Source organism: Camellia sinensis, chromosome 7 (genome assembly GCF_055761805.1).
Source record: "Camellia sinensis isolate YWXY chromosome 7, ASM5576180v1, whole genome shotgun sequence".
NCBI lineage: Eukaryota > Viridiplantae > Streptophyta > Magnoliopsida > Ericales > Theaceae > Camellia > Camellia sinensis.
Window position 1 is genome coordinate 178,048,618 of NC_138967.1, and position 72,089 is coordinate 178,120,706.

The 72,089-nt window shown below is 34.6% G+C and overlaps 5 protein-coding genes across 13 annotated transcripts; 3 read left to right on the forward strand and 2 right to left on the reverse strand.

The window, feature by feature from the left end:
• The first annotated feature begins 3,752 nt into the window (after window positions 1–3,752).
• LOC114288645 (uncharacterized) lies at window positions 3,753–10,309 on the forward strand. Its single transcript, XM_028232199.2, has 2 exons — window positions 3,753–3,821; window positions 7,852–10,309. Exon 2 carries the CDS (start codon window positions 7,875–7,877, stop codon window positions 9,876–9,878), a length of 2,004 nt encoding a protein of 667 aa, XP_028088000.2. The 5' UTR covers window positions 3,753–3,821; window positions 7,852–7,874; the 3' UTR covers window positions 9,879–10,309.
• A 9,616-nt stretch (window positions 10,310–19,925) lies between these two features.
• Window positions 19,926–23,466, reverse strand: PETC (photosynthetic electron transfer C). The gene is made up of 5 exons (XM_028232200.2): window positions 23,278–23,466; window positions 22,303–22,547; window positions 21,054–21,171; window positions 20,287–20,469; window positions 19,926–20,200 (listed from the first exon to the last, which is right to left on the reverse strand). Exons 1-5 carry the CDS (start codon window positions 23,314–23,316, stop codon window positions 20,099–20,101), a joined length of 687 nt encoding a protein of 228 aa, XP_028088001.2. The 5' UTR covers window positions 23,317–23,466; the 3' UTR covers window positions 19,926–20,098.
• A 2,131-nt stretch (window positions 23,467–25,597) lies between these two features.
• LOC114288665 (putative cyclin-D6-1) lies at window positions 25,598–27,819 on the forward strand. The gene is made up of 6 exons (XM_082881406.1): window positions 25,598–25,753; window positions 25,907–26,038; window positions 26,598–26,687; window positions 26,769–26,940; window positions 27,161–27,285; window positions 27,622–27,819. Exons 1-6 carry the CDS (start codon window positions 25,598–25,600, stop codon window positions 27,817–27,819), a joined length of 873 nt encoding a protein of 290 aa, XP_082737532.1.
• Window positions 27,820–35,215: 7,396 nt separating this feature from the next.
• Window positions 35,216–37,313, forward strand: LOC114288666 (putative cyclin-D6-1). Its single transcript, XM_028232222.2, has 6 exons — window positions 35,216–35,371; window positions 35,465–35,557; window positions 35,761–35,853; window positions 35,937–36,144; window positions 36,326–36,453; window positions 37,143–37,313. Exons 1-6 carry the CDS (start codon window positions 35,216–35,218, stop codon window positions 37,311–37,313), a joined length of 849 nt encoding a protein of 282 aa, XP_028088023.2.
• A 1,064-nt stretch (window positions 37,314–38,377) lies between these two features.
• On the reverse strand, window positions 38,378–51,825 carry UBP14 (ubiquitin-specific protease 14). Of its 9 annotated transcripts, none has more exons than XM_082879980.1 (21): window positions 51,388–51,691; window positions 50,751–50,922; window positions 50,403–50,512; window positions 49,553–49,665; window positions 49,074–49,410; window positions 48,669–48,763; window positions 47,910–48,043; window positions 47,758–47,814; window positions 47,517–47,594; window positions 44,672–44,726; window positions 44,539–44,577; window positions 44,068–44,148; window positions 43,221–43,419; window positions 43,037–43,094; window positions 42,840–42,962; window positions 41,991–42,079; window positions 41,797–41,886; window positions 40,878–41,048; window positions 40,632–40,765; window positions 40,329–40,452; window positions 38,378–38,955 (listed from the first exon to the last, which is right to left on the reverse strand). In XM_082879980.1, exons 3-21 carry the CDS (start codon window positions 50,458–50,460, stop codon window positions 38,777–38,779), a joined length of 2,214 nt encoding a protein of 737 aa, XP_082736106.1. In that variant the 5' UTR covers window positions 50,461–50,512; window positions 50,751–50,922; window positions 51,388–51,691; the 3' UTR covers window positions 38,378–38,776. The 9 variants fall into 9 exon arrangements, with proteins under 9 accessions (XP_082736106.1, XP_082736105.1, XP_082736104.1 ...); XM_082879979.1 differs by having other exon boundaries at window positions 44,539–44,580; window positions 51,388–51,666; XM_082879978.1 differs by having other exon boundaries at window positions 42,840–42,965; window positions 44,539–44,580; window positions 51,388–51,489.
• Between the last annotated feature and the right edge of the window lie 20,264 nt (window positions 51,826–72,089).

Below are 72,089 nucleotides of genomic sequence, written 5' to 3' on the forward strand. Positions count from 1 at the left end.
GTAAGTCTTGTGGTTCAAGTGAAAGTTATACATATTCTAACTTCATCAATATGCAAAGCACCATTTCATATAATACCTTGCTCAAATTTTGGTAATTATGTTTCCTAAATAATTGTGAGCAATAAGATATAAATGTGACATGGCTTGTATTTTCATTTTTCCTAAAGGGAGATAGTTTGGTTTGGTTTTCAGAATCAATTTTTAGAAATTATTTTTAGAAAACTAAAAATTAATTTAGCAAAAAAAATGAAAAAAATAAAAAAACACTTGTCATTTTTATATAGTTTTTTTTTTTTTTTTTTGGAGTGCTGAAATATTTTTTAAAACTTCAAAAATATGTTTTTGATATTTATTTTTATCAAATTAATTTCTATTTTTTTATTTTCAAAAATTAGTTTCAGAAAATCAAATCAAAAATGGCTTTTGAACTTTGACTATGTGAACTCACATCTTGACAAAAATGCTGAAGATTGACACTATGAAACTGATAGGGATCTTGTTGAATCTTTCTTGTTTAACTAAGGCTTTATTTTAATTTAAATTTTTTTCTGACATGAATGGAGATTGAAGCAAATTAGTTTTATTTGATGCGTGCTTGCTCGCAAAGGAGCTGAACAAGTTAGAAAATGAGTTTAAATGGAAGATAATGAGCAAAATGTGGGTGGAATTATTGGGCTTTGATTGAAGATGTGTTAAATTTGTTTAAGAAAGTTGTTCCTTTAATTTTAGGAAACTCTTCTTTGAAGTTTAGATTTACAAAAATTAACCTCAAATACAAGTTTGATGCGGATAAGTGCAGACGTACCAAGTTATTTCAAGCAATAGAAACTCGATGACGAGTTTTCTCAAGCGGGGAAGAATGATGCAGATTGAATTTTAGAAAATAAGTATTTTTATTTTATTATTTTAAAATTAATATTGTTATGGAATTATTTAGTTATTTAGTTTCCTTATTTCTGTATTGCATTATGGTAGTTGTCAATTCTGGTTGTTTCCTATTTAAGTTAGGTCTATATTTTGGTAGTTACTAAATCTAGTTGTTTCTTAGGCCAAGTTTGGGAAGACTAAATAAGTATACTTTTTGACTTTTTTTATATTATGTGTAGAAAAAGTAGAGAGGAGATGTTGATTGATGTGACCCAAAAAAGATAAAAATATAAAATAAGTGCACTTTTTTAGGTTAGCCAAACTTGGCCTTAGTTAAGTTAGGTCTATATTTTGCTTATAAATATTGGGTATAAGCCTTAGGACTCTTCAGTTTTAAGAATTAATATATTTCAAGTTTTATACTTTTTTTATCTAACTTTGGGTATTCTTGCGAATCAACCATTGTTAAGCCTTTATTCTCAGTATTCTTTGTGAATCAACGAGTCTAGAGAGGAATCTTACTTCCGGTATTCTTGTTTGAATCAACGGATTTTAAGATTATTCTTATTACACGTTTCGCGCTGTATCACAATGTATGACCCGGTTTGAGTTTGGACTCTACAATAATCTTAAGAAGGAGCCAATAACCTTTATATAGGATGACATGGGATCATCTGTACTTGAAATCTTTGTTTCCCTATATACCTAATGCACTAGTTGACAATGTATGGGGCACAAGACAACAAAATTTTTATAGTGAATCCCAGCCATATTACAAAGAGACTAATTCGTATGGCAAGATTTTCTTGCAGCAACTATTTTTGACAACAGCGATGAAAGAAATGAGAGTAGTACCTTCAAGCCCTGAGTAAGAGTTTCATCACAAAGGTGAAGATAGCGATGAAGAAATAAATAGCCAAAATAGAGAATTTTGTAAGATTTTGTGAGATTATATGTTGTATCTTATTGTCATGCAGCCTGCAATGATGTCAGAGGTGCAAGGTATAGCGCAAATTAGAATTCAGCACACATATGATAAACCCAAAAAGGTCTTGAAAACACATACGAATTCTAAGCCCCCAAACATATTTGAAAATTTCAAGAAATTCTTTCAAAGTAGACAATCAGAATTGATGCTAGAAAGGATCATAGCCAGCCAGATTCTCGGATTAGAATGTAACGTAGCAGAATGCGGATGCAAATCGATTTTGTTTGATGGATTTAATCTTGCTAAGGAGTTGAACAAGTTGGGAAGTAAGAGGAGATGGAAGATAATGAGCTGAGTGTGGGTAGAATTGTTGTCATCTGTTGCAACTCATTGTGGAGGAAATGCTCATGCCCAGCAGCTCAACAAAGGTGGTGAGTTTATTACTTTTGTTTGGTTATGGATGGCTCATTTTGGTTTGACAGAAAGACTCCCAATTGGATTGTGCATGGTTGGAACCACACATTGAGCCCTTACGTGTATCTTTTTCAATGTGGGTGGGAAAGGCAGGGCAAAAGAGTCAATGTGGCTGCCAAGAAAAATATGTTTAAGATCATTATTTATAGCACTTTACAAGAAATTTGAACAAATTTATTCCATAACCATACAATGAATCAAATACTACCTAAAATGAGAGAAAGCTAGATATTGTTTAGGGATTGTATTTAGAGGTTTTGAATCCTTTGGTAGGGAAGATTGTAGTCCTGTTTGAAATTATGGGATTGAAATTGGATTTCTTTAAAGTTCTGTTTCTGTCATGGGTTTGACTGTTTTTTCATGGTGTAGTTATTTTTTATTGGAATAAATTAACATTGATGAAAAAATTAAAAATAAATTAAAATTAAGAAGACTAAATTGACAGAGTGTAAGCAGAGGAATTAATAGGAAAAAATATTGAGTGTAATGGTCCCAGCCAATAGAAGGTGCAAATGGATTAAGTAGATATGTCTCGTCTCTTAATAACTTAGTAACAAATTATTCCTAATTGCTTATCAGATGGTGATAACACGTGATATCACATATACATTAAATATTCACTTGAATTAATTGTTCAATTTATTTTTTTTTACACATGAAATTGGCTTCATTGGGACTGTTTGGTACAATTTATATGAATTGTTTATAAATTATTATTATTTTAATAGATTGTGCACTATTTGATTTAACTTCTTTTTACAATTTATTAAGTGAAAATAACTTAAATAAATTAAAAATAAAAATAAAAATTGAGAAGAATACTTTTAGCCTTTTTACGATAACAAGTCGTACCAAATTCGTTCAATTATGGCTTCTCTAAAGTTAGGTCTTTCGCCAAGAGGGATTGGTTTAGTGGTAAAACTTTCAGATTCCTCACTTAAAGTATGGATTCGAGTCTTCATAACATCTTCTTGTGGTTAAATACACTTCTTAGCACTTAGAGCATGTGGGGCCTTAGCTTCAATTCCAGCGCTGTGGGTGCTAAGGGACAATACTCCTGACTGATATATAGAGTAACGTATATGCATATTAATTTTTTGTACCAAAAAAAGGTTGGTCTTTCAACTGGATGGTTCAAGTTCATCATTTTCTGCAATCAACAGTTGTGATCATACTTCTCTTCTAACAGCGATATCAGTAAACACAGCTCCTATCACGTTGATTTTTTAATTATTTTAATAACTTTTTAACTTTTTACTATTTTAGCATATTGCCAAATAACCAATTACAAGAAATTCCCCCAAGCAACAAAGCAAGAAAGAATAAGAGAAATAAGAAACACAACATGAAGATGATTCTTTTTCTTGCTTTAATGCTTGCTACAATAGAATAAGTATAACTTAGAACAAAAGAATTCTCTCAAGCAATCAAGTAAAGAACAGAAAAAAATACTATATATGTTGAAATAATAATCAACTTATTCACCCAAAAAAATAATAATCAACAAGAGGAGAAAATAGGAGGAGGTGGGGAAGAAGATCGCCACAAGGAGGTAATTTTAATTCCCGTTTCCATTTACCTATCCTTTCTCTTCATGAATGAATGCCAATTATATTATTGAGATATATATATATATATATATATATATATATATATGCATATTGCATTTATTTATTTATTTATTACACTTGTGACAATGTTTGGTTGGCATTGGCATAATCAGTTCTAAAACTTTCTTTGCAAGTGTTTTGATATGTATTTATTTACTTTTCTTTCTTTCAAACATCCACGTTGGCCAAATGAAAATTTGAATTTGTAATATTCATCAGCATCAGTTATAATTTTCTGTTGGATAAATTATATTGATAGTCCTTAAATTTGTCTTTTTGTATCAATTTGATTATTGACTTTTCAATTGTGATCTTAAATTTTAATATTTGCGTTACCTAAGGACGATTTAGGATGGCCGTCTCATTTTTTTAAATGAAATTACTCACTTGTACGACATGTGACCATTTTCTAGGGGTAAGATGGACTTTTCTCTCTTCTCTCCCATTTCCATCTTCTTCCAATCTTTCTCTACTCTCTGTGTGTGTTTCAATGTGATTTCGAAATGAAATGGCAGGCAAGGGTAGAGGGACGAAGACATAGGCGTTAAAATGTTTTCAAAATATTTAAATATTGTTTTGGATTTTTGAGTTTTTCTAAACTTCTTTTCTTGCATCTTTTATTGTCTTTATGAAGCCTTGTCTCATATAGAAAAAGGAGGACAAAAGTTTTCCTATCATGATCGAACAGTTAAAACACTACAAAATACGATCAAACGGCCAAATTTCAAACTGTCATGATGACAGTTATAGAGTAACTATTAAATGACAATGCAGGACTGTTATTTTATTTAAATTCAAAATTAAGGACATGACTATTAGGGTTTAGTCATGTTCTAATCTATAGATCAGATTAGGCATTCAAAAAACACCCGAAGAATTCTTATTGCTCTTCCTATTTTCACAAGGTTTCGTATTCGACAATTTATTATCATTTTTTTTCTTTCATCTCTAGGTTCTGTTTTTTGCATAAACAAATTCCAAAACATGTTCTATTTTGTGCATCACTGAAGGTATTTTGGGTCAATTTTAAGTGTAAAAGGCAGATTGACAAACAATTTTGGCTGGGCTTCATTGTACCTTAGATTGGATAGATTGTTTGTGAGAGGATGATTAGTGAAGAGATTATTAGTGAGGGGAATAAGTAAAATTGTATTTGTTTTGATGATAGTGTGAGAGATGTTTAATAATGGGATTGTAAAATTATTTTTATACAAAATAAATAAATAAGTATTTCTATATTAAAAAAATAAGACAAATATTAAAATAAACACGTGCATTTGGTAAAAAAATAAATAAATTTTTATATAAATAGACTCAATCCGCTCATTATTTTCCTAATCCCATACTCTATCCTGCCAAGATAATCCCCCTATTGAGGGAGATTATTAAGCTCCTTGGACTATCAATTCGCTCTCCCATTTCACTACCAAACACATTGTGGATGGGACCCACAGCCATGGCAGTCCAATCCAGCCACTCAAGCCGCGAAACAAACATGACCTATATGTGGTAAGGGTGAGCATGGTTCGGTTCAATTTGGTTTTGAAATAAATCAAGACCAAACCACTACCTACGATTTCATAAATTTTGGAACCAAATCAAACCATAAAAATTTTGGAACCAAACCAAATCAAACCAAACCGAACCATGAAAACACAGTTCGACGAACCACGGTTTTTATGAACTTCGTTATTATTCACAACATAATCATAACTTGTTCAAAGATCAAGTAATATATCATCATTTTACAAATAAAATTGTTTAAATAATTGTTTAGAGCTAGTTCTACTATTATATAAAAACACATTTGTAAGTAAATGGTTAACAACTTACTAATATAGATAGGATACTAATAAAATATTGTGCATGCCATAAATAACAAATTATATCTATATAACAAGGTAAGAGGGTTTTTGAAAATGTCCAAAATGCATCACATATACATTAACGGTTTAGATAAATTCCCAAATTCATCCTAGGGTTAATATTTCTTTAATTCCCGCTCACCCACCTTCTTTTCTCCCTTGTTGTTCACTCATCCTCCCCCTCCCCCCCTCCCCCAAACACTCTCTCTCTCTCTCCCCTGCCCACCCACCCCCCTTCTTTTTCCTTTTTGTTTACTCATATATTCTCTCTCTCTCTCTCTCTCTCTCTCTCTCTCTCTCTCTGCACCTTTCTCCCTCTTTTTTCTTAAATTTTATTTTTCTCCATATTTCTTTATTTTCTTATTCTCTTTTTTGTTCACTTATTTTATTTACACCGTACCTTCAAACACGAGCATACACTAGTATATATATATATATATATATATCTAAATGGCCCGGTTTAGTTCCAAACCCCGAACCATAATTATAAAACCACAGATCAAACCATGAATCACCTATTTTAAGAACTATAACCAAACCATGCATTGAGAAAACCAAACCAAACGGTGCAATTTGGTTTGGATCAAACCGATTTACGATTTTTTTGAATTTAATGCTTAGCCCTAATCTGTTAGGGCAAATAACGTTTTAAGGACAGTGACGTCTGTAACGTGCCTCAAAGTGATTTTCTCTTCTATTATAGAGCTATTTGTTATGTTATTTATCACTCCCTTGTTGTGGGGCCCCTTTGTTGAGCTGATTGTTGGGCTTATATAATAGTTTAGATTATGATTATCTAAATGTAATTATCTTCGTAATTATTTCAACCGATTGAAATAAATAAATAAAAATAAATAATAAAATACAAATTCAATTAGCAACAACACAATTAATGAAAAGGAATGCTCAATTTCTAGTTAGCTTTTGTTTAAATTTGATTTTTCATCCGAAGAGCACAAGTATAAGGGTGTGTTTTGGTGTTCTAGATCATGGCATTTTTGCGTGTTATATCTTTCGACAATATAATTTTGAGCAATTTTAGAGTTAATTTTCTACCTAATATTTTAGGCATACACTCATATGGCATGTAAGTGTTAGTAAAATATTAAGTCAAAAAGTTAGGCACACATAATTTCTCTATAATTGTAATAGGATATTTGAGACAATAGCTCTTTTGAACTTGTCCGACGTTGCTTTGTTGTCTTTATACATTTCTAAGATAGGGAAAAATATTATGTCAGTGGAAACTAGAGGCAAAGATTTACAAATGGGTGGAAATGTTTTAAGTGGAAGTTTTTATATTTGGTTTTGAATTTTTAAAAGTAATTTTTACGTTTTTTTAATTTTTCATGTTTTGTTGTTTTTGGTGATTTTTTATTTTTTATTTTAGTCTCAAAAAAAATTAAATGCAACTAATCGATATGTACTTAAAAAGTAAAATATTTGTAAAGAAATATATAAAGAATTCAATAAATACAAAAAAAAATATGAAAATATACTAAATTTTTGTAAAATATTCATAAATTTTATATTTTTTAAGTATATCTAGATTAAGTGAATCTAAAAAGTAAAAAATTTTGATTAAAATATTAAAACAAAACCTATAAGTAAAAAACAAAAACCTAGGTTTAAAATTCTATTTGACATACTTTTTTAATAAGATAGATGGAGTTATATAAGAAATTTAAAAGCAGACTAAATTTTTTTTTTATAATGTCCAGAATGGACCCCCCAAAAAAAAATGATTTTTGGGATTTTTTTTAAAATTTTTTTTCTATTTATGAAAAAAATTGACATAATTTAAATAAAAAAATAGGACAAATTTTTTTTAAAAAATGTGATTTTTATGGACGTTACCAAACACCCAATTAAAAAAGGATATTGTGGCTTAATTTTTGAAACAGTTATCAATCAATCCTATTAATTAGATTTATTTACCTACAGGTTCTAACCGATAAATTTATCATTGTAAATTTATTCATAAAAATAAGAGAGAGTGATAAATTTATTACTAGAACTTAATAGGTAATAAGTCTCAAAAGTAGGACGTATTAGTAATTTACCTTTAATTTGTTCCTTGTGGAACTAATTAGGATGTGCTGAACAGGATTGGAGTTGAGAGTGTAGAGCATGGCTTGGGCAAAAATGACGTGGTATAAATGGAATCTCCGGGTTGCTATTCTCGTCAGCCTCTACTTCCAGATATTGTTGGTTTTCATTGCACCGTTGCGAAAACGTAGAGGAAACAAAATCATAATCTTGCTGATCTGGGGGGCTTATCTGCTCGCAGACTGGGTCGCAGTCTTTGCTATCGGACTCATCTCCCATTACCAAGGCAATAATTGTGACAATTATTGTGTAAACAAGGACCTGCTTGCTTTCTGGGCTCCATTTCTTTTGCTACACCTTGGTGGTCCGGATACCATTACTGCTTTCTCCTTCGAAGACAATGGACTATGGCTTCGACACTTTGTTGGCCTTGTCATCCAGCTTGCCGTAGTTGCTTACGTCTTTTTGCAGTCTTTTCCAAACCAAATTTGGATCCCAACAGTCCTCGTGTTTTTTGCTGGAACTATTAAGTACGCTGAGCGAACACGTGCTCAATATCTAGCATACTTGGGTAGTTTTGACGTTTCTATGCATCAAAGCGTTGTTGCGTCGTGGGAGTTGGAACGATTTTCTGATCACTTCGGTGATGAAGAAAGCCAAGCATCCCTCACTGGCATTGACGTGTTGGAAAATGGGTACAACTTGTTGCAAATTCTCAGGGGACTAATTGCTAGCCGGAGTCCTCGCTTCCGTGAGCTTGCGAGTTATAGCTTCTTTTCTAAGAGGTCATCCGAAGATGCTTTCAGGGTCATAGAAGCGGAGCTCAATTTCTTTTACGATGTGCTCTACACCAAGATGGAAGTGGTGCATTGTTGGACGGGCTACTTTCTCCGCTTCATCTTCTCTTTTTTGATTGTGGTTTCCTTTGCACTCTTTGCATCATCCCATCATAAACACCAATTCCACCACTTTGATATCGTTGTCACCTACACTCTGCTTATTGGTGCTGTTGGCTTGGACTTGGTATCACTCCTCATGCTCATCTTCTCTCACTGGACAGTAGTTTTGCTTAGTAATCCCAAAGCCAAAAATATCGTTAATGAGATCCAGGAAATGTTTTTTTTGTATGACAAAAGATCCCAACGGTTCAACTTCATCCCACAACACAGTTTGATCAGTTACTGCATCAACATCCACCAACGACGATTCAAATGGTTTGATAAAGCAGTAGAAATTTTCAGACTCGACAATTTCCTCTATGAGATACAGTACATAAGAACTGAACGTTTACAGAAAACTGATCTCAAGAGCCTCATCTTTAAGAAGCTGAAGGAAAAGGCTGATCCCCGTCGTAAATCACAAGATACAGAATTACCAGCAGAGGACCTTTGGGGGCAAAACTGTTTCATTCCCCTCTGGATTAGATATAGCACGAGCAAGGAAGTTGAATATGATCGAAAGCTTTTGATGTGGCACATTGCTACCGAAATATGTTATTTCCGTGATGAACCAAATGCTAATAATAGGGAATTTTGTAAGATCCTATCAGAGTACATGTTGTATCTTCTTGTCATGCAGCCTACAATGACGTCAACAGTGCCTGGTATACAACAAATCAGAATCCGAGACATGTGTACAAAAATGTTCAATGATGTCAAAATGATCCTAGATTCACACACCAACAATTCGAATCCCCTTCCAAGAAGAAGAAAACCAAAAACAGAATCATCACTCTCAGAAGATCTTGTCAGCAAGATACTAGATTCAGTACTATCCAAGACGATAGAAAGAGGCGAATCATTGTTACATGATGCATGCATGCTGGCTGATGATCTGATGAATGGGTTCCAATCCGAGACTAGATGGGAGATAATGAGCAATGTGTGGTTCGATTTGTTGTACTATGCTGCTACTCATTGTGGAGCAAATGCTCATGCCAAACTGGTCAGCGAAGGTGGGGAGCTTATTACTTCTCTTTGGTTACTCGTATCCCATTTTGGTTTGGGAGAAGAGATGGGAGAACAGATCTCTGCGAGTTCTATACACAAGGATTCTCTAGGGTTTTTTTTTCCTAAAGTTTCTTAGAGTGGTGTGTTGTATGGTTGAGATTTAATGACAAGTCACGTCAATCTTTTAGCATTAAATCTTACCCATACAATACACCACTTTAAGAAACTTTAAAAAAAAAAAAAAACTCTAGAGAATCCTTGGTGATTTTAGACCACCTACGAGCGAAGAATAAAATGCCTGAAATGACCCAAATAATGAGCAATGACCCTACAAATACATAGAATTCCTACAAAGAAAAAAAAAATAAACTTTTGATGTGGAGTTTAAATTCATATACCATACTACAACTCCACCACCTCACTCAGTGCTGTGTTTATTAGAGCTTTTCTTTCCCACTTTGGGGAGTTTCTGTATTAATTATAATTTATTGAACTTTATTGTAATATTAATAAGAATCAAATCACAAAAAACAAAAATAAATAAATGTGTGGTTTAAATTCATTCAAGCCGTTGATTTCACTGTGCATCTGTAAGAATTTGAATCCCACATTGTCTTTCTCAATTTAATTTTGTGCATAAATTCTCTGCACTGTCTTTACTGTAAATATATTCGTGGAAGTCCCGTGAATTAAATTAGAGAAGAGCATCTTATTATAAGAGAAGAGCATCTTATTAGAAGAATTACCTCACTATAAATATTGGTGATGTTGGTTTAGTGGACTGGTTTCTAGTATGGGAAGAATTGTTAGTCTTTCAAAGATTTCTAATCTCTTTATATTTTACATTGGTCAAATTTCATCAATGGTCCTCATAATTTTCTCTAATTTTTTATTTAGTTTCTATCTTTTTAATTGCAACATATTTGCATTTTAATTTTAACTTTTGTGTCAAATTTGTGGAAAACACTATGGTATACAGGAAATTATTTAATAATTTCGGAACATCACACTCTAAGCCAATCACTAATTACCTAGCCCCTATATTGTTACCCATCTCCAACATAAATCGTGGCCCCTACCCCTCTCTACCAATAAAAACTTTATGGAGCACCACGTGTCCATATTCTGAAAATACTGAATAATCACCCATGATATACATCCACCTTATAACTAAATAAAAAATTGACATAATTTTATAATTTCTGAGTCATAACTAAAAAAATAAATGAATGTCATAACTAAACACAACATGAGGCATAACTAAAGAACTCAATAATCATAACTAAAGAAGAAAATTGGTCATAACTAAATATATCTAGAGGTGCATATGGTACACCCTTTTCAAACGCGTGTACATTAGAATTTCCCGAAATTAGTCCAACCATTAATGGCAATCTTATTTATGCACGAAAAAAAAAATAAAACAATTTTTAGGGACAAAATAGTCTATTTACTTTTTTCTTTCTCTAATTTAGCTCACTGAGTTAACTCACTCCGAGTTCACCCAACTCACCTTCATCGTCTGCCCAACCCACCCGGCACCTCTCCCCCACCACCATGAAAACCGATAGCTAGCCACCTAATACCCTCCAACCTCGCAGCCGCCTTAATTGCACCCCTCACATATAATACTACCATTTCTTGTATTGCTCATAATTCTGGCTTTTCTATATAAATTGAGCAGTAGTACCATTCAAATGCAACATGGCTTGTATGTACTTTCATGTTTCCTCAAGAAAGGCTGAGCTTTACAGCAAGTCTTTACCTGTCCTGACATTTTTTAAGTGGGAAAATTCTGAGGAAAGATTTTTTCTAATCATACGGAAGGCATATATCACACGGCGTCTCCACAATGCTAAGGAAACCTGTTATTTGAATATTTTTGACAACAAAATTGCTGAGGAAGATCGACAATAATGTGAAACTTGATAGGGGATCAGCCTCGAGCCCACAAACAATCTACGAAAAATTCAAGAAGTTCTTTAATGGAAGAGAATCAATAATAAAAAAACAGGAGGAAGCAGCTTGTGATGCTCTACTTGAACTGAAGGGTGAGAAAAGCAAATCTCACCATGCTTGGTTATTATTTTTTAAAAACACTTTTTAAAAAATTCTACTTTCTTATTTTTCATGTTTTTTTATTTTACTGAATTTTTTTAATATTTTAAGTAATTTTTTTAATTTTTAGACATATCTAACATAAATATACCTAAAAAGTAAAAAAAAAATTAAAAAAAAAACCTTTTAAAAATTCACTAAATACAAAAAATACAAAAAAAAAATTGAAAACCAAAAAACGTAAGTAAGGTGAATCTAAAAACGTAAAAAAAAAAAAAAAATTCACAAATTTTTTACTTTTTAGATACATCTAAGTAAGGTGCATCTAAAAACGTAAAAAAAAATGTTTAAAATTTTAAAAATATTCCCTAAAAATCAAAAAACACAAAAACCAAAAAACTCAATTTTCAAAAAACTTAATTCAAAAAACTCAAACCAAACACATTTGATGCATATATTCGTGCAAAGGATCTGAAGAAATTGAGAACTAAGAGGATGTGGAAGATAATGAGCCAAGTTTGGGTAGAACTATTGTGTTATGCTGCAAGTCATTGCAGGCCAAATGCTTATGCCCAGCATCTCAGAAAAGGTGGGGAGCTTGTCATTTTTGTTTGGTTGTTGATGGCCGACCCCATTCGATGGGACTTAAGGCTTGGTTTGGTTTGGTGTTGATGGCCCATTTTGGATTGAGTAAAGAGTTCAGAAAAGATGATGCACCAATTTTTAAGTTGATTGTTGGTAAGTGAAGAAAGTTGGAAACTGTCTAATTCCATTTTTTACGCTATTTTTCTCTTGTACACACAAGGCAATCGAATCTATATTAGTAAATGCATATTGGATCTATTCATCTGTGTCTATAAGTAAGAAAATGCAGGAAATAATAGACTTGTATGTAGCATTTTCCAACTGTATTTTAGCAAGGAAATAATTTATTTCTTCTGTATAATAAGAGTGACTGTTTTTTTGGTCCTCTTCTGATCATGTTTGTAATAAAGGAGAGAGGGTTATGGTTTGAATAATGGTCTGAGACCTTGTCATTGATTCTTCATCTCTAGCTACTTCATCTTTGTAATAAAGGAGAGAGGGTTATGGTTTGAATAATGGTTTGAGACCTTGTCATTGATTCTTCATCTCTAGCTACTTCATCTGTATAAGAACAAGGTCGTGATTGAATCAGATGTGCCACCTGGACACATTGGTGGACAAGGGGGGTGGCTAGGCGGCCATAGCCCCTGCATCCATTTCAAAAATCCTAATTGATATGCCATATTAATTTGTAGATCTATAACCTTTTTTTTTGTGTGTGTGTGTGTCTAAAGTTTCAATTTGTTTGAAGCCTTTAGCTAAATTGATATACACATGATAAAATAATAAAATAAATTTTGTAGTTTTTGCATATAGTTTGGCCCCTCTTCACAAAATTTCTTCGTCCGCCACTGCTTAGACACATGGCTGTTATATATCACCTGTTTTTTCGATTCTTTTATATCACCATCATATACATATGTGGTATAATATTATTTGGATTCATTAATTCTTTAATAATTATCTTTAAATAAGAAATTCAATTATGGATACATGTAAACAATGATACAAAATGGCAACAAGAAATAAGATAATTAAATGGATAAGATGAATTGGAGTCACCACATGTTCAATATCTACAAGAGAACACTGTTAGTGCCATGTCGGCGGTTGGCCACGGATGTTTTGACACCCAAGTCAGTTCTTCATTATAGAAAGAATATTAAAAAAGATTGCACAGAGTATTTGGACAACTTTTTAAATTTTTTTTCAGAAGTTTGTCTGTACTTATAATAGTAGGTATCTTATCCACTAATTAGGCTATTTAGTTAAGAACTTAGTTCAGCTATACCCATCAAATTAATTTAGATAAGTTGAGTCAGGCATAAGAGGCTTATGTAAATTTTACCTCTTTGTTCAAGTGGTGATTCTATCTGTTCCCAAAAAATAAATAAATAAAGAAATGGTGATTCTATGGAAGAGCTAATGAGATAAAAAATGAGATGTAATTGAATTCTGTCTCTGCCCATAAATGAAGGGAGATAGAAGCAAATCCATTTTATTTGATGCGTGCTTGCTCGCAAAGGAGCTGAACAAATTGGAAAGTGAGTTAAAATGGCAGATAATGAGCAAAGTTTGGGTGGAATTATTGGCCTATGCTGCAACTCATTGCGGGATTCATGCCCAGCAGCTCAGCAAAGGTGGGGAAGCTTACCACTTTTGTTTGGTTACTAGTGGCCCATTTTGGTTTGGGAGAACTGTTGAATTGGCTACAGATTCTGGAGGACACCCCATGTGAAAGGGGTGATCCTCATGTCAACAATGGAAGGCCACCAACCTCATGTCAACAATGGAAGGCCACCAACCATGTCAAAAGTCAAAGAATGAGGGCTCTCCCACCTACTCCTTTGTGTATAAATAGAGACGGGAGGGAGAGGATATAGACATCAGATGTGGAGCTGAGAGGTGTGAGTTGAGAGCAAAGAGAGAGAGAATTACAGGGAGTGTTGTAATTCACCATTTTGTTCAATATAGTGAATCCGCTGCCCGTGGACGTAGGCGACTTGCCGAACCACGTTAAAACTTGTGTGTTATTGCTTGTTTGAGTTCCCTGGTGTGCCCCCGATCCTCAACAATTGGTATCAAAGCTCGGGTTGCGAAAAATCGAATTTTTCCCGAAAGTGCCCAGATTTCGAAGTGCTCAAAATCCACTTTTGACCATACCAGGAGGAAGAACTCCCCGAGAGGAGTCCAAAACAGCAAAAACAGAGCCCAGAAGCTTCGCAACGCGCCCTCACGCGCTATCTGAACAAAGCGCGTCACCCACAGTCTCAGCACGCGCCCACACGCGCCGTTCAGACAACCGGCGCGTGATACCACTCTCATGCACGCGCCCCCACGCGCTGACGGAGGAAGAAGACGAGTGGGGGAAGGCGCGTGTAATACACGCGCGTGCCACGTCATCCGACACGTCAGCCACGTGTCAGCCACGTGTCAGCCACGTGTCAGCCACGTGTCAGCCACGTGTCAGCCACGTGTCCTGCCCAGTCAGCCGGAGCCGCGTTGACCGAGCCGGAGCCTCGTTGACCGCGCCGCCTGCGCTGCCGTTGACCGCGCCGCCTGCGCCGTTGACTGAGCCGTTGACCAGCCGTTGACGGGAGAAATTATCCGGTGCATCTCAGCGCACCAGATTCCGCAGATCTGACCCGTCCAAAGTATTTTTGCCAGATCGGAGCCATTCGGAGTCCGTTTTTGACGATCCAATAGTGCTTCCCAACTATTTGGAGTATTCCGGACACATCTGTACGGTCAGTTTTTTGAATTGAAGTTTCTAAAAAATGGCAGAATCTAGAGCATCCGAGTCCGTAAGTAATCCAGCCAGTACAAGCACTTCTAGGCATTGGACCCCGGTGTCCCATGCCAAGTTCGAGGTAGAGAAGTTCGATGGAAGCAGCAACTTCGGCATGTGGAGATGCGAAGTTAAGGATATGCTTGTCCAAATGAACCTGCACTTCACTCTGGGAGACAAACCAGATGACATGGACGAGATAGAATGGGAGAGGGTGAATCTCCTGGCCTGTAGTTCCATCCGACTTTGCCTTGCAAAAGAGGAGAAGTATGCCTTTACAGAATATGATATTGCGAAGAAGCTTTGGAAGGCGCTGGAAGATAAGTTCATGACAAAGAGCATTGAGAACCGGCTCTACTTGAGGAAGAGGTTGTTTCGTTTCGACTACGTTAAAGGTATTTCGATGAACGAACACCTAAATAACTTCAACAAAATTATTACGGATTTGAAGAATTTGGATGATCATGTTGGTGATGAAGATAAAGCACTGTTATTGTTAAATTCCTTGCCTGACTCGTATGATCATCTCACTACTACTTTACTGTACGGTAAAGAGAAGATCAAGTATATTGATGTTGCAAACGCCTTGGTGAACAATGAGTTCAGAAGGAAAGATAAGTCTGCAAACAGGGACTTAACATCCGAGGCATTAACAGTCAGAGGCAGAACAAATAACAGAAGAAATACAGGGCGAGGAAAGTCTCGCTCAAAATCCAGGGGGAAACCTTCAGACAAAAGACGTCTTGCAAAAGACGAGTGTGCAGCTTGTCGCCAGAAGGGGCATTGGGCAAAAGATTGTCCAAATAAAGACAAGACAGAAGAGAAGGTGAATATTGCACGAGATGGAGATAATGATGAAGGAGGAGCCTTCACAGTTTCATCATATGGCCAGTCGGATGAATGGATAATAGATTCCGGATGTTCATTCCATATGTGTCCTAACAAGCAGTGGTTCTCGAGCTTACGAGAGTTCGATGGAGGAGTTGTGCTGATGGGCAACGACCAAGCTTGCCAGACAAAGGGGATTGGAACAATTAAACTGAAGAGCCATGATGGAACAATTAGAATTCTTGAAGATGTACGGTATGTACCAGATCTAACCAAGAATCTCATCTCAGTGGGAGTTTTAGACTCCAAAGGTTACAGAATAACCATGGAAGGTGGAGTCCTTAAAGTTGTTCGAGGAGCATTGGTTGTAATGAAGGGTACTCGACAGGGAAATTTATATTTCCTAGATGGCTCTACAGTCACAGGGAGAGTGGCTGTCTCCACCAGTTCCAGCTCAGAAGATGATGCATCAGACACTTCCAAACTTTGGCACATGCGCCTAGGGCATGTCGGTGAGAAGGCTTTACAAGGATTGGTAAAGCAAGGCCTGTTGAAAGGCGCCAAGACGGGGAAGCTTGAGTTCTGCGAGCATTGTGTATTGGGCAAGCAAACAAGAATCAAGTTTGGTACTGCAATTCACCGTACCAAAGGGATTCTAGACTACGTCCACACTGATGTATGGGGTCCTTCCAAGACTGCTTCGTTGGGAGGTAAACACTACTTTGTGTCGTTCATTGATGATTTCTCTAGAAGAGTTTGGATTTATACAATGAAACACAAAGATGAAGTCTTAGACATCTTTCTTACGTGGAAGAAGATGATTGAGACCCAGACAGGCAGACGGATCAAGAAGCTCAGATCTGACAATGGTGGAGAATATACATCAGATCCCTTCTTTGAGGTTTGCCAGAATGCAGGGATAGTGAGACATTTCACAGTTCCTGGAACACCGCAGCAGAATGGAGTTGCAGAACGCATGAACCGCACTTTGGTGGAGAAAGTCCGGTGTATGCTGTCACAGTCTGGATTGAGCAAGGCATTTTGGGGCGAGGCATTGAACTATGCTCGTCATCTTGTCAACAGACTACCTACTGCAGTATTAGATGGGAAGACTCCCATGGAGGTATGGTCAGGAGTCCCAGTTACTGATTATGATCAGTTACGTATCTTTGGATGTCCAGCATATTTTCATGTTACAGAATCTAAGTTGGATCCAAGAGCCAAGAAAGCCATCTTATTGGGCTTCGGTGACGGTGTCAAGGGATACAGACTGTGGTGCCCTGAATCAAAGAAAGTTCTCATCAGAAGAGACGTTACCTTTGATGAGTCTGCAATGCTGAAGCAATCAGATCCTCAACAGAATGAGGAAGCATTGAAGAAGTCAGTGCAGGTGGAGTTTGAGACTCCAACAAAGACTAGTCAGCCAATCAACCATCCTGAAGAAGTCTCAGAGGATAGCTCTGAAGAGAGTTCAGATGAAAATGAAGATCCAGAGGCTCCGCATCAATCAGAACCCATTGCAATCAGGAAAGGGAAAAGGGTGACTAAGAAACCCAGTTGGATGACCGATATGGTAGCCTATGCACTTCCAATCATTGAAGACAATATTCCTTGCACTTTCAAAGAAGCCGTGCATAATGTAGAAAGTGTCAAATGGAAGGAGGCTATGGATGAAGAGATCGGGTCACTTCACAAGAACCAGACTTGGGAGTTGGTGCAACTTCCAAAAGGCAAGAAAGCAATTGGGTGTAAGTGGGTTTACACCAAGAAGGAAGGCATTCCAGGCAGAGACAACATCAGATTCAAAGCTAGATTGGTAGCTAAAGGCTATGCTCAGAAGGAAGGAATAGACTACAATGAGGTATTCTCACCTGTTGTGAAGCACACGTCTATTCGCATCTTGTTAGCTTTGGTTGCACAGTTTGATCTCGAGCTCGCCCAACTCGACGTCAAAACTGCCTTCTTACATGGAGATCTTGAAGAGGAGATATACATGTCCCAGCCAGATGGTTTCAAAATAGCTGGAAAAGAGAATTGGGCCTGTAAGCTGAACAAATCGTTGTACGGATTGAAGCAATCCCCGAGACAGTGGTACAAGCGATTTGATCGGTTCATGATAGAGACAGAATACACAAGAAGTCAATTTGATCATTGTGTATATTTCCGTAAGCTTCCCGACGGTTCCTTCATCTATTTGCTCTTATATGTAGATGATATGCTGATTGCATCTACGAGCAAGGTGGAGATTGACAAACTCAAGGCACAGTTAGCAAGGGAGTTTGAAATGAAGGATTTGGGAGAAGCAAAGAAAGTTCTTGGCATGGAGATCAAGAGAGACAGGAAGAAGGGCACGGTTTGTCTGACACAAACCCAGTATCTGAAAAAGGTGTTAGACAGATTTGGCATCAATGGGAAAACCAAAGCTGTAAGTACACCATTGGCCCCTCATTTCAAGCTTAGTGCTTCGTTGTCTCCACGCACAGAAGAAGAACGGAAGCATATGGCACAGGTTCCATATGCAAATGCAGTTGGTGCATTAATGTATGCTATGGTTTGTACACGGCCTGACATCTCGCATGCTGTGAGTATGGTAAGCAGGTATATGCATGATCCAGGAAAAGATCACTGGCAGGCAGTGAAATGGATCCTAAGGTACATACATGGCACGGTCAATCTGGGATTGAAGTTCGAGAGAGATAACCGACTCGGGCAGAATTTGGAAGGATATGTGGACTCAGATTATGCTGGTGACTTAGACAAACGCCGGTCAACAACAGGGTATTTATTTACGCTTGCTAAAGGGCCGGTAAGTTGGAGGTCAACGCTTCAGTCAACGGTGGCTTTGTCTACTACAGAGGCAGAGTACATGGCAGTAACGGAAGCCTTTAAAGAAGCTATTTGGCTACATGGGTTGATTGAAGACTTGGGAATTGTTCAGCAGCACGTTGAGGTGTTTTGCGACAGTCAGAGTGCCATTTGTTTGGCAAAGAACCAGGTTCATCATGCCCGCACCAAGCACATTGATGTCCGTTTCCATTTCATCCGAGAAATAGTGAATGAAGGGGATATTCTGCTTCAAAAGATTGGTACTGCAGATAATCCGGCCGATATGCTCACAAAGGTAGTTTCTGGGATCAAGTTCCAACATTGTTTGGACTTGGTCAACATCTCTCGGAACTGAGCACCTTCGGGTGCATGGCAGTGTTGATCGATCACTATGTTGGATAAGAGAATCCTCGCCAAGGTGGAGATTTGTTGAATTGGCTACAGATTCTGGAGGACACCCCATGTGAAAGGGGTGATCCTCATGTCAACAATGGAAGGCCACCAACCTCATGTCAACAATGGAAGGCCACCAACCATGTCAAAAGTCAAAGAATGAGGGCTCTCCCACCTACTCCTTTGTGTATAAATAGAGACGGGAGGGAGAGGATATAGACATCAGATGTGGAGCTGAGAGGTGTGAGTTGAGAGCAAAGAGAGAGAGAATTACAGGGAGTGTTGTAATTCACCATTTTGTTCAATATAGTGAATCCGCTGCCCGTGGACGTAGGCGACTTGCCGAACCACGTTAAAACTTGTGTGTTATTGCTTGTTTGAGTTCCCTGGTGTGCCCCCGATCCTCAACAAGAACAGTTCCGGGTAGAGGCTGGACATGCCAGAGCTAAACTTGTTGTGGGTAATTGTTGAAATTTAGAAACCGTGCAACGCCAAATTCCATGCCTTACGTGAAAGATTGCAGCAATTTCTGATATTTTCAGTGTGTTCTGAGTTTGTACAATAACTGCATTTCAGTGACGAAAGAATTTCTTTCATCTGCATGTTACCGGTAGACTTTGTTTTTGTTGTCTAATCTTGTTTTGTAATAAATGAGGGCTATTTGTATGGCCTTTCCAAAAACAAGTCTATGTATAGGCAAAAACACAAGCAGAACATAAGCTTTTAGTATTTGCACATGTGAAGCAGACAAATCTTCAACTGTTGATTCAATAGATTAAAGACAAGAGAAAAACAACTACATTTCTATGAGCATGTTTATAAATTTATATGCAAAGTATCATCGATCTCACATCTTGCTCAGATTTGGGATAGAGGTTTTAAGCCCACCATGGAGCCTCGCCGGTTCTGAAATCTGTTTCAACCCATGGAACGAATAGAACTTTCCCATCATCAATATCTGCATGCGCCAAAGCCAATGACTGTTCCAAGATAAAAGCAATAGTTAGTTATCGGAGAGACAGAGAAATTAAAATTCCAAGGGATGGTACAACAGCGTGAAGCTTACCAGAGGAGCTGGTCCTCTGACAACCCGGCCTTGGTTGCTGTACTGAGATCCATGGCACGGGCAGATGAACTTGTTTTCAGCACTATTCCATGGAACAACACACCCAAGGTGTGTGCAGACTGCATTAATCCCAAAGGTTGCAAGAGTTCTGTCATTCTCCACCACAAGATAGGTAGGATCTCCCTGGAATTTGACACCAAAATCAGATGGTTTTGATATTACACAACTAAAATCCAATCCATCAGGAACTTCTTGCTGAAAATCTTAAAAACCAAAAAAAAGAAGTAAAATGGTGTATGTATTACTTTAACTCAATTTCTGGTCAAAGATTGTTAAGTGCTTCTTAATTTGCTGGCTACAACCAACCCAAATGCATTCAGTTGTGCCCATCTTTTCCACATAGCACAATGGTGTAAGGCAACACTGTCCAGGCTCAAGCAACAATGTATGACCCAGTTTCAGTTTGGACTCTACAATAATCTTAAGAAGGAGCCAATAATCTTTATATAGGATTGCACGGGATCCTCTGTACTCGAAATCTTTGTTTCCCCATATACCTAATGCACTCACTTTCCCAAAACATGTCTCGAAATTCCATATTTTGAGATTCATATCACATCTACAGTTTGACAGTGCATTGGGTACAAGAAAACGGAATTTTTAGTATAGAGAATCCCAGCCATATTACAGAGAGACTAATTCGTATGGCAAGATTTTCTTGCAGCAACTATTTTTGACAACAGCGATGAAAGAAATGAGAGTAGTACCTTCAAGCCCTGAGTAAGAGTTCTGTCACCAGGTCCATGAATCTTTAGCCATTCTGCTGCAATGACATCATTTCCAAGAGCATCCTTCGCCACGGTACCCTCTCCGGCACCTCCAGACCTTCACAGTTTCCAATTAAGGAATAACAAACAAACTCAAAATCAAATAGTTCCAGAAACTTTTTTTTTTTTTTGGACACAATACTCATGTAAATTTTGACTAAAAGGGAAAAAAAAAAAAAACTGTGCCAGTCACAATTTACCCATCAGAAACCAACACTGTATTATATGACATAGAAATTGAGAATGTGAAGAATTGAAATTTGGATAAAAATCAAATACACACATTGAGAATTACAAAGAAACATATCACCATGTCATATTTAAAACCAACACTGTTTTTATCACTTTTTCGTTATCTTTTTCCATTACCATTCAAGATCCAAACAAAGCCTTTTTAAGGTCAATAGCAATTTGAATTAATAAAATTAGAGAGTATATCAAATTTCAACAGTAGAAATTTTGACATTCAATTGTGCTCCATCCGAATTTTCAGAAGTGATGCGTCAATTTGGCATGTCTTAACAATATCAAATTTAACATACCAAAAAAACGATGTCAAATGCTTTAATTTTTATTATTTTAATAGTGAGCACCAATAAAAGAGTTCAAAAAATATTAAAATAAAAAAGTAATAAAGTTTTTTTTATTTGGTTACAAAAAGTTTAGGCGAGGGGAGGCTACCCCAGTCCAGGGCAAGCCGCAGGCCTCAGTAAAGACTTATATTGGACTTATAGATCGGCCACCAAGGAGGACGGTTGGTAGAGGGAATCGAACCTAAAGTCTTGAAAAGTTAATGCAATAAAATAATAAATTTGCCATATTAGGTGGAGTATATTTTTTTTTAATTTTTATGGATAGAGATATATGTCAAGTTTGATATGTCAATTTGACACTTAAACCTTTAAAAAAATTTAGCATACAAAATTTTGAAGGTTTGGGTGATTTGTTTACATAATGAATCGATTTCAAACGAACTTTTTATAGTGCATAGCTTATTGAGTTTTAAGTAAATTGTTCAAACTTAATTTAAAAACTTAATGAGCTTATATTCAAGCTTAGTTTATTTACATAACAAGCCGATCAAAAACAATCTTTTAACGAGCTGAATACGAGTCAAGCTCGAGTAGTTTAGTTTGTTTCACACCCCAAGATGTTCCAAAATAAAGGAGAAGTAGAAAATAAAATTTACCCAGGTGGAACGAAGAAGCTAGTATAAGGGATCAACATGCCAGCGGTGGGGAGAGAAATGGCTCCCAAAAGAAGCCAATTCATGAGCTCCCTCTTAGCCATGTCTGGCACTCGGTCTGCCGGAATGCTGGTGGCCTGGCACCTGATCATCTTCATGTTTTTTTCCCTTCCTGCCAAATGGGTCCTTGTGGATTTCACCATCTGAGCATTGGATGCAGAGAACATCCCATTCTTACTTGAACAGAGCTGAGAAGGGTAGAAAAAAACAGTGAGTTTTCAACTTAACAAGCTCATATCAATGGCTATAGATGAGAAGCAAAGAAATTCAGTTATATATATCTATTTTCACACACACACACACACACACACACATATCTATATATATGACACATTTTTACATACCCAAATTACTCTTATACAGGACTTCAAATTTTTTATTCCAAGTTTAATTTTTTTCAATAATTTTCTTTCTATCTAGTATGTAATATGTTGAGTTTATGGAGCTTGATTAATACTGTACATCTCACCCCGAGTATATTAAGGTATACATTACTAATATAGTTGAACTAGCATAGTTAGAAATTTCATTCAATGGGATCATTCAAAAAGTTGAGTTGAGAACTTTATGACATAATTTTAATTCTACACAATCAATTAAAATTAACTTTGATTTTCTCTATTCCCAACCATAACAATAGAGTGATTCAAATCAAATTACATATAAAAGTATGACTGGAGGACATGAATACTATTCTTTCAACAAAAATTAATTTGCAAAACACCAAAAAAAAAATTTTTTTTTTTTTTTTTTTTTTTTGCCAAAAAGAAGATAAAATTCTACATTTACTATAAGATAATTCAAAACCCAGTGGTTTTGCCAACTGATACATAGTGTGAGTTTTTACCATTATTTGAATCTGTGGTTTATGTATAAAGCAAAGATCAGAAGGAAAAATTTGAAGGAAGAGACAGTTACCTGAGAAAGGGTAGCAGGGGAGAGAGTAGAGGCAGCCATGAGAGAGAGAAGAGAGAATTGGCAAATGACAGAGTGATGTGTGAAGTGGGAGATAGAGAGAAATGTAAACAGTGTTGCTGATAAGGCAAAGAATGTATGATGGAAGATGGATTGCTTCACAGAGCCACATGTTAGAGATGGATTGGTGGTTGGTTGTTGATTCGGGGCCACTTGGTTTGCTCTTTGGGTTAGATTGGTCTGAATATCACAAACATGGGCCTGCTGCCCCCACTGGGCTCCCCACCTCAGTTTTTTAATTGGACCTCAAGTTGGGCCAGATTTTGAAATCTGGGCTCAAGCCCTAGGGTCTGAGCTTAGGGTGACCCAATCTTGGGCTACATGAATAGGTCACCAAATTTGATGCAAAATGTAAATGAAAGGATAATTTTTTAAGGGAAAATGTTTGGAATCCCATGAAGAAGGAAAATGTTTTGAATTTTTTTTTTATGAATAGTTCAGATCATTTTAGGAGTTGTGTTTTGTGAGGGAAGTGGGGACGCTGTTGCGCAGCCCGCACAGCAGCGTTTGCTGTGCGGCAATTTGAGCCCATTTTGGGGCCTATTTTTATAATCCGAACCGTTTATATTTTAGAATACGTTAAGTAGAACATGCCTGCAAAAAATCAAGTTAATCGGATATCGTTTACCCACTCATCCACTCACATTTGTATCTACAAAAATAAATACAAATATATTTTAACTTGATTAAAATGAATACAAATGTGAAAGGATGAATAGGTAAACGATATCTGATTAACTTGATTTTTTGCAGGTATGTTCTGCTTGACGTATTCTAAAATGTGAGCGGTTTGGATTATCAAAATGAGCCCTGAAATGGGCCCAAAATGTCGCATAGCAGACGCTGTTGCGCGGGCTGCGTGGCAGCGTCCCACTTCCGTTTTGTGAGAGTCTCTATCATTATTGTTTTAAAAAAAAAAAAAAAAAGTCAGTGTGTTTGGTTTGAGTTTTCTGGATTAAGTTTTTTGAAAACTAAGCTTTTTGTTTTTCGTGTTTTTTTTTTATTTTTAGTGACTATTTTTAAAATTTTAAACATTTTTTTTACTTTTTTAGATGTACCTTACTTAGATGTATCTAAAAAGTAAAAAATTTGTAAAAAATTATTTTAAAAAATTAACAAATACATAAAAATACAAAAAATATACTAAAGTTTCATTTTATTTTTATTTTTTTGTATTTTTGGTATTTATTAAATTTTTAAAAGATTTTTTCACAAAAATTATACTTTAAATTATATAAAATTTTGTTGAATTATGTATGGAATTTTATGATGAATTTTTGTGCCGTAACCAGGATGAGACTTTAATTTATTCTTTCACACTTTTATCTACACTTTTAACTTTTTTAATTATAGATACTATAAGAATTACATTTGATTACAAAAAAACATTATCTAACACATAATCACAAGTATACAATAAAATCATATAACAAACGAAAGTAAACTGCAAATAAATTCAAGAGAGCCCATATTATCCACTCTTTGAGGAAATAAGTGAGGAGGAGAAAAACCCACTCTTTCTTAGCCAACAAATTAACCCCTTTGGTTAATGGCACATTTAATTAAGAATCCATGTTATAAATTTTCTAAATAATCAAAAAAGAGTACGGTTGTCTCCAGTTTACAATGAATCGTGTTATTTGAGTTAGTGGGACTAATCACGGATCTCATCTCAATAATTTAAATTATTTATTTTTATATCATAACATGTGGATCATTCATGAAAAAAATTAAATCAATTCAATAAATATAATCACGTTAATTTATAATATTTATTTGTAAAAAAATAAACGACAAATATTATTTGAAGATTAGATCATTTATAATACACTAATGTGGTTACAATTATTGGATTAAGCTTATTTTTTTCATAAATGACTTACACGTTATAGTTTAAAAAATGAACGGTCTAAATTATCGAAATATAATTGTGATGATCCTACTAGACCCAAACAGTACAATCCAATCTGGACCCTTAAAAATGTTAAAGTTGTTTGTTATTTGGGTTACACGCAGTACCGCAACTGTACTGGATCAAAGCTCAGCCGGAGCTACTCGGCCCAACTGTAATAACTAACAAAGTATCTACCTCAGTAGGAGAAGCATTACTAAACCCACAAAAACCTCTCTCCCCCCCCCCCCCTCTCTCTCTCTCTCTCTCTCTCAAGCAGACTCTCTGCAACAAACTATCTTCTTCTTCTTCTTCTTCTTCTTCTTCTTCTTCTTGGATCAACCTTCAAGAAATAAAGACGCAGATTCGAAAATGGCGTCCAGTTCAGAGAACCCATTTCAAGAAGAAGAACTCAATCCGTTTCAGAGGCTCTTCAAAATCGAAACACAATTCATGGCAGCTCAGGGTTTCTTCCAGAACCATGAAGCTCGACTTCTGAGAAGGAATGCTGCAAACAGAATGAGAGAAGTACTACCACAAAATACTCCTCTCTCTCTCTTTCTCTCTTCTTCTTCTTCTTCTTCTTCTCTGAATTGTATTGATTCATGTATATATATGAATATATATGTGGATTGTGTAATTTTTTTTTTCCTTGTTTGATGATTATGATGATGATTACAGTTATCACAGAATGGTGGTATTGATTACGACCCATACGTGGACTTTCTTGCCATGACTTACTTCGATCGCTGCATTTCATGGTACCCATTGCCGGTAAATCAAGAACTTAATTGCAACAAAGCCTCAAATGCTGTACTTGTTATGAATTTCTTGATTATTCTAACCAATAAATAAATCTATCTTTATTTAATTTTTGAGTTTTTAATTTGTATTTTTTATTTTTATTATTTTTAAAAAATTATTTTAGTCTATTTTTTTTTAGATGTACATAATCTAAATACTTAAAAAGTAAAATATTTGTACGAAATTATTTAAAAATTCACCTAAAATTGAAAAATTTACTAAATATAAAATAATATCAAAATGTACTGAATTTATATATATATATATATATATTTTTGTTGTATTTAATGAATTTTTTTTTATTTTTGCATTTAGTGATTTTTTTAACAAATTTTGTACTTCATAAATGTATCGAGATTAGTGAATCTTTAAAAAACATTGACTAAACTATTAAAAATATTCACTATAAATAATAAATTGAAAATTGAAAATTTATGAGAACTAGACACAAGAACACTCTCACAACAAGAAGTAGACACATAATATCTCATTTTGTGCTCATGAAATTATTGTTATTGTACATGTGTGTAAATTTATCTATAGATTATAATTATTTGATGAATTGTAGGATCAAAGATCATATGATCTGTTTGTTACCAGCTGTGTTATCCTTGGTTGGAAGACGAGGACGCGTTACTTTGATCTACCAATGTTTCTAGTAAAATTTCACTGCCCTTTCAATTTTTATTTTTATTTTTTTCATAAATCGAAACGTGAAATTCAAACCCATGAATTTCAGGACAGAAACAGACTCTACATTGATGCATTGACGATAGAGAAAATGGAACATCGAATTCTCTATGTGCTGAATTGGCAATTGCAATTAGTGACTCCAGTGTGTTTTCTTGATTTCTTCATCTCTTTCTTCGACATCGTTGATGCTGAAGAAATAGCAGCTTTCAAACTCAGGAGTATTGAATCAAATTGTTGCACATGCATTTTGGTAATGCCAAAAAAAAAAAAAAAGAGTGATTTCTTTGGATTTTGTATTACGTCCCTCACTATATTTTCTTTTCTTTTCTTTTTTCCTTTCTTTTTTTGGGTTTTTGAAAACAAAACAAAATCAAAATAATTTGATTATGAATATTCTTGATTATTGCTAATTAATCCTTTTGTTTTTTTATCTATCAGATGCCACATATACCGAGTTCAAGCCATCCATAATTGCAGCTACAGCACTCATAGCTGAAAGAGCACAGAATGCACCCCCGGAGAATCTCTGTGAACCTTTTTTGTATTGCCAATTTATTGATACGGTATTATAAAATTAAATAATCATAATTATTATTATAAAATATATATATAAAAGTTCTAATAATACAAAATAAATCAATTTTTCTCAGACTGATTGTTTTGGTAATTGGCTATTTCAGTTGCCTTTTTAATTTTTTACGAAAAGACATATAGAATAGAAAGGGAAAGAGTTCACTTTTTTGTCGTGGGTTTTTTTAGCTTTTGGACTATTTTAACCTAATGCCAAAACAAGCCGCATGAACCAAACAAAATCCTAAATTTCACGGGTTTTCTTTTTATATGATTCATTGTTTCACATAATGTTTGATATATATTGTTTGTGGGTTGTTGATGATCAGGATGAATTGGAGAATTGCCTCAACATATTAATGGAACAAGCGAGAGCGAACAACGTGAGAATTTATCATCTTCCACCATTACCACTACCACCTCATCTTGCAGATAATGAAGCAGCAGCAAACCAGCAGGAGGAGGAGGAGGAGCAGTGGAGGAGGAGGTGGAGGATTGGGGGAGGAGTAGGAAGAGCAACAGCTTAACTGAATTAAAGAAAGTTGCTACATGATACCTAGGTTTAGTAACACAATTGATAAATCATATATTGGATTCAGACTTGCATGATTATGTTAAGGAAAAAGATATATATGTCACGAACTTTATTAGGAAAATACAATGTGTAGTGGAGCTTTGGGGGTTGAATAAAAGCCAAGGGGGTTGAATAAAAGCCAAATATATAACAATTTTTCTGACATATTTTTGGATAAAAATGTCCACTTTGTTTTACTAGATCAATTTTGTTCATGGTTAACATAACTCACCCTTTTGATTGGTTCTTAACACTATGATAAGTCTTATTAATGGGTTTTAATTACATACTTTTTATTGCATAAATACACATTAAAAAAAGTATTAATTATAAGTACACTCATAAATTTTGCTTAAAATACTTTTTTTTTTTGTGTAATTTTATTATTAATAGAAAAAATTAAACTCCTAACTATTTTCTAATACAATAATAAAATTATTAGAACTATTAATTGAAATAGAGGAGGATTCCCTCCGGTCCAAAATCAAAGGGGCTATTTGGGTGCATAGGGCCCACTACAGGTCCCATTTCGATGATTCAAATTATTCATTTTGTTGGGTAATTCGTGTATTTCATTCACAAAAAAAAATTAGGTTGACCCAATAATTGAAACTTGTTCAATTTATCATGTTTTGTACTAAAAAAATAGACAACAATTGCGTTTTTAAAAAATGAATCATACATTTTTTTGATGATAAAAAAAATAAATTAAACAAGTTACAGTTATCAAATTGATCTTTTTTTTTTTTTGTGAACGAAATATATGAAGTACTCGACAAAATGAACAGTTCAGAGTACCCAATTCCTCTAGTTTGGGTGATGCACAATACTGTTCCAGTGTACTGGATCAAAGCTTAGCCGTAGCTGCTCGGCCCAACTGTAATAACTAACAAAATAACTGCTTCAGAGCATCTCCAATGGAGTTGCTATTTCACTTGCCAAAGATAGCAGATGTCATATGTGTTCTCAAATATGGCAAGTGAAATAGCAGCTTCCAAGCTTGCCAAATCAGTAAAAATGAACAGCAATTTGGCACCAAATTCAGTTGAAAACAACAGAATTTAAACAGTAGGGAACCCATTCTTCAAAATCAAATCCAATTTTCAGAATCAAACAAATTTCAGAATGAAATTGAGACAAACCCAAATTTAGTTTCTCAATTTTTTTTATTTTTTATTTTTTAATTCATTTATCACCATATCTCAGTCAATCCAAATCAGAAGTTTGCAGATCCTGTATGAAGACAAATATCAAAATTTGAAGACAGAGATCAAACGAAATCAGATGGTACAAAGATAGATATGAACAAAAATCACGATGGTATGAAGACATATATGAAGACAGATATGATATCAAAATCAGATGAACAAAAATCGATCAAAAAAAGAATTAAGAAAATTTGAAAAAAAAAATACCAGATTTGAGTTGTTTGCAGATCCGGTTTGAATCCGTTCTAAGCTTTGAGTTTCAAAAATCACGATCACCGATCCACATCAACAACCAGAAGGGGGGTTTCGACCCACATCATAGAGTGAGAGACTGAGAAGGAGACCGAGTGAGAGAGTCAGAGAGTCAGAGAGTCAGAGAGGGGTTTCGATCATGGAGAAGAAGGAGGAGTGGTTTCAAAAGAGGGAGACAGAGCGAGAGAGTAAAATAGAGACAGACTGAGAGAGTAAAAGAGTGAGAGAGGTTTCGACCATGGAGGAGAGAAAAGAGAGACCGATCCACATCAACAACCAAAAGGAGACCGAGTGAGAGAGTCAGAGAGGGGTTTCGATCATGGAGGAGAAGGGGGAGTGGTTTCAGAAGATTGAGACAGACTGAGAGAGTGAGAAACTGAAAGAGGTTTCGATTATGGAGGAGAGAAAGAAGAGGGGTTTGAGGAGAGGAAGACAGAGTGAAAGTAAGAGGGAGAGGATGAGGGTGGATCATTCTAGATGTATACGTGGACGGTGATGCCTCAGTGTATCAGAGAGTCATTGTGCTTTGTTTGGTTTTTTTTTTTACAAATATATATATATATATATATATATATATATTAATTCGTTTTTACAACAGCTATTTGAAACGGCTACTTCCCAAACGGTAATATTTTTAATTTCTATAAATTGAAACCCTTCGTGTCACTTTTATTTCACACAAACATTTAGATTTTATTGAAACCTTCCAATCATTATGGAAGGTTCATCAAAAACAAAGAGAGAAAAATCATTCACCATTGACGAAGATATAGCAATTTGTAAATCTTGGTGTCATCGGAAGACCCAATTGTTGGCAATTCGCAATCGTATGCTCACTTTTGGGGGAGAATTTACAAAAATTATTGCTTTTTTCAGAATGATCAGTCCAGAACACAAGTGTCTATTCAATCTCGATGGGATATAATCATGAAATGTTCTAACAAATTTCGGGGGTGTTTAGCTCAAGTCGAAAATCTTTACTCAAGTGGGATTTCTCAAGTTGATATAGTAAGTTTTTATCTTCAGTTATTATGTTTAGTTTCTTATTCTGGTATCGTATAAAAATTACGTAATCAAATAATGTTTCAATTTTTTTAAAATATAAATATATAATTTTTTTAACAAATAGGTTAAAAAATGTCACAAAAGACAAAAAATAAATAAAAATAAAATCACAAAAAAAACCTATATCCAAACAACACTTACAAATTTAGAAGGAAAATTAGTTGAGATTTGCCAAAATAACAAATGATTATTGGAGCACCATTGTTATAATTTGACAAAATAATATTATTTATTGCCAAATTATAACAATGACAATAACATTATAGCAATAATGGTTGGAGATGCTCTCAGTAGGAGAAGCATTACTAAAACCACAAAAACCTCTCTCTCTCTCTCTATCTATCTAAAGCAGACTCTGCAACAAACTTTCTTCTTCTTCTTCTTCGATCAACCTTCTAGAAATCAAGAAGAAGATTAAAAAATGGCGTCCAATTCAGAGAGCCCAACTCAAAAAGAAGAACAAGAACACAATCGAATTCAGAGGCTCTTCGAAAGCAAAACCCAATTCATGGCCACTCAGGGTTTCTTCCAGAACCATGAAGCTCGACTTCTGAGAAGGAATGCTACAAACAGAATGAGAGAAGTACTACCACAAAACACTCCTCTCTCTCTCTCTCTCTCTCTCTCTCTGTTCTTCTCTGAATTGTATTGATTCATGTATAAATATGAATATGAATTCTGTAATTTTTTTTCTTTCTGTGTTTGATGATGATGATTACAGTTATCGCAGAATGGTGGTATTGATTACAATCCATACGTAGAGTTTCTCACCATGACTTACTTCAATCGCTGCATTTCATGGTACCCATTGCCGGTAAAACAACTTAATTGCTACAAAGCCTCAAATGCTCCACTTGTTCTCAATTTCTTGATTATAAGAGACAAATTATAATTTTGATACTCGATACATATCAAGAACTAACTGATATGTATTGGTTTGGTATACTAGGGTGTATCCGTATCAAAAGGACAAAAAATTGATTCTTGATTTTTTAAACCAAGATTTGCATAGAAACTAGTGTCAGAATTGGACATACTATTTTGGAAAGTGGGTTAAAACCGCTTCTTAGCGATCGAAGTAAGTCATGGCGAGAAACTCTACGTATGGATTGTAATCAATACCACCATTCTGCAATAACTGTAATCATCATCATCAAACACAGAAAGAAAAAAAATTACAGGATTCATATTCATATGTATACATGAATCAATACAATTCAGAGAAGAACACACACACACACACACACACACAGAGAGAGAGGAGTGTTTTGTGGTAGTACTTCTTTCATTCTGTTTGCAGCATTCCTTCTCAGAAGTCGAGCTTCATGGTTCTGGAAGAAACCCTGAGCGGCCATGAATTGTGTTTCGCTTTCGAAGAGCCTCTGAATTCGATTGTGTTCTTGTTCTTCTTTTTGAGTTGGGTTCTCTGAATTGGACGCCATTTTATAATCTTCTTCTTGATTTCTGGAAGGTTGATCGAAGAAGAAGAAGATAGTTTGTTGCAGAGCCTGCTTTAGAGAGAGAGAGAGGGGTTTTTGTGGCTTTAGTAATGCTTCTCCTACTGAGAGCATCTCCAATCATTATTGTTATAATGCGATTGCCATTGTTATAATTTGGTAATGAATAGTGTTACCCCAACCATAATATTATTGCCATTGCTATAATTTGGTAATGAATAGTGTTATCTTGTCAAAGTGTGAGAATTGGACATACTATTTTGGAAAGTGGGTTAAAAGTCACTTCCCAGCTTTTAACCCACTTCCCTCTCTCACAAAAGAATCAAAAAAAAGTCAAAAAAATAACTTTTAACCATTTTCTCAAAACACCTCATAGAACACTCACACAACAAGTAGACACACAATATCTTGTTTTGTGCTCGTAAAATTACTCTTATTCTACATGTTTAAATGTATCATCCATAGATTATGATTATTTGATGAATAGTAGGATCAAAGATGATATGACCTTTTTGTTACCAGCTGTGTTATCATTGCTTGGAATGTGAGGAAGATTCATTTTTTTCTGCCACTGTTTCTAGTAAAATTTCTCTACTCTATTTTTTTTCTTTTTTTTTTTTCTTTTTTCATAAATCAACTATGAATTGATACATAAAATTCGAACCCATGAATATTTCAGGCCTGAAACAAACTCAACATCGATGCATCAGATATAGAGAGAATGAAACATCGAATTCTCTATGCGCTGAATTGGAAATTGCGATCGGTGTCTTCACTGTGTTTTCTTAATTTCTTCATCTCTTTCTTCAACATCAGTCGTGCTAAGGAAATAGCAGCGTTCAAACTTAGGAGCATTAAACACAAATTGCTGCACATGCATTATGGTAATGCAAAAAAAAAAAAAAAAGATTTTCTTTGGATTTTGTATTATTTGATTATGAATATTCCTGATTACTAATTAATCCTTTGTGTTGATATTATCTCAGATGCCATATATACAGAGTTCAAGCCATCAATAATTGCAGCTACAGCACTAATAGCTGAAAGAGCACGTACTGCACCCCTAAAGAACTTCTGTGAACCTTTTTTGCATTGCCAATTTATCGATACGGTATTATAAAAGTTACATAATTATTATTATTATTATAAAATATTTATTAAAAAAAAAAGTTTTAATAACACAAAATAAGCCAATTTTTTCTTAGACCGGTTGTTTTGAGAATTGGTTATTTTAGTTAATTTTTTTAATTTTTTATGAAAAAATATGCAAAAGAATAGAGAAAATAGTTGATTTTTTTTTTAATGATTTTTTAACTTTTTGGCTATTTTAGCTTATTGCCAAAACAAGCCGCATGAACCAAACAAAAGCCTAAATTTCACTGGTTTTATTTTTATATGATTCATTGTTTCATATAGTGTTCGATATATATAGATTGTCTGTGGGTTGATGAAATGGATGAATTGGAGAATTGCCTCAACATATTAATGGAACAAACAAGAGCAAACAACGTGAGAATTTATCACATTCCACCATTACCACCACCACCTAACCAGGAGGAGGAGGAGGAGGAAGAGGAACAGGAACAGGAAGAAGAAGAGGAAGAGGAACAGGAAGAGGAGGAGGAAGAAGAGGGGGAGGAAGAGGAGGAGGAAGAGCAACAGTTCAACTGAATTAAAGAAAGTTGCTATATGATATCTAGGTTTTGTAACACAATTGATAAATCACATATTATTCAGACTTGCATGCTTATGATCAAGGAAAAAGATACACATGACATGAAATTTATTATATGTGGAGTAGATTTAAATTTCTATAATGAATGTGGTCTACATATGCTCTATTTTGTAGGTATTTCTATGAATATTTTTTTCTGACTACTTAATATTGTTGTATGATTAAAATCATTGTTTCTTAGATGATGATTACAAGGGTGAAATAGCATGACAAAACTACATACAATTGTCAAAAACAAGTATATCATTCATCTCTTGTGGTGGTGTGAGTTTATGCAAGTGTTTGTGTAAGAAGATAATCGGTTTGTTAGTTAAAGAGCAAAAAAATGTTCTAACGGAAGTGTTAATTGATTGTTTATGTGCACCAAGGATCCTCTAGAGTGAAATTTTCCTAAAGTTTCCTAAAGTGCTACATTGTGTGGTTGAGATTTATTGGCAAGTCACATCAAAAAAATTGATGTGACTTGCCAGTAAATCTCAACCACACAATGTAACACTCTAGAAAACTTTAGGAAAAAATCACTCTAGGGGATCCTTGCTCGTTTATGTGTGTGTGTGTTTTTTTTTTTATAACTTTTTTGTTGGTGTTTTTATCTTTAATGAACTTAAAATAAATAAATATAAATAAATAAATAAAAATTATACCTTTGGATTTTACTTTATTATTATTATTTTAAAATTGTCTATACGAGGCCGATCGAAAAAATAAAAAATACATAAATATAATTTTGAAAATAAAAATATAATATTTTTTTAGTTGTATGTCAAATATCTAAAACTCTAAAGCTTACACCTCAACTTTAGAGAACATAGAGGGTTTGTAGAATCTATTATGGATTCTATTTTAATAATTTAAATTATTTATTTTAAGGGACATTTTTTCATAAATCCATTTTCATCTATTTATATTTTATTTAATTTATATTATTTTTTTGTATTTCAATAAGTGAATGATATAGTTACCAAAATACCCTTAATAATATTCACATTTACTGTGTGAATGTTCACACCGTCAATATGAATTCAATGTGAGCATTCACACGTCAATATGAATATTCACATCACCAAATTGCTAACCATTCAAAAAGTATTTGTAATGATAAAAATGTTCATAAAATACTTTAAATATGAGAATTAGGATTTGGTAGATCAAATGTTCAAATAATAGGACTTACTGAAATACAAGAATATCTTATGAACTAATTGAGATACATACACTAAAAAAGAATTTTCTAATAAATCTCTCATATTTTAATGGTGCACATTAAAAAAAAATTAAGTAAAAAGTGAAATAAATATAAATGACATTCCTCTGGTTTAGGTGATGTCTCCACGTTTACAAAACCAATCGATTGCACGGTGTACTGCCACTGTACTGGATCAAAGCTCAGCCACACGGGCTTTGCCCAACTGTAATAACTAACAAAATAACTGCCTCAGTAGGAACATATTAACTAACTAAACCCCCCCTCCCCCGCCCCCCACCCCCCCCAAAAAAAAAAAAAAACCTCTTTCTTTTAAGCAGACTCTGTACTGCTACATTAATCTCTCTCTCTCTATCTGTGCAATAAAACTATCTTCTGCTTCTTCTTCTTGGATGAATAGCAAACAAATTAAGAAAGAAGAGTCGGAAATGGAGTTCAATTTTGAGAACCCATTTCAAGAACAAGAGCTCAAGCCTATTGAATGGCTCTTCGAAACCGAAACACAATTCATGGCTGCTCAGGGTTTCTTTCAAAATGATGAAGCTCGCCGTCTAAGAAAGATTGCAGTCAAGAAAATACGACAAGTACTATCACAGACACTCTTCTCTGAATTCAAATATGTATATATAGTTTTGATTTGTGTAATTCTTTTGTTGGTTTTGATGATGATGACACAGTTATCGCAGAATGGCGGTTTTCGTCATGATCCTTTTGTATCGTTTCTTGCTGTCAATTACTACGATCGGTGCATTTCAAGCTACCCACTGCCGGTAAAACAAGACCTTCAATATAATTCCAACAAAGCCTCAAATGGTGTACTTGTTTCTTCTGATTTTCTTGATTGTGAATCATTGACATAAAACCAAACACAAACACGATAGAGGGATAATATTACAACAAAATTGAAAGTATATGGTTCGAATTATTCAAAATGAAAGTACTTTATCAGTCATTGATCTTGGTGATGTTGCAGGGTGATGAATATTCATATGGGTTGTTTATTATCAGCTGTGTTGTCATTGCTTGGAAGATGAGGAAGAGTGGCTTTTATCTACCTGTGTTCCTGGTAATTACTAAAACACCTACATTTCTCATTCATATTCATTTTCATTTTCATTCATTCTTTTCTTTTTTCGCAAATTCTCTCAGGAAACAAACAGACTCTACAACGTGGATTATAGGCAGATAGAGAGAATGGAACATCGGATTCTCTACGCACTGAAATGGCGAATGCGATCGGTGACAACACTGTGCTTCCTTGATTTCTTCATCTCTTTCTACAACTTCACTGATATTCAAGAAATTGCAACTTTCAAACGCCAGACTCTTGAATGCAAATTGCTGCACATGCATTATGGTAAAATCCCAAAAAAATAAAACCCAAAAATATATATCATTTTGGTTGAGTTTTCATTTGTTTTTTCTTTTCTTTTGTTTTGGGTTTTTATCAAAATAATGAGAAATTCAAAATAGCATTCTGAATGTGGTTGATTAATAATTGCTAATTAATCATTGTATTAGCGGTATGTCTCTCTCAGATGCGAGATTTACAGAGTTCAAGCCATCCACAATTGCAGCAACAGCACTTATAGCCGAAAGACCGAACATTGCTCCACCACCGGCATTTTTCTGCGAACCTTTATTACGATGCCAATATTTGAATATGGTAAAATATAATTACATTATATCCACATTTTTTTTTCCTTTTCAAATCTTTATTAAAATGCATGATTCATACAGAGTCTGAACTCTTTTGATTAGTCATGTTCTTTCCTAAATAATATTATGCTGTGAGAAAATTTAAAGCACATAACAAAAAAAAAATTAAGGCCTTTGATTGGGTGTTAGAATTAAGGTTTTGTTTGCTATAGGTTACTAGAATAGAAAAATGGGCTGTTTGCTATAGCAAGAAAGTTCTGTACAAAGATGGTGTAATGAGAAATTATTGTGTAAATAGTATAGGGGGAAAAAGTGATTAACTTGTCACAATTATCCATTCTTTGTTGGTACAAATAGATGATTAGAATTATTATCATTTTAAAAATTGAAAGTTCTAATTGAAACAATTAAAAAATCAATGTTTGATTTGTTATTAGAGTCAAAACCTAAACTTCTTTTTGTAAATTTCCCCCCTTTTTTAACGGTCCTCTAGTAATGAGTAACCCAGAAATTAAAATTAAAAAATTCAAATAATTTTTTTTATTTAAAACAAAGTCCTAATAATACAAACATAAGCTGATTTTTTCTCAGCCTAAAATAGCAAGAACCAAACAAAGCCGTAATTTCACTAGTTTTCATTCTACATGATGCACTGTTTCATATTTGGTCTTTGATATATTGTGTGTTAATGATCAGGATGAATTGGAGAATTGCCACAACTTATTAATGGCTCAAGTGAGATCCAACGACCTAAGAACTTATCTCATTCCACCATCACCATCAATGGATGCAATCGCAGAAGTAGAGGATGACGACCAGAAGAGGCAGAGGTCAAGGAAGAGGATGAGAGAACGAGGACTGGTTTAAACTGGAAGAGAGAGAGAGAGAGAGAGAGAGAGAGAGAGAGAGAGTACATACAATTGTGAGAACAAAACATTCCATAGATAGTGATGATTTTATCTGATATTCGTATTATAAAAATAGTAGCAGCTGCACTCCGGGATGGCTACGGGACAGGTTTGGAGCAAGATTTCCATTCTCCACCCCCGCTACAAGTGGAACTTTTCAATTCCACCCCGCGCCCCCGTATATCAACCACATTTCAAATAGTCAAAAAAAAATTAAAAATTATTTAAATTTTTAACACTAAATAATTTTTTTATTTTCATATACATAAACAGTAAGACTTTTAAGATTATTATTTCTTTATATTTAAACAAAATCGTAAACTTTTAATATTATTTTCTTATATCTAATTATATTTTATATATATATATATATTATTTATATATTATTAATTATATCGAGTCGGAATTAAATCAAAAGAAGCGATATCCGCCCCCGCCCCCGCCCCACCCCAACCCCGTTGTGAGTGACAAAATATAATCCACCCCCACCCGCCCCACATAAGTGTTGGAGCGGGTAACATCCACCCCATTAGGACAGGTACGGACAGGTCTCGCGGATCAGATTTAAATTGTCATTCCTAACTGCACTGAAATGAAAACACAAAAAAAAGTGTCTTATGAACGGGTTTTATGTGCCTTAGCTCTGCTAATTTGTGTTAGCAATACGTATGTGCCTAAGTTTATAACTTAACTTTCTCAATATTGGACAATCTATATACTATCATAGATAGAATGCGAGAACAATTTGAACTATATATGAAAACAACAAACTAAAAAGGCATTGTTTGGTTCACTGAAGCACCGTACACTACCTTCGTCCCCTGCAGAGAGATGGAGATAGATTCCACCATTTTGTTAAATCAACAATAGGAGTGCGTAGAATTCATAAACCAAACAGTACAATAGCAGATCAATACTCATTCCAGCATCAATGATATCACTGCACTATGCCTTCCATGCTCATGGAAACACACGGTAAACAGAATGCAAAGAATAAACCACCACCCATTGCGAAAATAAAAGTTAAAAAAAAAATTTAAGTTCATAGAAATTTGACCTCAGAATACAAACTATTCTTGTTAATCCTTTTTCTCCTCTTTCATGACTGACCATCATCTGTACCTTCCACCTCGGGAAGTAGTCAGAAGGAGCACAGATTACACATATTCTCTGATAACGAACATTATAATCCTACAAAAGCATTATTCCATTCCCAACAATGTTCTTTTTTCCTCTTAATAAAGAAAAATGAATTTCGACATGCCACAAAAAAACCAACATGTTCCATTAATGCTGTGCCAGAAGCCAACGGTGTAAATCAGGCAGCAATCGGGTGAAATATTACCAGAAATTGCTTGATGCTGTTTTTTCCAACTGTTCAATCACTTTTTAAGTCTTTCTACTGTTGTATTTCTCATGTTTTCAACTGTCGATTCTTTCGAAAACATACAAGTATCCCATGTCCTTGGGCGGGTTTTTGGAAACCCCGACTTTCTCATCATTGAAAATCACCCACCTCCCATCTTTGTAGATGTGAGCGACATAGTGACCGCACTGAGTAGAGGTACCGATGTGGCTCACTAGTCCCTTAAGCCTGTAACCTGCGTAATGACAAGAAAAACAACAATTTACTTAAACATGTCAAAATATAAAACCACCTAGCATCATTTTAAACAACCAAGGTCTTCAACAAGTGAAAATTTTTCGTATACGACATTATATGCTCGAATACAAACTCATGGGGAAGTAAAGAAACAATAATTCAGCGATGTGCCAGACCTTATTCAATCAAACTTGATAAGCAACTTCAATATAATTTGAATAATATTTTCCATCTTTTTTCACGTAAATATTGTACAACATTCTTGACAAAAACAGATAATTTTGTCGATACACAATTTCTTTCAAAAAAATATGATGATTTTGATAAATATGGCTGGATTATTGTAAGGCATTCCAACAAAATAAAAACCAGGGACATCAGATTTCAAATGCAAACAAGGTGAGGCGAAATAAGAGAACAAATATGCCAAAATCAAAGATGAAAGCCAAAATAAATGGATGAAACAAAGAAAAACATAAAAGAACCAACCGGAAAGGAAACCATATGCTCAACTCAACGAAAATGGAAAGGAGAGACCCCCGACTTGGTGAAAATTTCCCAGATCTATTATAATACTTTCCCTAAGCAAGGAAATTCCAAATCTATCCTCCATGTCTCAGTAATATGTCAATTATCCCAAATTCCTAAATATTACAGACAATTCCAGATATATTTCACAACAATTGTAGAGCAAGGATTCATGTTTTAAATGCTTTAAAATATACAACTTTTCTTCATCAAAAACCATTAGCGATATTTCCTCAAATAACTCCCAAATTAGAATTTATCACAATAATGAAAATCATTCTGAATTTAAATTTAGGATAAAGAGAACATTAGAGTTCATAAATACTTCCTTTGTTTATTCTTTTTGGTGGCAAAACTTCAACGTTGAACATGAAAATTACAATGGTCCAAGAAATATAGGGTATGTTTGGTTTGTGTTTGAGAGATGTGTTTTAGAGATAAAAAGTACGAAAATATGTTTGGTTTGGTTTTTTTTAAAAGATGTTTTGGAAAATTATTTTGAGATAGAGTTTTGGAAAAAGTGATTGATTTGATATGTGTGAGAGAGAGATTTGTTTGGAAAACTTGTTTGGTTTACAAGTTTTGAGAAATTTTTTTGAGAAAATTTGTTTGGTTTGATTATTTTTGAAAACTTATTTGTAGAGAAAATTTCCCAAATTTTTTTCAGAAAATCAAACCAAACGAGCCCATATTGTTCTAAAGTGCCTGAAAGATAATAACTAGGAACACAATAGCAGTCTGATAAACAGCAAAGATAGTATTTTTTGTAGTAATAGCAGTAGTAGCAGCAAAAGCACTCATGTTTATGAACAAAAACATAATAAAAGAGTACAAGGAACTGACTTCCTCCACCATCAGACAGTGCAGAATCAACAATAGTCGTGGAACTTGATGAAACATCCATATCTGATGGACCAGAGGCAATAGGGTTAAATATCCAATCCGTTGCTTTCTCAATATCACCACCCTGTTAAAAATTATATATTCAAAAAGAAACAGTTCAACACAGTAAAAACAACGCCCAATTAGTACACATTAATGTGTTTGGGAGGGAAAAGATTGGGTACACACCTAAACAGTTAATACAGTCTAGGGACAAAATTACAAAGTGCAATCAAAATAATTGAGTAGCAGTAAGAATTTTACCGATGCCTTCAGTGCCTTCCGAGCAATATCTTCTTCAAACCCAAATGAAACCAAAGTATCAACTTTCGATTGATCAACAAATGATGACACAACCCCAGCACTTTGAGTCTCTTGTGAGATGGGTGCATCGATGTCTGGAAAATAAATGTGCATTAGTACCTTCTGCAATCTAAGATAACATAAAAAAAGAAATGTGACTTTAGGAAAGTAGCTACTGCCGTCAAAAGACCTTTTAAGATCGAATACCTGGATCATCCATGTGAGATAGTAACCAATTCATTGCCTCTTCCACCCCAGCATTTGAGGTGTTGATAGCAGCTTTTTGACAATGAAGATAGTTAAACCCCATTGATGCAAGTTGGGATACTATACCCTCATCAGCCAAAATCTTCTTTGGTTCTGCCACATCCACAGCGGCTGTGCAATATAAAAGGTAGATAATCAGTTGTCCATAATGCCAGGTATAATGCCCGAAATGCCTACAGAAACTTTTCATTGAATGAAATCAGGAATTGAGACGTGGCAAAATATCAAAGAAAGAATTGTAGGCACCTTTTGGGTCGCAAGGTGAGAAGAAATGAAATGATTACGTCTCTGACCAAGGTAAGAAAAAAAATGATTGTGGTTTTTCATTATCTTGGATGAACAATAATAAAAGAGGACACATGTGCCTTTTAATTTTACTTACTTTGTATTTAGAGGGATATTTTAGGTATTATAAGAATTTTACAAAGAGTAATTTGCGTTTCTCACCACTTTTGGTGAGAAACAAAACATGAGTTTTAAGGGACATCTCCTCCTTTCTTGCCATTTCTCATGTCCATAATCATCTAAACAAGTTATGAGAGCCCTCTCCATCTCAAAGTAGGTGATTGTACACGGCATGAGAAGCGTACTTTAATTGAACACAAAACTACAAAGTAATTTTGGGCAGATAGGACCAAAATGCCAACTTTCCAAATTATAGTTGGGAACTGTACCACAAGGCTCATCACTAGAAAAACATATTTAATATTCACAAGTTGTACAAATGTATTGATAGCACTTAGCGAAACGTATATTTTGCCTACATATAAACAAAAAGACAAATCTGTCTTCTTTTTTAAGCCTTCATGTCAAACTGAATTCAATCAGGAATTTAACAAAACTAGACAGAATCACATACCAGCCTCAGGTAACAGCTCCTCCCCAGGTTGAAGACCCTTGCTACGCATGTGACTAATATCTATGGTGTCAGGAACATCTATATACACATCTAAATAAACGAACAGTGGGAAAAATGGGAAAAACCAATCAATACACCATTTTCTAATGAATTTGCTTTCTGAGTAATTAAGTAAAAACCAAATGAAAAAATACCAAGCTTTTTTGGCACCCAGCCTGCCTCCATCACAAATTTTCGCATGTGCAACACCAGGTAATCAGGAAATGAAGTCAGACCAGCAGCTCTGTGAGGAATGGATAACATTAACATATTATATATAGAAAGGAAATGGCACTTGAAAGGTCTAGTCATGCTTTCTCATTTTCTTATGACATTTACAAGGCATTAAAACAGCTTATGAACTCTAATTCCATCATTTTTAAACAAAGGGGGAAATAGTTTATAGTATATACTTTTATCAGCAAATGTCAGGTACACAATTTTAGAATGATTCCTCGAAATCTAAGAAGCATGGACATTTGTAAAAAGGTTGTGTGTCTATGCTGGACACTGGCACTTGTTGGACACTTCACAAATTGTGTTAGACACATCCAAAACATGTCCTATTATATTTTAAAAACTTTTTTAAAGCTGGACACATTTTGAACACTTGGGGGACACGCGTGTCCATCGATTAAACACATTACAAGTTTGAATAATTTAGGATCCAATAATAAAAAATAACAAATAAAAAAAAAACAACATAAATTTATACTTACTCATTAATCCATCCTTTTTTAAACTTTAGAATCGGTGTTATGTTATATTATTTATTATGTTCAAATAGAGTGTTCATATATATGATATATAATAAATATATAAAAGAACTACGTATTTTGTGTGTCGTGTCTTGTATTTTTTTGAAAATTGTGGCGTTAGCTTTTCCTGTCACGTGTTTGTGCTTCTTAGTTTCAAATCATTAGGACTATAACCACAATAACAGTTGACCAACCAACTTCATAAATTGACAGAATGGTATAAACCATTATGATCAGAAAACCTACTTGGTTGCTGTTACTTTAGCTTTCAATTCAGTGCTGTAAAAATCATGCACCTCTTCTTCAGCTATAAAGCTGCTTAGACAATCAACCAAACGTACCCTTGGGCGTACAATTTGATCAGTAGACCTGCTAGAAGTAAATACACTAAGAGAAATCCAAAAACTAATGAAAAGCATGAAAACAAGCCCACTCATACTCACACTTCCTTTCCCTCTGAATCTCTTTCTGCCTTCGATTTGTGGAAGGCTTCCAGCTCATCTGGATTTACAGCCCATGACATCATCAAAAAGCAAAGATAAATGTTCCAAGCAAATAACATGTGCAGATGCTTACCTTTGTCAATAGCTTTATGTAGTGGTATGCTTAGAGAGAGAATATGCTTACCTTTGTTAATAGCTTTATGTAGTGGTATGCTTAGAGAAAGAATATAGTCATTCCTCCTATTGTAGGCAACTTTTCCAGAGGGACATTCTAGTCGCTCTTCAATACCAAACTTGAAACTCTTTGAAGGATCTAAATCTGGCTTCCCGGCATTGGCTCGTTCGACTTGGTCAATGAAATGCAGAAAGAATTCTAAAGCATCCTAGACATAAACTATAGTGTCAATCATACACGTAAATAAATTAAAATAACAATAGGAACAACAATTATAGTAGAAAAAATTGGACAAGCCATCGGAGGCAACAAAAGGGTCTGAACTAAGTGGCTCATTAATTGGCCAAACCAACTGCGACCTTGGCATTAAGCCTGAGGGAAAGATAGCTATACAGTTATCCAACTTTGTTAGACATATTGGCTACATCAGTAACCCAGCAACAGCATGCAAAAAAATGAGCCCCTAAGAGTGGCTCACATGTTTTGTAAACCTATGTGACTCTTGAGACCTCATTAACAATCTCGCACACTCCTAATGAACCATTGATGCAACCTTACTAGTATATGAGGTCACAGATCTCATTATCAGCATCATGCAGGCAATCCAATGGAACCCATTGTCCAGACAGAATATTTCTTTAAATGGTTCAGATTAATAGTTGTATCTAGCTATATGATGTGGGCTTGGGTTAGATTAACACTGTTCCACATTTGAGTCAACAAATTGGATCTTTAAGTCACTCTCTGACCAAAAACCCAAGATGCTGTATGCACATTTTGGAAGGAATCAAATCATCTCCTTGTATAAGAAAACAAGGCTATTATTCATAAGAGATTTAACGATAACTGAACACACCTGTTGTCTCATAGTAGAAAATTCAGGATGACTAGCAGCAATGACTGCCTTGAACATACGAGGAGGTATGCCCTCCTGTTTCTGAAAGTTTTAGATGGTAACAGAACAGCAAAAGAAAAGAACAAGTCACAAGACAATAGAAGTGATAGAAAATTAAGGCAAAAAAAAACAACAAAGTTCAATGAGAAAAAATGAACAGATAGCTTGCAGGTCAATGAAGAGATATAGACCTGCACATGAGATAAATAATTAAAAGGAAAAACAAAGGAAGCACATAGCAAAGTTTCGTGACAAAAACTATGGTTTAAAACTCTACTAAAAACAGCAGGTCAATGTAAAATTGCTAAAGATCAAAACTGCTAAATATTCAAATCAAAATAGCGAAGAAAAACTGAATGACTTGATTCAAACATGCCCGTAACAATCAAGAGACTACACACATGCTAGGAAAAGATCCAGCTGGAAACTTACAGCGGTGGGTGTTGAGTTTGCAGCATTTGTGGTATCATCCTTCTAGATGGCAAATAAAAATCAAAACAACACTGTAAGTGCATAAAGCAGAGACCAACAGCATGAAGATAACTCATTTTGAAAATGTACATACCTCTGGTGCCGGGACAGAATATTTACCAGATAGCAGTCCATGTGCCAGTTTAATTCTAACATAAAAAAGGAAACATATAAGAGAAATTCTGAGTTGTGCACAAACAAATCACATCCCATAATTATTTCTGACCATTCTCATCTTTGCTTCATTATAAGCCAATCAGATGCTCAGCAACATTAATAAAATACCAGTGACAAAAAAGAGAAGAGTGAAAACGAAAAACAAGATAAAAGGCATTCTTTCGCTAGGAAAATTCATGCTTTCCATGTTCTATCAAACAAATTTCTACATCAAATAGAGAAATTGGAAAGTGATGACTTTTGTAATTGCAATTAATTCAATGCAAGCACACATCAATTTACCAATGGTGTTTTAAAGGGAGACTATATTCTATTTTGCACAGAAAATGGACAAAATTTCATCCATTTAGACTTTTACACATCAAACAAAAGTATACTTACCAAAAAAATACCCAATGTCTTGTTCGAAATGTTGATTTCAGAATGCAAAAAGCTTTAACAAAGTGGTATATAATGTGCTCAAATATACGAATTTTGGCTCAGCCAAAACCACTAAATGGAGCCAATCTACGACCCTTGCAAAACACACACCACAAGTCTATATCCAAAATCTTCAACCCAACATGAAATTAGCATCGATGAATCTCTTAAACATAGCTAACATTGTTGTGGCCCTAGCGCGGACACAAATTCACTGGTTTTAACTTTCATGCCTTCAACCAGCATTCAAATGCAAATCGCACTACAGATACTATACTATCAATATCATCATAATATCCACTCAATACAAAATATATATCAGCAATATTCTTTATCATTATGGTAGTTTCCACAATCCCTGAGCCGAACACCCCTTCAGACTTGGGCCAATTCCCCAGTAATCCAACTTAGCCCAAGTCTCCACAGGAATGGTGTCCCTACCTATCTCAAAATAGTAGGCCCCACAACCTTTTGATAATAAAGGTCTTTTTTATATAAGAAAATAATATAAGGACTTTATTTCATAGTAGTTTTTTTGTTAATGTGAACTATGCCAACAAGAAAAGAAGCAGCTGACATTCACTTGGGCGTGTTCACGCATCATGGAATCAAGTTTTAGGCTAACTTTGAGCCTTTCTATTCATGTCTATTTTAATTTTTTATGCTCCTAGATAGATTAATGATGCAGATCATGGAAGGAAGAAAAAAAAAACCAAAAATTTCACATGCATCATGTTTAGGGCATCAAGGAATGAACTTTAGGATCAGTTTTTGTTTTTTATAAGTATAGTTTCGAGTCAATTTGAATCATTAATCATTTATGACTTGATTTTAATATGCTACTTGACAGATTTAATTATGTTTGTCCCCAACTTCTCTTTATTAAGAGACTCGGTTGTGTACTATAATTATAATAAATAGATTGTACCCCAAGTGCTGATCCCAAAGAAAGCAGTTGGCTCTTCCTGCATCCATGCATAAATAATTAGTAAATAGGGTCCCCGAAGCCCGCCTGCCAAAGGGCTAAGTCGAGTGATTCCTATTGTAGGGGATCGTAGCTAGCTATAGTATCACACGATTCTTTCATCTTCTTTTCACATTCATTCTCGGTGCAAAACCGTCTACTTATTAACTATTAGTAGTCAAGGGTAACTACGTAGCTTTAAATTTTTCCAGGCATGGGTAGTAGGGGGTTGCCCATAAATCTTATTGTGGGTCAAATAACTTCGTCATATCTTATATAGGATCCTTATGAGGTCTAGAACATTCTAATTGATCAAAATTTATTAATTTCCCAATTTCAAACCACAGTCCAAGTTTGATGAGAAGAATAATCGCCTATAAATATCTATGTAATTGTTCTATCTTGTGGACTTGAGTGTATGAAATTTTTTTTTTTGTTTTTTGGATAAATAATGAGTATATGAGAATTTAAGCTTGTGTTTGTGTAAATATGCCATCTTTCGAAGGCAGAGCACGACTTATTCGAATCTAGTTTTCAAGTTCTTGTTCGCAGCCTAAGAATAGTCCTGATTTCAATCACAAAACCCTCTCCGATCATACTCTAACCAAGCCTAAACCTTTCCCCTACCTTTTGGCATTCAATTCAAACTTTAAAATCCTAAATAAGCAGCTGTCCAAACCCTTTAACAGCTCTAATTCTAAAAATCCAGCATGCTGATACTTCTGAAACAAAACCAACTTCAGACCCATTTTGCCTAAAGACCTTATAACTTATTTTCTACCTATTAAAACCCTAAACCTAGAATTCATTCCTACACTAAACCCACCACACACCTAATAGCAGTCAGCCACAGTCCATGCTATTAACACTACACTACATCAATTTGTTTATGGTTTATTATGCTTTAGTCAAGGGTATTCAGATAAAGTTGAGTTTAAAAAGGAGTGAAAAAGTTATATGGACAATCAGAATGTTAATTTGCAATAAAAAAAAAATCAGAATGCTAATTTCACACAAAATTGCACTACAACAAAACATAATAATCCAACTGTACCCTACACACAAACCTAAATAAATAAGTACCATGGAAGCAAACAATTTAATGATAAAACCTACCGGTTCACCTTTTCTACTGTCACTCAGTAATAATTTATACCATAATTTCACAGAACTAGGTATCATTAAAAAAATAATCTCATCGTAGGTAAGCAATTGATCTGGATAAAGAATACATATACAAAGAATAGAGATGGCTAATGATTCTTGGTCAATGAGAGACCGACATCAATCCTCGTGGAATTAGAGAAGTCCAATAAGATCTAAGTATAATGTTAGATCATGTAAGAAGCATTAAAATTAATTGAAAACTGTTACTCACAACTGCATATTCAGGTCTAAAGTTGGATCAGCTGGAGCAGCCTCAAAAGCCTTCTTCAAACTTTGGTTCATGTGGTATCTGATGAAGAACAGCATAAGAAACAAAAGAATTCAAATACAAGGGGGTGGAAAAAGCCCAAACAACTAACACTAGTATCTCAGCGCTGAAAGTTGATAATTACATCATATACTTATCAAAAAAAACTTACATCATATACATCAAACAGAAATGATATACTAACCGTGAACAAAAGGAACGCGTAGAGAACACAACTTGCATAGTTGCAGCCAGGTAGCAACTAAGAGAAATGATAGGAAAACCAGAAATTATAATAAGTAACAAATAATAAATGCAATGACGTTGTCCCCCGCTGTATTCTTCAAGGACAGTTACCTGTTCCCCAAGTTGACAAGTCCTGTGTAACCAGGTCCAAAAAGTGGTTCCATTTCCTGTCCACTTTCTTGAATTCGGTTCCAATCAAAATTGGTGTTTTGGTCAAGCTCCCTTTCAGCAGTCGTCATTTCAGTCTGATGGAATTATATTTAAGTTAATATGCACGCTCAGTAAAACATGCATATCAATTTCAAAAGAAATAACCTACATAGTTTATGTCCATGAATTAACTTTACTAAGGGCTTATATTTAAGTTAACATGTACAATCAGTAAAATATGCACATCAAACACAACGAGGGGGGGGGGGGGGGGGGGGGGGTGCATTTTTTTGTGTCCAAAGAGTTTCTCATAATGAAATAAAACAGTACACCAAGTGTGATAGAAGATGAAGGAGAGCACCTTTTTTTTATAATGCAGATAAATGGTGCAACTTAAAATGTTTCAAAAACATACTTATCAAAAAAAATGTTTTGGTGACATAGCTAAAGCAAAAGATATATTTTCCATGAAAAGGGAAATTAGATTAATCATGCAAAATTTATCTTCTCTATTCCTTCTTGAGTTTGGAGCATTTGATAAGAGCAAAATTACAACGTAAACCAAACCAAACCCTTTCCTTTCGACTCTCCAAGAACTTCCCTTGAGATTCTCCTCATACAATTAGCCATCGAGTTAGTGTTAGCATCATAGCAAAATTACAATGTCAAAAAAAAAAAAAAAATTTAGGCCATACATATGAAGCAAAACGAATAACTAACCTTCTGCAGTGATGAAAAATCAATACCAAAAAATGCCAGATGCTGCCCTAAAAGTGGATCCAAAACACTTTCATCCTCCGGGTAAGAAAAAACATCTGAGCTGCCACAATTTTTATCTCACAATTACTTGAATTAAAGTAAATCAGACAATCACATAACAAAAATAAAAATCAAGAACCATGATGAAGAGATAGAAAGGGTGGTCATCACAACAGGAGATAACTATGATGCTTAGAAATGGGTCAAACTTTTCAAACTTAATCATGAAATCAACCCCCTGGCAGAGACTTTGGCATGGAATTCACGGAAATTTCATATGATTGGTATACACACAATTACTTGCAGGTAAAATCATAATGATGTCAAGAATGAATATCTTTTTTAGGAGAAGCAACGCAGCATTACCTGCTGCATCTAGATCAGCAGTTACTGTTCCAAGCTTTACAGCAAGAGGGTAGCCTGTTTCATTAAAATGTGCAATGGCATGGTTGTTACCACCAGTTCCATCCCAATTTCTCCTACCACAAAGGATCATTCCGTCAGTCAAATTTAACCAAAGATTTTCAGTCTTGTCACACTTAGCACATTTCCACCCAGATGGAGGAACAATAACTCCATTGTCAAGCTGTTGCAGATCCATGGCGTACACACTAATTTGTTTCTTATCAGCAGTCCAGGATGCAAGTTGCTCCTTCCGTTCAGCCCCTTCAGCCATTAAAATAGCATCAACTGCCAACCTTACCTGACAATTTGGGGGGGAAATGACAGTGAAATTTATGACCATATTCTTCTTTGAGATTATTGATTTCTTCTATAGCTAAAATCAAATGAGAAAAAACTAAATACAAATAAAAACCAGCAGAGAAAATGTAAACACAAAGCACCTTCTCTGGCAACTCAACGGAAGGAAATGGAAGAGTTACATAATCTGGCAATATGACTATATTGTGAGTTTCTTCATATTCAGGATCATTGTTGTCAAACCCACCATCAATACCTGTAATCAGACAATATCAAATAGCAAGTCTGAAAACAATATTAATAGTGTAATAATTATATAAAACTTAACATCTATCATATAAAAACTGTCACTTCAATCCACAAAATAATCAGGTTGACATTAACATACTATTTACATTAACTACTAACCATAACATACAGCACACAAGCATGAATTACTAGCTGTACTTCCCTTGGAAAATTCATTCCACATTAAACCACACAGTTACACTAGTTATAAATGATTAAGTGCGAGGGTGATGCATCTCAAGAGAAGAAAAAAAAAATAACAAGAATTTAGCAAAAAGTAAGGATTATAAAAATAAAAGAGAAATATTGGAATATGCTACTACTTCAAATTCAATACTTGTGCACACACATATCTGGTCATGTAATGCAAATTTGTTAACTCAGTTGAACCCGGCATGATGTACAATGCACTCAAATCCTACCCGTACTTCAATACACACACGTACATGTGTGTGTGAATAATTTAGTAGTATCATAATTTTAGAAAAAATATAAAAAAATTGAAAAAACTCAAAACAAGTTCAAAGAGAGAGCTAAACACGTCTCCCCTCTCTTCTTTGCAACTGCTTTCTACTACTTGTGAAAGTAGTAGTTTCCCACAATGCCTTCCTCCCACTCATATGGGAACAATTTCTGCATACTTTAATATATATCACCCATCTATTGAATAACTATATTAGTAGTCTATATGTAGAAGATAGTTACACGTGGGAAGGATTTCTCCACTTAAGCTGATAGATTGTGTGCTGTTATATCCATCCATTCATTAGAGGTCCTTTATGTAAATGCACGTGCTTCTAGTACTCAGCATACTCCTACAAATGCAATAGCCTTCTACATTATGCATTAGATGAAGTCTCAATGGCAGCAATTTAACAGTAAAAAACCCTATAACCACTTGAAATTCAAGTAATGGGTATCCAACAGCTATCACAATAGTTGCTGAACATAATTTTAATCAAAAACGTCTAGAACCAAATTCCGAAATTGATACCAATGTAGAGTATCATAATTTAATCAAACCGCAAACTCGTAACATAATAACTGAGATACCTATAGCCAAAAGGGTCGGTTTCTTCAAAGGTCTATCTTCAGAAACTGGCTTTATTGTCTGCTTTATATGCAAATAAACTGGATTTCCAGTCTTCTCAAAATTCCAACCCACACAATCCTTCCCAAAGGCAAGAAACGTGTTCATATCAACAAACAACCCACCTTCAGATTTCTGAAAAAAAAGCAACATCAATAAAACACATAATCGTCACAGAAACATAAAAGAACATTAACCCTCCTTTTCAATTGCCAAGAAAACCCAGTGAAGGAAAAGATAAATAATTTTAAGCCAGACAGAAACCCTACACTCTAGTTTGGTAATCATAAACCCTAGGTTTGATTACTGAAGAGGGAAAAACAAAAAGGAACTTGCATATACCACATATATCACAAGAAAGCTTGGCTCTTTGGTTGATTAATAAAGCCAACTAGTTGTAACAACATACAATTACTATAAATAAAATAAAAAAATAAAAAAATAAAAAAGAAAACTGGGATTTTTAGAATTTAATAAAGAGAGCCAATGGTTGAATGAAGTAAAGTCTACCATTTTTCACAAACTTTCTCAGCAACCAAACAGATGATAAAAAAAATAAATTTATACGAAGATAAAAAGATTAAAAAAAAGAGTAACAACCGGAGTATCGAAAGAAATGCAGCATTCTTGTTTATAGATTCGATTGGTGGGCTCTGGGATTCGGACTCGAGAGAGGTTCGCTCGCAATAGCTCCATATTTGAGTTGAAATTCACTCTCTGAAAACCAAACTGTTTCGAAAAATCGAGAGAGAGTGTGAATGAGTGAGTGAGTGAGTTTGGAGAGAGATTGTAATGATGATGAGGAAGATTGGAGAATCGGATCGATGAAGAATTGAGGGAAACTTTTGTGTAGTGTGTATACTTTGCCCTAAGGTTAAGCACAGAGAGAGAGAGAGAGAGGAGTCACTTTGGGCCGAAAGAGTGAAAAGAAAGAAAGAAAGAAAGAAAGCAGAGAGCACGGCACGTCTTGGATGCGTCCCAAATGAGTCCTTTCTGACTCATGAAAGTCCATGCTAGTTTTTCTAAAGTTTTCACCCTAGTTTGATCTAATTTAGTTTTTTAATTTAAATAATTTGATGCTATGTTTTATTTTTTTTATTTTTTTTTTCAATGATAAAAAGTGTCTAAACTAATTTATACACATTTCGATTAATTTATTTTTCTGTTCGATCAAAGATAGGCTATCCATGCTGGGACTAAAAAATTGTATGGAGAATATACCTACCAACAATTCAAGACAACTCTAAAGATTGTTTTAAATTTAATTTTATGTACTATTTGACATAAAATAAGTACATTTATTTGTATCATATCACCTTTCTACTTTTCTATCTATTTTTTCATAAAAAATTAAAAATATTTATTTATTTATTATTCCAAACAATCTCTTAATTTAATCATTTCATTTAAATTTTTATTTATTTTATCTATATGTACACTTTTTAAATTTGAGAATTGTTTTCGTCCCCAAGCATTTTTCGTCCCCAAATGAGTCGTTTGTGTCTCATGAAAGTCCAATACTGGTAAATCATTAGTTTTTCTAAAGTTTCACCCTAGTTTGATCTAATTTAGTTCCTACAATTTTAATTTAAATAATTTGGTGCTATATTTTAAATGTAATTTCATTTAGTCAATTTCATTTAAATTTTTATTAATTTTGTCTATTTGTATACTTTTAAAATTTGAGAAGTGTTTCAAAATTGTTATTACCTTCAATTTAGACAGAAAAACTAAATTGAAATTAACAAGTATTCCAAAATTATTAATTTTAACTTCCAATTTAAACGGAATAACAAAATTGAAATTATAAAAACTCAAGTGATATTGAAGTCAAAATATAGGGGTAAAAAGTGTAATTAAATTTTATCTAATTTCTTTGGTTTAATTTTCTAATTTGCTTTTTTTTAATATTTAATTTAGTGAAAATAGAAAAAAAAAATATTCATTATTTTTATATATTTTTCTTCTTTTTTTTTGTTGGATAAAAATAATTTTTAATATTTTGAATTTATCTTTTTTTGTGTATATTTTTATTAAAAAAATTAAATTTTTCAACAAAATACGCATGCAAAGCTTAAAAATTCCACACAAAAATTAAAATTAAAATTGACTACACTTTTTTTTTTATCAATTAGTAAGTCCCATAATGGGAAAACCACTGACCTCTCAAATAGAAAGTATATAGAGATGATAAATTAAGCTAGTCCAATTGATTAAAGTAGTTGTTCGGCGTGGCTTTGAAACAGACATCCTAGCCATGGAAGTCTTTTTGGAATTTTTTTAAACGTTTGGTGAGATTTCACGAAAAAATAGAAAGTATATAGAGGTAATAAAAAAATAGAAAGTATATAGAGGTAATAAATTGAGCTAGTTCAATTGATTAAAGTAGAAAGTTGTTGTTTGGTGTGGCTTTGGAGCCCATATCCTGTTTTGAAAAGATGGTTAAAAGTTGACTTTTTAATTTATTTATTTTTTTAATTTTTTTGAAAAAATATGTAAAAAATATAAGAGATGATATGACTCAAAATGAGTTAAAAGTTGACTTTTACCTTTCAATTGTGTTGCCAAATTGGCCCCTAGTCGTGAAAGTCTTTTCGAAATTTTTTTACCTGTTTGGTGAGATTTCACGAAATTTTTTTATGGATTTAATTAATACTTTTTTGAGAAAATAATTGTAAAATAAAAAATAGAACATTTCTGAAGCACTTATAAAATTGTGTTTTGCAAAACACAATTTTATTTGGGTAAATTACCAATAGGTTGTAATAGTTAAACTTTAATTCTCATTAAGGTTTATTGAAAATAAGTCATAGTAAAATCATCCCTAGAAATTGACAATTTGTTACTTTTATTCTACTAAGAATCGTGACAAACAAAAGTCATTAATTGTCAATTTTTAGCGACATATGCAAAAGATAGTCACAAAAACTTATTTATGTCGCAAAAAAATGACAATTAGTGACTTTTTATTTATCACGATTTTATAAATTGTCGCTCAAACTTATAATTAGTAACGTTTTTCTGTGATGAATTTTTTAAACTGTTGCTAAAAGTTGATAAATAGTGACTTTTTGTGATATTTTTTTAGCCTGTCCCTAAAACTTGTAATTAGTGACATTTTTTGTGACAAAATTTTTAAATTGTCACTAAAAATTAACAATTAGTGATATTTTTTTAATAATATATAATAAAAAAAATGTCATGAATTCTCACATGGCCGATTAAATAATAAGTTCACCTATAAAGACCTACACGTAAGTCCTTTTTTTTATTTTAGAATGACTTTCCTTGAAAGATTTACTGTAAAATTTGTTTTAAAAAAGCCACTGCCTTATGAAAAAAATGAGTCAAACAGACCCTAAGGGCACGTTTGTTTGGCAGATTAGGTTGAATGAGATTATTAGTGAGAGGATTGTTAGTAAAGAGATTGTTAATGTGTGGAATATTAGTGAGAGAATTAAGTAAAAGTGTGTTTGTTTTGATAATAGTGTGAGAGATGATTAGTAATTGGATTATTAAATTATTTTTATATAAAATAAATAAATAAATAATTTCTATATCAAAAAAAACTAAAACAAATAGGTGCACTAGGTAAAATAAAAAAATTAAGAAATTTTTTATATAAAATAGACTCAATCCCCTCACTATTTTCTTAATCCCACCTAAAATTTACCCAAGCTAATTCCCAAACAGAGGGGAATTACTAAGCTCCGTACACTACTAATCCTATAACATTTTATTACATTCAAACAAGAGTTTAGTGAGTCTCACCGATTAATAATCCAATCCACCCTCCTAAACCCCCAATCAAACATGATCTAAATGTTTAAAATTATTATGCTTTACTCTATGTATAACATGGATGGATATCCAAAAAAGTCACTAAAACAATTGTTAATCTAGGTGCATCTTACGGGTAAATTACACTTTGTTCTCTTTAAATTTTTGTCCCTTTCTTTTTTATTTTGGTTCTTAAATTTTTTTTCTCAACTTTCACTTTGAGAGTTTTAAACCTTTTTCTTTTTCTTCAATTTATTCCAACAACTAACTTATGTTGTATATTTTGTCTAATTAAATCAAACAAATAAATTCATATTGAGCAAACAATTTAAATTTCAGAACAAGAACATGTTGGAATTTACAGAAATTCATAATAAAATAAAACTAGCAAAAGAAAACTAACCGAAACCTGCACTAAACAATCTCCTTAAAACAGATTCGCCGCCTCACTGGTTGGGTGCTTAAGGTTGTTCGACATCTATCTCCCAAGATACGACGGTTGGACCAGCTATAGCAATGTACCGACTGAGTAGCTTCGGCGAACAGAACTATGACAACACTCTCTCACTAGGAAGAATATAAAATTGGAGGAAAATTTTTTGAAGGAGAAAGGTCTCCTTTTATACACATTGAGGGAGAAAGGAAGAGGCTCCAGCCATCAAGGCCCATTACAAATGCAAAAATGAATTATGTATTAAACCTGCTGGAATAATTCATCATCATTATAGAGGACTTACATACATATTATACATCTGTGTAATGTATATAATTCTGCAGCCTACAACACTAGCTTGGCCCAAAAAGATTAAGATGGGTGGGCCAAGTCCAACCCACACACTCAACTCATTCCAAGCCCAAGTCTCAAGATCCATGATCCATCGACCTGGCTTGGTCCGGGCGGGCGACACGTGCGTGTGGTAATTTTTGCATAACCAACTTGGACCATAGTCTTGGCCCAAGTCCATCCTTAAAGTATCCATAACTCCCTTCCTTCAAAAAATTTTGATGCCCCAAAGGGCTCACACCCTTAGGCAAAAAATGAGATTTAAATACCCATCAATGCTCTCCTCTACAATCAATGTGGAATAGAAGATTTTACACCTTTCCCAACACCTCTTTCATGAGGCAATTTAATCAGTCAATTTCTCATTCAACTCTTAATAGTTTTTTGTCATTATTTTTGTGGTGTAAAGAGTTCATTACAAAGAATCTAAACCCACTTTAATCCACCTCAATTGAGGATTGACATCCACTTTAATATTACATTAAAGTCACTAAAAAAAACCATTATTTTTCCAACAATTTCTTCCTAATTTTTAACCCCAAAAAAAAAAAATTGTCATATTGGTAGTTACCCAACACAAAAATATTATTATAAAATTTTGGGTAAATTATAATTTACCTTCTTAATTTCAATGTCTTTCCACTCTAGGTCTTAATGTTTTGTTCCCTCTCTAGTCCTCAACATTTTTAATTTTTTTCAATAGTCAACGTCCGTTCAAAATTGGACAATTGTGGCCACATTGTCCCTAATTTGAACCCACACTCCATTGTCTCCTTGAATTCTCCAAATCCACTAAAATGAGGATAGAATTTGAGATATTTCACCCTATGATGGTGTCGATTTCAAAGGGATATGATAGTGAATGGCTCATGGTGGTTTTGAAGTGTTGATTGTGGTAGTAAGGAAGTGGAAAAGGGTAATGTATGTTAGTATTGTTAAGTAATTAGTGATGACAACGGAGATGAAAAGTATTGTCATGAATGGGTTTTGGGTGTGGCGCAAAGAGGAATGTGAAAAGAGATGGTGGTGTTTCAATGGTTGTATTATGCTAGTGGATGGGGCCGATAATGGGGGTAAATGTAGGAGTAGTAAAAATAAGTGTTGGAAAGAATGGTAGGCTATGGTTTCGGTTAAGTCACAATTTATATAACAATGTGTTATTATACCGTGTGGCACTATGAGGTTCTTAATATGTCATTTTTTTATCCAATTTTGAATGATGTTGGATGTTGGAACAAGCTAGAAAAAATTAAAGACCAAAGTAAGAGAAAAAATGGTCAATGTTAGATTATGTTAAAACTTGAGGGGGAGGGGGCAAATATAATTTACTTAATTTTGCATAATAATGTTTATTATATGGTAAATTACATTGATCTCCCGTAAGGTGTGAAAAAAAAAATACAAAACTGCATAATTACACCAATTTGAGTGAGGCCTTCTTGCTACTTATTATCTCCCATTTTATATGACAATCAAGCATGCATTATGTGTATTATTTTTAACATGAAAATACAATACAAACTATCACTATAAAAAATTACACTTTTGGCGACTATTTTTCGCAACAACGTCAATTTTTCATAGCCAAAAGTATATTTTTGGCAACACAGTGATCAATTTCGTTGATAGAAGCAGACCTTTACCGACGCAATTTACTACCATCGCTAAAAACACATAACATTCACTGGGAGCCAAAATTATTGTTTGGTGTCAAAATTTAAAAAATTTTAGCTACAAGGCTTATTTTTTAGCAACACAATAAGCGTCACTATTAGTGTGCTTACTTTTGGCGACAACAAATTGGCATAGGCAAAGAGTTAAACATTTAGCGACGATAACACTATTCGTCAGAAAAAGTTTTGCTAGTGAAATGAGGTGATTTAGTGATTTGTGTTTTTATTATAACTTTTCAAATGTTGTAAATATTTTAGTTATTGAATTGTAACATTAAAGTGATCATCGAATTAGATCACAAAATGAATCCATTAAGCCCAAACACACTCTTAAGTTTAGATGGCTAATTTAAGATAATCTAAAATTTTTCAAAGAATGTGGTTAGATTATCAATTTCAATATGTTTGTTTTTATTTTTAAAAACATATTTCAATAAAAAAAATTCTTGAAAATCTTAAAAAAAAATTGGTGAAAAAATAACAAAACACTTATTATTTTTGTATAATTTTATCTTTTAGGAGGTCATAAATAATTTTTAAAATTTTAAAAATATATTTTTTATTTTTATTGTTCTCAAATTAGTTTTAATTTTTTCAAAAAAAAAACTAAAAATTATATTTATTGTTTTGGTGATTTGCCACTAAAAATTGAGGCAGTGGAAAGTTCCGTCTCAAACTAATGCCATGAAAAACATCAAAATAAAAATCCCAAAAATTTTGGTGCTAATATATATGGCGCTGGTTTACAGGAAACCCAATTTCCTTGTTTTTCTCTCATCATGGACTATCAGTTTAGGGTTTTTGAAGCAAACCAATTTCAAAGAAAACTAAAGGCAATACTCTATCTCTATTTCTCTCTCTAGATTTATTATATAAATATATATTGATTATAGTTGCTGTTTATTTTGATATGAAGCATCAAAGAATATCTATTGATCTCAGGTCCCATAGAAAGAAGAAAGAGATTCCAGAATTAAACAGTGAGTATTTTTCTTTGATTTTATTGGAGTGATTTGATACATGTTAATTTTTAGGTATATTTTTGCTTGTGCATATTATATATATATATATATGAATTATTGGTGGGTTCCGCAATACCCTTTTTCTTTGATTTGTAGATAATTGAATTGAAAAAACATTGTGCTTAAGTTATTTGTCCTTCCCAATAAATAAATAATTTGTGTGCTTTGTTCCTGAGCAAAGCTTTAGATGAATTTAAATCTCCGGTTTTGTTTTGTGTTTTCTTTGATTTTTCATTGAAATCTACTTTGATTTGTTTAGTGCTCCCATCTATTGTTATAATTCATTATGAAAAAAAATAAAACTTTCAAAATTACTATGTGATAAACACATTCCCCACATTGTTTGTCATGAATAATTTATTTAAAAATAGATACCTTTTAACAGAGCATCATAGTCCATTTTGCACAGTTTATTTTCTCTCTTTTTGTTTGCCTTGAATTTGCACTTATATTTTTTTAAATGGGAAAACGTATAATGTGCACCCTTACAAAGAGACACTCGTAAGAAAATTATGAAATTTTTTGGTAGAAATTATAGGCATTACGAGAGCTAATCTAACTATAATAGCTTTCTGGTTCTCATGCCTCTTACCCACAATTTGAAGTAGGAAATTATCAATGCTAAAAACAATCCCTTTTTTGTTGCCTTCATCAAAAAGTTTTGTTCAAACTTTTACCACCTCCATAACTTCATACCAGTCCATTTATGTCTGATTGAAAACTAGATAATTTGAAGTAAGAAATTATCAATGCTAGATAAGTTCTTTTCTCTGATTTGGCTCTCATCATCTGAAGAACATTTTACAGACGCCTAATTGGGCATGTAAGTATAATACCCTTTCCGTATCATTTTTATTTGGATATAGTTTTGTCTTACTTGATTACTGTCATTGGCTACAATATGCTGAAAGTTACAAATATGTTGAATATAAGATTGAGTTTTTTCTAGTAAAAAATGTTTTATGATATAGAACTAGTAATTGTATACATTAAGTAATCTGATCAATATAGACAAAGCAAACCATGCATGCTATTCTCTTGCAACAACATTTAGGAATTAGCCAGCAGGGATGATATGGATCCTAAGATCATTTTCAATGATCAACTAATGGCAGAGAATTTAATTCACAATGACGATGAGAATGACACAATGATAGAGTATAATGATGATGAAGATGATGAACAGCATAGACAACCTGATATTGATGTAGATCCTGATATAGATCTTGATATAGATTATGATATGTAGTGTTTGCTTTTTATTATATGGACAAAGTGTTATAATTTTATAATAAATTGCTTGGTTTACATTTCATGGCATTATTTTTCAAATTTCATAACATTGTTTCACATTACATTTAATTTCATTTCATTATATGCCATATCTATCGTTACAAAGATGTCCTAAAACCCGGCAACTTGGTCCAGAATATGACGAAATATGAGAAGGATAGAAAGAAAAGAATTCAAAAAAATAAAATCAGATTTGATGCTCTAGGGATAAAGACCCTCAAGAATTCAATGTTTGGTTCTATTCAAAAGGACAATAATAAAAGTTCTAAGGAGGGAAAGAGGAAGGTGGGTGAACGTGATAATGACGAGGACTATCAACCACTTGATGATGATGAAGGACTGAGTTCTTTAAGTGATGATGGCGAGCCATTTGATTCTCAAGTGAATGACGTAATACATGTATATAAAAAGTAATTTCTCTATTTTTTCACTTGTTATATTACTTGTTTTATGTCTAATTATTTCAAACTTTTTTTTAATAAGCATCCTTAAATTATTGAAAATGTACTAACAATTCATTTTTATATTATGTCAGGATATTTATATGGGTCCCGGTAAGAAAACAAGTAGGTCTGCAGGTTGCCTAATAGCTTCACAAACACCTAGGGAAGAGATAAGTACTCCTGATGAAGATACACTTACTCTTCCAAAACGACCTTTAGCGGCACAAGTCAATCATTCAAAGAGCACACCTGAGGTGTTGACCCAACCTATCCATTTTCTCGCCTTATATACTAGGCCCGATCAGCTCCCTACCGTAGCCACTTGCCTTGACCACCTTTCGAGCCCATGTACTGTCACTAACAATGGAGGTGAGAAATAAATGACCACTTAAATGAAATGATAATTTCTTATCTCAATAATTATTTAGTGCATTCAAGTTTTATGTCGACTAACTTGAATAAAATTTTGGTCATAATAGCATCAATTCTAGTTTTGGGCAAGAACCGTATATGAGGACCAACTCAAGGAAAGAATACGGAGTAGATTAGAAAGGAACGTGGTAATCGAATACCTGTTACACTTAACTGTTTGACCAAAACTGTAACAACCCTCGTAACTGTTTACCGATTAACTACCGATTACTGCTAAACTGAGATTGATTATGATTAGTAATCGAACTGATTGAAATACTGAACTGACTGACTAAAATCTGGAATTGAATTGATTAAGTATATCTGTTCAATTGTATGTCTATCTGTTGACTGTTTGATTATCTGTTCATGCCTTTGTGTTTAAATTGCAAATTGAAGGCCTTATCGACGGCCGAATCTGAAATTGATTGATGATTTGTGATCCTTAGAATTAATGTGATTTTATGGCATATTTAGTTAAAATGTGATTTGGTATGATTAAATTAGGTTAATTATTGATAAATTGCACAACTTAGACTTAATTACTATTTTGCCACTTAGTGGCCACTACCTTACACATTTTGAGCCTTGTATACACATTGAATCAAAACATTCCATCAATCCATTCTCCTTGTTTTTTTGCCGACCATAGAGAGAGAGAAACTAGAAGAGTTGATTTCAACTTGTTTCATTGTGAATTGGCTTGAATCTTGGTAGAATTGAAGATTGATAGCAACATTGACCCATAATCCAAGACCTAAGGTAGATCATTGACCTTCTTCATTGTGTATTTGAGTTTATTCTTGCATGATTAATGGGTCTTTAGTGATCTAAGGCTTGAATTGGTTCATTAATGTTGGATTATAGCTTAAATCATGCATGCATGCTCATAGTTATGTAAAGTCCATGATTTCATTTTGTTTTGGAAAGAATTGGCTCCTTGGAGCATGTTTTGGAAGCTTAGAGGCTAGCTAAACTCATGCATGTCATGCTTGGATTATGTTCATGAAAATTGGTTTGAATTGGATTTATTTGAAACACCCTTGGGCTTTGATTTTACAATTGAGCTTTGGAATCATGTTAAAGTATGAGTTTTGATGTGTTTTCTGGAAAATTGGCCCAAGAAGATCGAAATTTATGGTTTAAAACTTGGTTTTGAGCTTGAGGTTCAAATCTGAAATTTCCAGAATTTGGACTCACGCTCGAGCGGGGTGACTGGCGCTCGAGCGTGGAAATCGTGCTCCCAGCATTTTGTTCTGTTTTGAAGTCCGCTCGAGCGGAATGATTGACGCTCGAGCGTCATGTTGGGTCTTATGCTCGAGCGGGTGTCGAGCGCCCAATCGAGCATGATTTTTACCTATCCAGTACTTTTGACTGTTTTGCTGAACGCTTGAGCGGGTAATTCTACGCTCGAGCGAAAACCTCTGTCTGCATGTCCGCTCGAGCGGGGTAACATACGCTCAAGCGTGACCCTTGTTTTCTGAAAATTCTGAAAATGTTTTTAAAGTGCATCTTTGCATCCTCATCTCATCCTAGGCATTATTAGGCCTAGTTTAAGGCATCTTAATGAGGATATAGATGTAGAACCACACCGAGGCAAATTAGAGATTAAGTTGTTATCTTTTCCAACTGTGTAGCTTAGTGTGTGTTCAATCTGTAATTGTGTAGGGTTGGCGACTGGGGACGCACTCTAGCTTTATTGTAGCCCAGAACTCTGTGAGTAACAACTGTGTAAAGATATGTTCAAAATGATTATCTTTTGAACGATTGACCTGTACTGCTTTCTGAACTGTTACTGTTAATTGAATGAATGTATGTCTTATATTCTGAACTGTATTGTGGCATCCTTAGCAACTACTGTTTACTGTTATTGTTACAGAGATCTCTGTCGGTTCCCTTATTGGAACCACTACTGTTACTGATTGATGGCCATCATTTACTGTTCGGTCTTTTAAGACCTACTGTTTACTGTACTATTATGCTAATGGATGTATGACTATATCGACTGAATGACTGATATACTGAATTAATGAACTATTTTCATTACTGTAAGGACATTCATTCTTAACCCCTTTACGCATTGTGTTATTCACTAGGCTTTAGCTCACTGCTCATATATATATGTAGGTGTACAGGCACCAGACCGTGGTTAGAAGCGTCGGAGTAAGCTCCAGTTTTGTCAAGCCAACCACTGTGCCTCACTGCGAGGTTCCGAGCCTATCAAGTTATGGCTTAGGGGTGTTTTAGTTCCCCCTTCTGTCTCTGTAACTGTTTTGTTTACTGTACTGTACTGTTTAATAGGGATTAGGTCCCTGAACTGAATGATTGTATATATGTACATACTGTTTTGTTCGACTGTATATATTTGAATGAAAATTCTTTTTGCATACAGACGGTCACAACTCATTGGACATTGTTTATTTGCTATATTGGCTTCTGCTAGCCCCTGTACTCTGTATTACTGTATTACTGTTAAGCAGGCCTTCGGTAATCTTGGATTATTGGCCGGTTACGGTGCTAAACCCATAGGGGCGGGTTTGGGTCGTGACAAAAACAATAGAAGGGGATAACACCGTTAGAAGCTGCTATTGGTCAACAAATTCGAGTTCAAGCCCCAGTCCAAAATGATGGATGGATAGACATTGAAATTGGGCTAATAGAGTCCATTGTTACAAGAGTTAGGGTAATTTTAATTATACGTATTATATATTCAACATGTTATTTCTCTTAATCGCAATGATATATAAAATATATTGAATTTTAATGTTTCTAATTGCAGCAAACTTTTGACTTTGGGGACTACAATAATGATGTGGATGTGAGACGTATTATTGATCAAAAGTGCCAAACTTTATAAACTAAATAGAAAAGTAGATTACACACGCACTACAAATCCCTTAAAGAAGACAAAGTATTTGACCTCAAAAGTCATACATTATATCCTTGTACACAGGATGATTGGAAATGGATAATTGACAATCTATGGGAAACTAACGATTGAATGATATTTATAAAAATATTTACAAAAGTAATATCCTCATTGTATATTAATTAATGTTACCTATTTTTGTTTTTATTTGTAGGCAAAGTCAAAGAATGTGATGAAAGCAAGAGATTGTGTGAAGTATAATGATACGAGCGGCTCAAGATCGTTTGCATCGAGAGCATCTATGCTTGTAAATGTAGATTTACAAATTCAAACATATTAAATTATAAATATAGAATTATTGTTTGACTAGAAAATCTCATGAAATGAAAAGTATAAGGAAGCAGACAGACCATTACAAACTATTCAAGGACACCCACAAACGTCACCGATATGGGGGAGTGGATAAATAGCACGGTTGAGGAACATCATGTAACCATAACTATTTCAATTTCAATAATATATGCATGCATTTTGATATTATGTTTTAAGCTTACTTATATTTCATTCATAGGCCACTATGGTTTCAAATATCGATGAGCAGTCTCAATCTAGTGTTACACATCTATTATCTAAGAAAGCAGATTTCTAGGGAAGTACTTGTGTTAGGACCCTACTTGTTGTCAAATTCCGTGGACAAACTTGAGTTTCATTGAGTTGTAATTTTCTTATGTTTTTGGTCTTCCCACTCGAGTGGGGAAAGTGGCGCTCGAGCAGAGATTCCACCCTCACAATGTTTTGGCTTTCCTGCAAAATATACTGAGTGACTTGTTTTTACGCTCAAGCATGGGATCTTACACTCGAGCGCGAACCCTGGTTTGGAACATGCGATATAGAGTCCCCACTCGAGCGTCCATTCTCACGCTCGAGCGGACCTCACGATCTCAGCTTCTATAAAACCTCAAGTTGCTCTAAATCTAGGGTTACGTTTTCTAGATCTCCTTTAAGGGTTTTAGGGTTTTCTTTTGGGAATATTTTTCTGGTTTTCCTTGATGTTTGATTGAGTTTGAACTCATGTTCTTATAAGCACACATCAAGGAGTTTGTTTGATCTTCTTGGAAAGTATTTTTCTTCAGTGAAATCCAAAGATTCAAGCACAAAGTAATCAAAGGAGTTTGATGTTGTGTGCAGTCGTTGATTCGATAATGGATATTGTGGATTCAACATCAATCTAACCAATTCCGAGACAAAGGTTGCGATGAAAGATATACAGAAGATTTGAAGGCAAATTGGAAGCGTTTGGGTAATTGTTTGGTATCTTTGTAATCTTTCTTTCTTCAGTAGTGGATTGATTTGTGGCGTTTTTCCTGTGGTTTTTTTATCACAATTGAAGGTGCTTCAATTGTGATTTTTTCATATAAAATCGTTTGTGTCGATTTATTGTTTTCTGAAACAACAATCTAAATCACTTTCATACGTGCTTGATGATTTAGATTGTGAGTTTTAATTGGTTGGGAATTGGAACTATTAAATCTTGATCTAATCACAAATCACTTAGGTTTTTCACTTAGTATCAGAGCAGGTCACTCTTTGTTTTTATCAAAACTATAGGAGTGTGATTTTGTCTGATTGGTGATATAGATTCGATCTGCGAAGGTAACTCGACCCATAGACCTCCGTTATTTGATGGTACAAACTATTCTTATTGGAAAGCTCGTATGAGAGCGTTTTTAAAATCTATCGATGAGAAAGTTTAGCACTGTGTGATCTATGGGTGGAGTAACCTATTGTCACCATTGATGGTGTTGATATTCCCAAACCCCTTGATAAATTGGACGCATTTGACTATCAAAACTTGAGTTGGAACAATAAGGCTCTCAATTCCCCTTTTTGCTCCGTCACACTAGAAGAGTTTCGTCGTATTTGCACGTGTGAGGCAGGAAAAAAGGCTTGGGACATTCTGGAAATAATTCACGAGAGTACTACTTCTGTTAAAAGGTCAAAACTTCAACGTCTCACCTCTGTCATTGAAACTCTTTTTATGCGTGATGATAAGACGTTTGATGATTTTTATGCTAAACTTAGTGACATCGTGAATTCATGTTTCACACTCGATGAAAAAATCCCTAAAGCTAAGGTTGTTGGAAAAATTTTGAGGTCTTTACCCGAGAGGTTCTAATCAAAAGTGACAGCTATTGAGGAGGCTCAGAATGTTGATACCCTCAAGCTTGATCAGTTGGTTGAAAACTTACAGACTTATGAAGCCCACCAGATTTCTAAGAAAAAACAAAAAGATAGTGCGGCTTTCACTAGTGCTCATGAGACTGCAAAATTTCCTGAGACTGAGTTTGATCTAGAGTCCAAGATGACGGTTATGTTTACTAAACAGTTCAAAAAAAAATTAAAGAAAAGAAGCCTAATTTTAGGGACCCTATTTCAAAAGATAAGAGTAATGAAAAATCCAAAACTTTTCCACCAAAACTTGTTACAAAAACTGAAAATAAGATTGTGAAGGGGCAACGGGTCAAGTGTTACGAATGTCAAGGGTTTGGACATATTGCTCTTGAATGTCCATCGAAAAAGAATCGGAAGAAAGTCTATACAGTGACTTGGGATGATGAAAGCGGGTCAGAGCAAGAACCCGAAGACACCGAATCCGGTGAAGACGAAGATAGTGCTTTCATGGCATTCTGGTCCACTTTCACTCAACCTCCTCTAAAGCCAGTGGAATTTGCTCGTGGTCAGAATTTACACCGTGCTCCTACCTTTGATGGGAGTAATTACTTGTACTGGAAGATTAGACTGATGGCGTTTCTGAGAGCTTATAACCCTGAGGGCTGACAAACCATTAAAGAGGATGTTGAAAGCACTGACAATCCGAGCAATCAGAGAGTTCTGACTACCATTCGTAGAGGAATTTCTGATGAAGAACAGCAACGGGTTACTGCACAAAGGCCAAAGATGCATGGGACATCCTGAGTCAATTTCATGAAAGAGGAGAGTCATCTTCACCACCATCTATCTCCTTTCTTGCCTTTGTTGCTCGACTAGATAAAATCCAGGAGAAAAAGGAACAAAAAGAAGATGATGAAACATCTGAATCTGTCCAAGATTAATGACAAACTCACTCTTAAGCTCAAAGCATGTGAAAGCGAGAATGTCAAGCTAAGAGGAGAAATTGTAACAACCAAGCAGAATGTCATCAAGATCTCTAATGACAGACAAGACCTTTGTGGGAAACTTCTATCTTGTGAGACCGAAATGAATGAACTTCTGAAAATATATGCCACATATGAAAAGAAGATTAAAAGCCTTGAGATGTCACAAGCTACATTGGAAGAGATGGTTGGTCAAAAAGATGAAGAACTCAGAGATGCTAGAGCCACAATTGCATGTGGAACAAAGGTTCCAAGTCAATAGAAGACACCCTTGGGTCTCAACAAATGGGTTGTGACAAAAGTGGGCTAGGCTATGGTAATGCGACAACTCACAAGAGATAGGTCTCTACATCACATGACCTAAAAAACTCAAGCAAAAGAAAAGCTGAAGATGCACCAAAGTGATCCCTCTCTTCATCTGCCTAACGAGGGTAAGATCAACAAAAAGAAGGCAAAACCTGTTTTTGTTTGTCATCATTGCAGTAGGTATAGCCACATTCGTCCTTATTGCTTTGAGTTGTTTGGTAAGATGTCTCAAAAGGGTAGAAATTCTAATACTTTTTGGGTTAGGAGACAACCTTACATATTTAGGCAGAACATCAAGATTCATGAGAGTGTTCACAACGCTAAGACATTAACCAAAATCGCCAGTCCTGATTTTGTCAAGCCCAAAAAGATATGGGTAAGAAAGGATGACTTGACTTGTTTTGTTGTTCACACTGCTCTAAAAGCGCGTGACTTACACATGTGGTACCTTGACAGTGGGTGCTCTCGGCACATGTCAGGTGACAAATCCTATTTCACCTCCCTTGAAAAATTTGAAGGAGGAATTGTTACGTTTGGAGATGGTGGCACTTCTAGAGTCATTGGTAGGGGCTCTATAGGTATGGCTGGTCTTCCCAAGCTCAAAAATGCATTACTTGTTGATGGCCTCAAAGCAAATCTTTTGAGCATCAATTAAATGTGTGATTCCCACCATGAAATATTATTTTCAAAAAATAAATGTGAAATTTTAGATAAAAAGGGAAATACTATCATGCATGGGGTTCGCACATCCGATAACTGCTATGGAATTGTTACCTCTAATGATCTCACTTGCTACTTAGCCATTATAAGTAATATTGATCTGTGGCATCAAAGATTAGGTCATATAAATTTCAAAGACCTAACTAAGATAGCCAACAAAGAGCTTATGAGAGGAGTACCTAAACTGGGTAAGAATTTGAACCCTGTGTGTGGACCATGTCAACTTGGGAGGCAAACCTGTGCTCCTCATAAAAAGGTGAACAACTTTACAATGAAACGTCCTCTTAAATTGGTTCATATGGATCTTATGGGACCCACTCGTACTGAAAGCATTGGAGGTAAAAGATACATTTTTTTAACTGTTGATGATTTTACTCGTTTTTCATGGGTAAATTTTTTAAGAAAAAAATCTGATACATTTGATCATTTCCAGGCCTTAGTCCTTAAAATCCAAAATGAACAGGGTGTTTCTATTGGGCGTATCATAAGAATCCGAACTGATCATGGTCGTGAGTTTAAAAATAGTCCGTTCTCGGATTTTTGTGATATGCATGGAATTAAGCATGAATTTTCTGCACCGATTACTCCACAACAAAATGGAGTTGTTGAGAGGAAGAACAGAGTTGTTCAAGAGATGGCTAGGGTCACGCTTCGTAATAAGAAATTCCTCCAAAATTTTGGGTTGAAACCTTAAATACTGTTATTTATGTCATAAATCGTGTGTATTTAAGGCCTGGCACTTTACAAACTTCCTATGAATTGTGGAAGGGATTGAAATCTAATATAAAATACTTCAAAACTTTTGGGAGTAAATGTTACATTTTCAAAGATAGAGAGCCTTCGGGCAAATTTGACTCCTGAAGTGATGAAGGTATTTTTCTAGGGTATTCAACCACTAGTACAGCTTTTCGTGTCTATAACCTGCGAACTTTAGCTTTAATGGAATCGATCAATGTGGTTATAGATGACACAAGTTCTCCTACTTCAGCGATAAATGAGGAAGAAAATGGTAAGTCTCCAATCCTGGATATTGAACCACAAAGTCAAAGAAAATCTGAGGTCCAAGCACAAGAAGTTGAGACAACACCAACTTCTCAGGTAAGTCAGAGTCCAAAGAGACACCACTTCTGATGCTTCTGTCACCATAAGTCCAAAGTTCAAACCATCAGCAAGGATGAAACTTAGTCATCCAGCTCAACAGGTGATTAGAAGTGTCTCAGATCGAATGAAAACCCAAAGACAAATTTGGAATGAGGTATCTCATATGTGTTATGTTTCATTAATTGAACCGAAGAATATAAAAGAGGCCTTACTAGATGATAGTTTGTTCAATGCTATGCATGAAGAATTAGGTCAATTTGAACGTAACAACCTTTGGACTCTTGTTCCCAGACCTAGAGACATGAATGTGATAGGTACCAAGTAGATCTTTAAGAATAAATCTGATGAGAATGGTACTGTGGTTAGAAATAAAGTTAGGTTGGTTGCTTAAAGCTATACACAAGTAGAGGGTGTTGACTATGATGAGATGTTTGCCCCAGTTACACATCTCGAATCTATTCGTATTTTACTTGGTGTTGCATGCTTTCTTGGTTTCAAACTGTTTCAAATGGATATGAAAAGTGCCTTTCTGAATGGGTACTTAAAAGAAGAGGCTTATGTTGAGCAACCAAAAGGGTTTGAGGACCCTAAATGCCTAAACCGTTTGAGGACCCTAAATGCCTAAACCATGTCTACAAGTTAGACAAGGCTTTGTATGAGTTGAAACAAGCCCCTCAGGCTTGGTATAATAGACTTACTACCTTTCTTCTTGATAATGATTTTCAAAGGGGTAGTGTGTACAAGACTTTATTTGCGAAACATACTAAGTTTCATATACTTGTTGCACTGATTTATGTTGATGATATTGTGTTTGGATCCACTGGTGATCATCTTGTTAAATACTTTTTAGATTGCATGACACATGAGTTTGAGAGGAGCATGATGGGAGAGTTGTCTTATTTCTTAGGTCTTCAAATTAAACAGTCTCCTTCGGATATGTTTGTTTCTCAGACTAAGGCTGCCAAAAACCTTGTATCTAAGTTCGGTCTTGAGTCGGCCAAATATGCTCGCACTCCCATGAGTACCAGTCTTCACATTTCCAAAGATTCCTCTGGTACTAATGTTGATCCTACCCTGCATAGGAGTATGGTAGGGAGTCTCTTGTACCTCACAGCCAGTCATCTTGACATTGCATTTAGTGTAGGTGTTTGTGCCCGTTACCAAGCCTGTCCTAAAGAGTCTTATCTGATTGCTGTCAAACGCATCATTAAGTATGTGAATGGGACATCGGGTTATGGGATTTGGTTCTCGACCGACACTACAGCTGAAATCACTGGTTTTTCTGATGCCGGCTGGGCAGGGTGTACTGATGATCGTAAGAGCACATCTAAGGGGTGTTTTTACCTTGGGAATAATTTGGTTGCCTGGCATAGCAAAAGGCAAAATGCCATTTCTCTTTCGACAGCTGAGGCTGAGTATATTACTGCAAGGAGTTGTTATGCACAAATGTTGTAGATGAAGCAAATGCTTCATGATTATGGAATTGACCAGAACATTCTCCCTCTTTTCTGTGATAACACAAGTGCTATTAACATTTCTAAAAATCCTGTCCAACACTCTTGCACCAAACACATTGACATTTATCATCATTTTATCCGAGAGTTAGTGGAAAAAGGCCTTGTTGTTCCAGAACATGTACCTACTGAGCATCAAAAAGCTGATATTTTTACAAAACCCCTTGATCTTCTTAGGTTTGAGTTCCTTATAAAGACCTTGGGTGTAGTGCTCAGTTACTAGGGTGTTACCTGTTACTTGAGTGGGTGTGAGTGTATCCTTTATGTGTACTTGGGTGCTATAATCTTATTCTCATTGATTCCTGTTATTCCTGCATTTAGACTCATATGAACACCTCTTATGCTGCTTGCTAGATTTCATTTTTCATTGTCCATAGCTCATTCTGAATGTCCATGCTCGTTGACTTTATGATCTTATTCTATATACATTCTTAAGATAAACTGTTGCAGGGGTTTCCGCACAAGTGATCAAAGTTCTCTATGGACCACTAACAGTGTATCTTTTACATTATTGGAGGAATTCACCTATACTGGTATATCATGGGTGATGTTGAGTCTCTTAACCATCTACCATTGTTTTTCACTTTCACGGTTCCTCCCTTAGTTCATTGAAGTTCGGGCATTAGGAAAAGGCTACCTCAGAGGCATCAATCAAGCCATCTTTTCTGATTTCATGCTTCTCTGGTTTGGTCTCCAGTCTCTTGAGCATGCAAGCCACCAGTGAGTGCCTACAAAAAAGAAAATTCACAAAATATTAAAAAAAAAAAAAGGGGACTCATTGATTGAGGGAGAGCCTCCGCGTTTACTCAACAAATACCCCTTGATTCCTAGTGGTTTGACTTTTCTCTGTGACATTTCGCTACTCTTGCCGGAGGTTCAACCATCCGATCATTACGAGGATTAACTCTAGCTCTGTGGTTTCTCAAGGATTGCATACACACACATTCATTATGTGAGCTCTCATGTTTGCTTTTGAGTTGTGCATTCTCATGTAGCTTATGATCATTGATTAAATTTTATCTAATTTGCTCATGATTTTGTGGTTCATAATTTCAAATTTTGTGAGTTTGCAGCTTACATGGTTTGTGGATTATCCCATCTTAGTGTCACATTCTTGCAGTTATGCTCACCTCTATTTTGTTACAGGTCACACTTCTCAGTACAAGTTAGTTTTTTTGCTCAGAAAAGATGTTTTGGTCATTGGTGTTTTTTTGTCCCCACTTAAGCAAAAACTCTCACGCTCGAGTGTAGATTTCATCCCTCTAGCATTTTTGCAGAGTTGTTCAAACTTCTAAAAGTTTGTTTTTGGTGCTCGAGCGTCCAATTCCTTGCTCGAGCGTAGCCACACGTGTTCTGGTAAGCACTCGAGCATTCAAACCCACGCTCGAGCGGACTGGTTTGATTTAAAAATCCTTTCCTCAACTATTCAATCCATTTTTCCCTAAATTCTATCTCTCTCTTAGGGTTCCTTTGGCGAATCTGTGATCCCCCCATTGGGCTGTTGATTGGCGTGCTCCTTTCAGTACTTTGTTTCTCGTACTCCTTGGTCATCTCAGGTATGTTTCTCTCATCTTGTGTCAATTTCCTTTTCTTTATTTATTTTTGGTTGTTTCTTGTTCCTCTCACCTTCATCATCCATACTTGTTCGTACTGTTTGAGTTTTGTGTGTCTCGACTATTCCTGTTTATGGTCTGTCATTTTGGGTATTTTTGGTTGCAATGTGATTATCGGTTATCATTCTCTTGAATCTATGGTTGTGAGCTCTCATGAGTTATGAGATATTGAGTTGTGTTTTTTGGTATGATCACTGCCTTATGTTCTATTGTGATTATGTGAGGGTTGATCATACTAATTTTAATATTGCTTTTGACTGTTTGGTTATTCTATATTTGGACTCTTCTACTAATGTTTGGTCTGTGTTTTTGATTTTGGTTCTTGTCTTGGGTTTAGGGGTTTGTGGTTGTCTCATTTGGGTATCTTTGGTTTAGTCATGTCCACTTCTAAACGAAAGAAGTCAACTGCCACTCGCCCTTCTTTTAATACAGACCGGTTTTCCTCGGCTGAAAAAGCCAAGTTGTTTAGAGAGTCCTACCCCTCTAGGACTGTTCATCTTGAACGCAATGTTCTGCCAAACACTTTTAAGTCCATCCACATTTGTTCTTTGTTTGATCCTTTGGGTAGGGATTTAGTTTTTTCCTTCTCGAGCAGTCAAAATCTTGATTGGGTGCGGG

Bases quoted from the DNA above. Each gene is read 5' to 3' on its own strand.
- UBP14 (XM_082879974.1), bottom strand. From the start codon at position 51,483: ATGGAGCTATTGCGAGCGAACCTCTCTCGAGTCCGAATCCCAGAGCCC. The intron at 43,095-43,220 runs GTAAGCATATTC...CTGTAAATCCAG, and splicing joins ACATAAAGCTATTAACAAAG to ATGAGCTGGAAGCCTTCCAC. The intron at 40,453-40,631 runs GTAAAATTCTTA...AATTTTTAACAG, and splicing joins GGAAGGCACTGAAGGCATCG to GGTGGTGATATTGAGAAAGC.
- LOC114288665 (XM_082881406.1), top strand. From the start codon at position 25,598: ATGGCGTCCAGTTCAGAGAACCCATTTCAAGAAGAAGAACTCAATCCG. The intron at 26,039-26,597 runs GTACTTGTTATG...GATGAATTGTAG, and splicing joins GCAACAAAGCCTCAAATGCT to GATCAAAGATCATATGATCT. The intron at 27,286-27,621 runs GTATTATAAAAT...GTTGATGATCAG, and splicing joins ATTGCCAATTTATTGATACG to GATGAATTGGAGAATTGCCT.
- LOC114288645 (XM_028232199.2), top strand. From the start codon at position 7,875: ATGGCTTGGGCAAAAATGACGTGGTATAAATGGAATCTCCGGGTTGCT.
- LOC114288666 (XM_028232222.2), top strand. From the start codon at position 35,216: ATGGAGTTCAATTTTGAGAACCCATTTCAAGAACAAGAGCTCAAGCCT. The intron at 35,372-35,464 runs GTACTATCACAG...ATGATGACACAG, and splicing joins CAGTCAAGAAAATACGACAA to TTATCGCAGAATGGCGGTTT. The intron at 35,854-35,936 runs GTAATTACTAAA...AAATTCTCTCAG, and splicing joins TTTATCTACCTGTGTTCCTG to GAAACAAACAGACTCTACAA.
- PETC (XM_028232200.2), bottom strand. From the start codon at position 23,316: ATGGCTGCCTCTACTCTCTCCCCTGCTACCCTTTCTCAG. The intron at 22,548-23,277 runs GTAACTGTCTCT...TACCCTTCTCAG, and splicing joins CCCCTGCTACCCTTTCTCAG to CTCTGTTCAAGTAAGAATGG. The intron at 20,470-21,053 runs GTACTACTCTCA...GTCAAATTCCAG, and splicing joins CTCTTACTCAGGGCTTGAAG to GGAGATCCTACCTATCTTGT.